Source organism: Hakea prostrata, chromosome 10, assembly GCF_041222555.1.
Source record: "Hakea prostrata isolate BN-2017 chromosome 10, UWA_Hpros_2, whole genome shotgun sequence".
NCBI lineage: Eukaryota > Viridiplantae > Streptophyta > Magnoliopsida > Proteales > Proteaceae > Hakea > Hakea prostrata.
This window is the reverse complement of record NC_142609.1, coordinates 30,519,084-30,591,172: the sequence shown is the minus strand read 5'-3', so window position 1 is coordinate 30,591,172 and position 72,089 is coordinate 30,519,084.

Below are 72,089 nucleotides of genomic sequence, written 5' to 3'. Positions count from 1 at the left end.
GTTTCAATAAGAAAATGGATGTCAAGCCTCACTTCCTTGGAGAGATTAACCAAAGATCGAACGGCAGGGAGGCTCCCCAACCCCTTACAGTTCCAACTGCAAATGATCATGGTGACCCGTGGGACTAAACCCTAGTCACCACGAGTGTAAAGCCTGAAAAATACTGGCCTTCTCCACTTGCATCAGTAAAATTGCTTTGATCTTTCTTTGTATCAACTTTGCCATGAATCGCCCTTTTCACCTTGCTTGAGTATTTTTGGGTGCTCAAAGGGGTTTGTTGTACGGAATGAGGGTGTTTCCCAGGGTGAAGATAGGGGTGGTTAATGGTTCGGTGGTGGCCTTGATTAAGTGGGCTAGTTGGGTGAATATTGGTAGGGGTAGGGGACAAGGGCGATTTGGGTATATCGTAATGGGTCCATTACCGTTGAAATTTGGTTATGGTTAGGGAGAGAGGGTTCAGATACCAAGTTCAATAAGGAAATGGGGTGGGCCATAGTGGGAATTAAAGAGGTTGTGATTGGCTTAGGTTTAGGACACATGTCATTACTTGGATTCAAATAAAAGGGGAGCTATACGGTGGGATTACTAGGAATGGGTTTTTTGGGATTTGTATCGGTGGGACTGCTGGCTTTGTTAAATGGAGTTGGTTTAGTAGGTTTAGCAGAGTCTGATGCATCATGAAAATGGTAATATTGGTTAGCAGACAGATGGGATTCATATGAAAAAAATTGATGGAATTAGGGAAGTTGATTGAGTTGTATGAGGTAATGGCAGCATAGAGTTGACTTGAGGTTCAGCCACATCAAAGAAGAGGTTTGCAAAGTCAAAAGTCGTATGTACCTGAAGAGAAGGATTGGAAAAAGAGCTGGTACCAAGTGTGTAAGGACTTTGTCGTGGAGTGCTAAAGGTAGCCATGTTCTCTTCTCTAGCTCCGGGTAGGGTCCTGGCATTGCCACTGTACCATGCTTTCTATATTTGATAGAAGCTTTCAGTGGCAATCTTGTATCAGAGGGGGTCCCACGGTTCTAACTCCATCTCCCGCTAGGGCCACACCCCCACCAACTAAGTACATGAATGTTCATTTCTATGCAACTCTAGTGCCTTGAAAAATTTTGTACATCTTTTGTCATCATGCCCTATGAGGTTGCAATAATAACATACCGTTGGAAGTCATTCATATCTCACGCCAAAGATCAGTTTGATTCCATCGTCTCTTCTGGTTGTTACTTGGATCCTCAATGGCTTAATGATATCTACTGTCACTCTGGCTCTGATATATGATACTTTTTCTCCAAACTGCTGCCCATCTATAACCATTATAGTTGATACCTCTCCCACTTTGTTGCACAGTTGGAGTATAATCTCACTCTCCATAAGATCCAAGGGTACCATGAAGCTGAATCCAGAAGTCACAATGTTTGAATAGCCAATCTTGCGCAATATTCCATTCTTCAAGAACCATTAGATTTCCAAATACTGACCAAGGTCCCTCTTGAATAACATTGATTTTATCCATGAGATATTAAAACTACAATAGAAAGGTTTTTTCATGGATTGAAGATATGGAGATGCGACCTTTGGGGTTCCTAGAAGAAAGAAGACCTTCATACACAACTTGCTTCCTGAAGGGTTTTCCTTCTATGATAAAACCAACCAACAAGAGAGTTCTAGTGCTTCTAGGTAGCGTTATCTTCCTTGCAACTAACGAGCACGACATCATCGTCTGAATCCACAACTTTATTGTATGATGACTAGGAGCCATAAAGAGTAGAAGAGGGTAGAGGTGGAGAGGGGAGAAGGGGAGGTTTAGGTGGAGGTGGTGGCAGTGATAATCTGGGTTTATCCATTCCGTGAAAAGGAAGTTACGCTGGAACGATTTCAGAGGAGGGTCGGATGTGAGGGAGAGAGATAAACACGTATTATGCAGAAGATAAAATAAAAGAGGTTTACTGTCAATGGCGGAGAGGTGCGTCTTCTACTCATAACCTGCAACATCTATGTTGCCGACTTGAAATATTTTCCAAGTGTTTGCCAATATCCCTCTAAGGTGTCGGTTAAACCAGTTGCACTTCACGATTTAACTTTCAGCGTGTGTATTGGAGCAGCAACTATGTTGTGCTTGTTTATTTTTACTTTTTCTGTTGAGATAAATCATAAATGTTGTCCTCCTACCATAGAGGGATACCAGAGAAGGAGCTCACGCCGGAAAGATTTCGGAGGAGAGACGGATGTTGGGGGAGAGAGAGAACACGCATGTTGCGGAAGATTTTTCAGATACAGTAGAGGTACGAGAGATTCTAATGCTTATAGATACTCTAGTTTATTTGATTGAGTCCATCAATGGAGTAGACTGGAAGAGAGGTAAATCAGTCAACTCTCTTACTTTAATAACACCTCATGTTACCTTTGATTTAAGAACTTACCACGTAGGTTGAACGGAGAGGGTTGCTTGGGAGCAGTGCCAAGCAGCCAACGATTGGATTTAAATTTTGATGCTTAGATTAAATTTTCATTGTCCATTATAAGCATGTGCATTAAATACCAACTTAAAAGTGAGACTAAACCGGTTTTCTCACCTAACTCAAATGGTTCAGGCGACTCAAACCTATGCTAATGGGCCAAAGGAACCATTGGAGAGGTGGACTTCGTCTTCAACCTTTATGAGCGTAACTTAAAAGATACGAATGAAAACAATGGAAGTAGCAGCATCTGCAACGCTGCCCAAACCGAGACCTTCTCAATAGATACCTGTGGGGGTGATCTATTGGTTGTTAAATGCCTCTAAAAAACCTAGAATCCATTTTTAGGTCTTCAGAATTTGACTTCTACATCAATGCCAAGCTTATCGTTAATGGAGGCCGTCAACTGCCTGTTCATCATTGCATTCTTTCTGCTCGAAGCCCCTTCTATTGGACCATCTTCGGTTCTGCAGGTAAAGAAAGAGGATGAAAGTTAGAAATGAAGGACTTGACCAAAGATTTATGTCGGATTTGATGTTTTAGTAGCGGTTATAAGTTATCTCTACAGTGGTAACGTTAATCCATTACCCAAAGATGTATGTGCTTGTGTCAAAGAAGATTGCTCACATGTCAGTTGCCGGCTAGTGGTCGATTTCATGTGTAGCATATTATATACATAAATTCTGATTATGGTTGAAATGGAAAATGTTGCCTTTGTTCATATTACTAATTTACTATCCCCTGCTGTATCCTTTACTTATAGTTCAACAGAAGCCAGGTTCATACGTAAATGATGCATTTGATTGAGCCCTTGTTAAAGTTTTCTTCCAGCTCATGCATTAGATTATTGAAGGATGAAATGCCAGAAGTTTTAACTTATGTTCGATATAAATAATTTGAGAGGAAATAATTGTTTCTTCCCAGTTCATGGAACCTCTCCAAAGGTTGAAGACGAAGTACACCTCTCCAATGGTTCCTTTGGCCCATTAGCATAGGTTTGAGTCACCTGAACCATTTGAGTTAGGTGAGAAAACCGGTTTACTCTCACTAAGTTGGTATTTAATGCACATGCTTATAATGGATGATGAAGACTTAATCTAAGCATCAAAATTTATATCCAACCGTTGGCTGCTTGGAGCAGTGCCACGTAGGCACTGCTCCCAAGGAAAATCCAGTGTCACACCCTCAAATTTTATTTTTTTCGCCTTTGAGTTGAGTTTTAAGACATTTGCAATATATTCCCAAGAGAATACCTTCAAGGTTTATTAGGTGCTTCCTCCATCTAGGAACGGGAACAATGATTCATTCATTTTCATTTCTAGATATATAAATATGGTTCAAGACCCACACAGAAGAATCAATTACTCAAAGGAAGAGTCTAAGGCATCTACTTAAAGGACCTCTGAGGCCATAGCTTGCCGTAATTGATTTCATACAACAGCAAGGTGGAATGACAGAGGTGGTGGATATGAGAAGTATTCCTTCTCTTGCATTTGAGAATTAGACGATTTCAGCATGTCTGTTTGGCGTTTGGTACAAGCATTGTATACTTGTTGCCTACAATTAGGGATGTCAATGGTGCAGTTTGGGGAGATTTAGGGCTGGGCTTAACCATTTTGGGCTCAAAACTACTATTCCCAAACATGATCTATTAGCAAAATAACGTTTTCGGGCCTGTTTCAGTTTGGTGAGGTTTGGGTTCGGGCTTACTAACGGTTTGGGGCTAACAGCCTATACTTGGGTTGACTAACGGTTTGGGCTAATAATTTATGGGATGCAATAAAAAGAATAAAAATAAATAGTTGAGCATCCTACAACAAATGCCAAAATTCTATGGAAAACAAAATTGCTATTGATCAATTTTCATTAAAAAATGAAAAGTCATTTCATGTTGTAGAAATCTCACCCACCTTATAGAAACCAATAACTCAAATAATAAGTAGTAACATAGAAACTGCAAGCTTATTCCTTAAGCTTCACTATATAGTCTTGAAACAAATCTTCAAACCAATTACCTTTTTAAATTCTAATTTGTGCTATGATTGATTGTCTTGAAATTGGGTTCTTGTTTTGTGACAATCTTGATTTTTTTCCCCCCTTCTATGAAATCCATCTCTTTTTGGGTTGATATTTAGTTGATATGCAAAAGAAATACCTGATAAACATAATCATACTTAATCAACATTCTCATATTTGATAAATATTTACTTAATTTAAACAAATTTTGTACATTCAATTGGACATTTATACCTAATCCTTCTAATTATCTCTTAGAAGTAGCAAAATGACAATTTGATCTTTGAATTCATACTCAATTTTTCTGATATTCTATACCAACAACCTAGTGGTAATATGATGACTCAAATAATATTTAATTTTAAAATATATATAACGGGTAAAACGGGTTATAAAGGGTTGCGGTTTGGGTTCGGGTTGGTATAGACTTTGTCACCCTCAGCCCAAACACAACCCATTAAGGTTTGGTTCAGACCGGTTCGCGCTATAACGAGCCAGTGCAGTTTGGTTTTAACGGTTCAGGCTGCAAATTGACATCCCTACCTACAATTGTAGATTTCAATAAATTAATTAAATTTTGTTTCACTATAATGTTGGAATTCAAGGAACGTTTCTCTTTCAATGTCCTTGGGTATTGTTTTACCCATTACATGATTGATTTTATTAGTTATTAGATAATTAATGATTTTTTGGAATTAAAGGAACGTTTCTTCTTCCAATGTCTTGGGTGTTATTTTACCCGTTACTTGATTGTTTTTATTAGTTATTAGATAGTTAATGATATCTTGAAAAAAATGAGAAGGAGAGAAATTGAGAATTAAAATTAATTCAATGATATAATTTTTAATTAAAATAATATGGAATTCAAAGAACGTTTCTTCTTCCAATGTCTTGGGTGTTGTTTTACCCATTACTTGAATGATTTTATTAATTATTAGATAATTAATATTTTTTTGGAATTTAAGGAACATTTCTTCTTCCAAAGTCTTCGTGTTGTTTTACCCATTACTTGATAGATTTTATTAGTTATTAGATAATTAATGATTTCCTGAAAAGAAATGAAAAGGGGAGAAATTGAAAATTAAAATTAAAATTAATTCAATAATATGAATTTACAATTTTGGACATCATTTATTATTGATTCAAAAGTCTTATTGATTGAATACAAAAAGGCATTTGTGGAAAGTGAAATGTAACGGTGTCCCTTGAGTTCATACTTTTATTATAGTAGTATGATTTATTAGTCATTAGATAATTAATAATTTCTTGAAAAAAATGAGAAGGAGAGAAATTGAGAATTAAAATTAATTCAATGATATGATTTACAATTAAAATAATATGGAATTCAAAGAACGTTTCTTCTACCAATGTCTTGGGTGTTGTTTTACCCATTACTTGATAGATTTTATTAGTTATTAGATAATTAATGATTTCTTGAAAAAAAAATGAGACAGGGAGAAATTGAGAATTAAAATTAACTCAATAGTATGAATTTACAATTCTGGACATCATTTATTATTGATTTAAATGTCTAATTAAATGTAGCCGTGTCCCTTGAGTTCATACTTTTATAATAGTAGTATGATATATATATATATATATATATAGTGGGGTTTTTTATGGGTTTGTGGGCCCGCTCTATTATCTTACACAGGGTCCGCTGTGAGGTGGGAATATTAATATCTTCGGGTTTAGAAAATTATACTGATCATTTCCTTGTTTTTAGTTCAATCTAATTCTACCATTGTAGGTCCCACAAGTGATGTCAGATGTCGACCAAAATATTAATTAGAATCTGGTTCCATTTAAGCTATTATTTAATTACACTTGAACCATTAAACCAAACCTTTTGACACTTGATCCAACCACCATGATCCTTAATAATCTTGAAAATCGAAACATTTGCACACAATAATAAAATAATAATAATATAAAAAGATGTTGGGCATCACAACTAGGCAATAATGGAGAGGTCCAAGTGTACTATAGAGCTACTAGTCTTAAAAATTAAAGGGGAGATGTGAGGAGTAATCTATAATTTTTAGGGATCCTTTTGGATTGAACTTACTAGGGCTTAGTTCACTTGGTTTGCATTAATTTTGAACCGGCACCTCTATTTTGTGTGAACTAGTGTATATTGACTTAGGTTGTTTGGGTCATTTTTACAACAACCATGTCGGGTTTTCTATCCACTTTCTGTCTCTGAGTTTAGGGTTTTTGTCTGTCTTCTTCTCTTCTCTATTGTGTGATTAAGAGGTGGTTTGGCCGTAATCTTGTAGTAGAGTGTGGTTTTAGGTGCTATGGTTTGAGTATCATCCTTCGCTCTTGTTTTTCTCCTTTTTCTTGAAAGTTACATAGTTCCATTAGTGCATTTGGGCTTTAAGCTGAGTCCCCGTGACATATGTCTATTTGAGACCAAACTCCGTTATCAAAGTTTGTGTGTTTTCTCTTGTTTTTTTTTTTTCTTTCATTATGTGGATTGCATAATCTTCACTTAGATTTTAGGAATCACTATGTTTCGGTCCAATAGGAGCTACTCCTAGACTAGCTTTAATATGAGCATTCTTTACCATATCGAAGATTCGAGCACCCATAAGGTAATTCACGAAATAGTTCACCTTTCATTTGCCTTCACAAAATTTCACACTTTTTCAGTTGAAGGACTAAGGTACATCGCTGCCCTTATGGATTTTAGATTATCCTTTGAGTTCATCAATTTCCCTCTTAAGAAGTTTAGTCTTTATGCTTGAAGTCTTTATAAACATAATTGATTAGTCATAGATATATATGTCATAAACATAAATATAAATTAAGACAAAGAGAGCCTAAGCTAGCCTTTCAAAAACTAGACCTATTTGTTGTTTGGATGTCTATCTGGTTGTTTAAGGCTTATACTTCATGCACGTTAAATAAATATGAATTTTGGATCTTAAAACAAAACAAGTATGTGATATAGTTTGCCTATCAATATATGTCAACAACAACAACAATAAGCCTTGTCCCAACTAAATGGGGTCGGCTACGTGGATTCTTGCCCTCCAATTAGTTATGTTCGAGGCCATGCTAGATACAAGGCCTAAGCCATACATATCCTTTCTCACCACTTCTCCTAAGGTTATCTTAGGTCTACCCCTAGCTCTTCTAGTTCCTTCAATATGGATTATATCACTTCTCCATACAGGAGCATTTATAGATCTCCGTTGAACGTGGCCGTGCCACCTCAAATGATTTTCTCTAAGCTTATCACTTATGGGAGCAACTCCCAGACAAACTCTAATATGATCGTTTCTTATCTTATCCATCCTAGTTTTGCCACTCATCTATTTTAACATCCTCATTTCTGCTACACTGCGTTTATCTATATGATTCTTTCTAACAACACAACACTCTGCACCGTACATCATAGCTGGTCGAACAAAGGTCCTATAAAATTTTCCTTTAATCTTTAATGGAATACGTCGATCACATAAGACCCCGAGCGCACCTCTCCAATTCATCCACCCTATTTTAATTCTGTGGGAAACCTCATCTTCTAAATCACCTCTTTTACTTATGATTGAACCTACGTACCTAAAACAATCACTCTGAGGAATCTCTTTATCGTCAAATATCACCACCTCAGCATCTGCCCGATCATGACTAAAGTTACAAACTAAATATTCTGTCTTCGATCTACTAAGTTTAAAGCCTTTTGATTCCAAAGCTACTCTCCATGATTCTAATTTGGTATTAATCCCCACTTGGGTCTCATCAATCAACACAATATCATCCGCAAAAAGCATACACCAGGGGACCTCATCTTGAATGTCTTTGGTTAATTCATCCATTAACAGTGCAAATAGATATGGGCTTAAAGTTGACCCTTGATGTAGCCCAACTGCTATCGGGAATTCATTACTTTGTCCCCCCACTGTTCTAACACTAGTCACCGAACTATCATACATATCCTTACCTATATCTATAAATTTACTTGCAACACTTCTTTTCTCTAGTACTTGCCAAATTAACACTCTAGGGACACTATCATAAGCTTTTTCTAGGTCAATAAATACCATATGAAGATCTTTCCTACATTCTCTATACCCTTCCATAAGTCTCCTAATTAGGTAAATAGTCTCCGTTGTAGATCTTCCCGGCATAAACCCAAATTGGTTCTCCGTAACTGTAGTTAAGTGTCTTAAACAGGTTTCAATTATTCTCTCCCATAATTTCATCACATGGCTCATCAATTTAATGCCTATCAATATACGTCATGAGCATTAAAATATGATGATGTGCAAGTTGGCAAAACAAACAAGAAAAGCCAATCACAAGAGTACTTCTGGTACCCATTTTCATTCTCACTTTTAAAACTCTCTCCCCACCTATTTCTCTCTCCAATGGATTTTGTGCAAAAATCCATTCTCATCACTTTTGAATTAACATCAATTTGTTATAAAATAAAGAGAATATATCAGAGACAAGAAGAAAACTAGAACAAGATCAATCAGAAGTGATTCATTCAGTTGAGTGCATTACATATTTATAGTAGAAGAAGCATCTACTCTGATATGGAAATACAATATATGATTCTTGCACACAATAAGATATTCTTGATATGGAAAGATAGATTGCCGCCCAAGATAGAAGGTGCATATAATGGAAATATTGACTGCCAACATTGCGTGTTGAAATCACTGTAATCTTCAATTAAGATGGGAATGTGAATCACCAAGATTGTATGCTGAGGTGGTTGAGATCTTCAATTGGAAGTGATATGGAGAGTTTATGATCAGACCGGGTTCATACCTGGTCCGACCCTCGACCCCGGTCGAGACGGAGAAAACCGAATCGCTCTCGAGCGAACCGGATCCGGAAGATGGCTTGCTGAAGAAGAAAGCTTATTTGGCTGCAAGCGTGCCCTAATCTTACTTATGGATTAGGGTAATCACCCTAGTGATGGCAGACTCAAACTGACGGCTGCGGATAATCATTATCGAAGGGATAACCATCGCATAACCTAAAGGTTATCTCAGGAGTCCTCTACTAGCCCAAACTAGTAGAAGTCTATCGCTCAACGGATCTAACTGATAGGATCCAACGAATACCCGAAGAAGGCTCAAGTGCATCCAACGAAGGAGATTCGAAGGTACACTCTATATAAACCTCACTACCATACAAGGTGAGGGAGGGATCAATCAATCGAAAAGAATACTATCTGAGACTCAGGTTCAGATACATACTGATAGACCTAAACTATCAGCGATCTGCTATCTAGATCACCTTTCCCAGTTCTTCATTCCTTAGCTCTGTGCTTCTAGTAGAGCCGTTTGTGATTAAGTTCATCAACTGACTTAGCCTTCGGAGGTGGACTCCCGACCCCAGCGGTCGGGCCACATCTGACGCTTTCGTTTTGCAGGTCATCACGAGGAGATCTAAGGGCTGAGCAGATTTTGGACACATCATTTGGCGCCGTCTGTGGGAAACGACTTGAAAAGCCATGGTGACTAGATCAGCAACCGTAGCAGCCGCTGCACAACGCAATTCCGGTGTTCAAGATACCGGAGTGAATAATCCGGATATTCCCTAGGAAAGCCAAAATCCTATCGAGGTGGATGGTGGTTAGGGAGGACGTAATCCTCCTCCTGATACAGTCCAAGATCAATTGGATCAGGTAAAGATTCAACTCTAGGAGGTGAGCCAAGCACTCCACATGCTCACCGGACGAGTGGTTTTACCACAAGAGCCTGATCAGCGCGATTCAGGGAGACGTGCATTGCCACGTGACCAGAGACTGGTTGAAGACCGGAATGTTGATTAGAATTTTCGTGAAGGAGACCGAGGACTTCGGAGGATCGATGATCAACCGAGGCGAGACGATCGGTTCGACAGACCGCAAGAGAGTACAACTGATTCAAACACAAGGTTGGATACAGGGGTAAGAACTCACTCACCCACTGTCAGAAGAACCGTTCGTGATGATCGAGCAGTTCGTGACGAGAGGAATGCTCAGGAAGGACGGGCTGTTCGTGATGATCGAGTAGCACGGGATGATCGTGTTAATCGAGGTCGTGATCATATTGCTGAAGAACACCAGACCCAAATTGGTCAAGAATTGGCCAACATCAATGAGAAATTAGGGCAGTTGGCTAAGGGAAGAATAACTGAGGATATTTACTCAGTCATTCGGAAGACTCCTTTTGTTGAGCCAATTGCGGGATATCGGTTTCCCCATAACTTCCGTTTGCCTACCTTCTCAACATTCGATGGCTCCGGAGATCCAACAGCTCACATCGGCTATTACCAACGAGACCATGGCGGTTTCGGGTAATTCGATGAAATTTTATGCGGGGGTTTTTGGTTCATCTCTAACTGGAGCAGCACAAAAGTGGTTTTCTAACCTCCCCTCCGGAAGGATTGTAAACTTTGACGAATTGGCGCGTCAATTCATAGGGCGATTCCAGTGGGATACGAGGTCAAGAAAACGGAAGAAACCTTGTTTATCGTCAAACAAGGAAAGAGCGAATCGATCGAGAGAGTTTCCGAAAAGATTCAACAAAGTGACGATGGAGATAGAAAACTTGGATGAACAAGTAGCCATAACTGCTCTATTCACGGCACTCACTAATCGGAAACTCCTGGAGTTATTACTACGGGATATGCCTGCGACTTATGCTTGAGTTGGTACGAGAGATGCCGAAAGCGAGGCTGAAGTCATGGAGATTCTAGATGCGCGCCAAGGAGATAATAAAGTCTCCAATAAGGAACAAAAGGCTCTGAGCGAGAAGCGAAGCCAAAGAAAAATGTTCGCGATCGGGTTGGAAAATCCCAGCCTTGGCACCAAAGGTCCCCCGGTAAAAGTGAGTACACTCCATTGAATGCTCCTCGGGCTGATATTTTGAATATCCTCAAAAGAAAAAATATTTTAAAGTGGCCGCCTAAAATTCTTTTGAAACCCGGAGAGCAGCGGGATCGGGAAAAGTATTGCCGATTCCACAAGGACTATGGTCATTATACTAATGACTCGTCGTCATCCGAAGGCGAGATATTGAGAGATTGATATCTCGGGGACATCTGTCCGGTTTGTTAGCGAGGAGAAGGGAGGAGCCACGTGGGCCACGTGCGGCTGCTCCAAAGAGGGATCGTTCGGTTAGTTCGGAAACGATTGAGGGAGGCCCCGAAGTCTAAAAAAGGCAAGGAGGTGATTGAAGCTGCTACTCGATCACCGATCCTTACCATCTTCGGGGGACCAGAGCCCGAATCATTCCGGAGTCCGAAAACAAAATCCAAATTTGTTGGAGCCGGAGAGGCGCAGAAGCGGAAGAAGCTGAATGGTGAAGATTCTATCACCTTTAGCGAGGAAGACGAAAGAGACATTTGTTTACCTCATGATGATGCTATAGTCATCAAGGTAGAGATCGGGAAGAGACAGAGATGCAAAGGCCCGAACCAGTGGAGAAACTGGAGCAAATCCAGTTGTGTACCGAAGATGAGAAAAAGATTACTTATATCGGGTCCGAACAGTTGGAAGAGTTTAAAGATGAGTTGAAGTTTTTCTTCAACGGAATAAGGATGTATTCGCATGGTCTGCTGAGGACATGCTCGGAATCGATCGGGCCATTGCAGAGCACAAACTCGGATAGACCCTAAGGTGAAACCAAGGATACGTAAAAGAAGAAATTTCTCTATTGAAAAGTATGAAGCCGTTCGAAGCGAAGTTGAAAAACTTAAGAATTCTGGTTTCATAGAACCAATTGAGTGCCCAACTTGGTTGGCCAACGTGGTAATGGTAAAAAAGGCAAATGGGAAGTGGAGGATGTGTACAGACTACACAGATCTAAACAAAGCCTGCCCAAAAGATTGCTACCCGTTGCCTCGGATTGACCTCTTGATAGATGCGACTGCAGGATATGAAACTTTAAGTTTCATGGATGCCTATTCGAGGTATAATCAGATCCTTATGAATAAGGAGGATGAGAAGTATACGGCTTTCATGACTGATCGTGAGAGCTATTATTACAAGGTCATGCCTTTTGGCCTCCGAAGAATGCAGGAGCAACATATCGAGGGGCCGTCAACAAGATTTTCAAAGAGCTGATAGGAAAGAATGTTGAAGCTTATGTTGACGACATGCTAGTGAAAAGCTTTACAAAAGCAAATCATATTGCAGATTTGACTGAGGTTTTCCACGATCTTGCGGAAACATCAAATGAAGTTAAACCCGAGAAAAATGTGCCTTTGGAGTCTCCTCGGGCAAATTTTTGGGTTTCATGGTATCACGAGAGGGGAATTGAGGCTAATCCTGCCAAAATACAAGCTCGATTGATATGGAGGCTCCCAAAACCGTTCGGGATGTACAATGTTTGACAGGGAGAGTTGTTCTTGCTTTAAATCGATTTATCTCCAAGTCCGGAGAGAAATGTTTGCCTTTCTTCAAGGCACTTAAAGACCTGAAGGGCGATAAGGAAGCAAAGTGGATGAAGAGTGCCGAGAAAGCTTTTGAGGAATTAAAAAAAGCACTTGGACAACCACCGATCCCGTCCGGACCGGAGAAGGGGGAAATATTACAGCTATATCTAGCGACATCCCTTTCGGCGGTCAGTGCAGTACTTGTTCGGGAAAAAGATAAGAAACAGTGGCCCATTTACTATGTAAGCCACGTGTTGCTAGATGCGGAGACGAGATATTCGCAGATAGAGAAGCAGGCTCTGGCTCTCATGATGGCCGCCAGGAAGCTAAGGCCATATTTTCAGGCTCATCCAATTGAGGTATTTACAACTTTTCCTCTTAGTAAAGTTCTTAACAAACCTGATTTGTCTGGAAGGATGGTATCCTGGTCGGTTGAGCTCAGCGAGTTCCAAGTGAGCTTTAAGCTCAGAACTGCAATCAAGGCTCGGGCATTAGCCGACTTTGTAGTAGAAACTACTGCACCAGTGGAGCCCACCATTGAGGATCCCATTATACCAACCACTTGGGAGGTGTATGTGGATGGTTCGAGTAATAAAGATGGAGCAGGCGCTAGAATTCTATTAAAAAGTCTAGCAGGATTTATTATTCGATATGCTTTGAGATTCGCATTTAATGCAAGTAATAACGAAGCGGAATATGAGGCCCTGATAGCAGGACTTCGGTTGTCAAAAGCATTAGCTATTGCAGATGTTACTATTTATAGTGACTCTCAGCTTATAGTCAACCAAGTCCAGGGGGAGTATGGCATTAAAGAACCACGCTTGCAAAAATATCGGGAGATAGTGCAGGCATTTCAAAACCAATTTCGGAATTTGAAGATATCTCAGATTTCGAGGAATGAAAATTCAGTGGCAGATGAGCTATCCCGACTAGCCAATGCCAAGGAAAAGAATCTAGACCCTTCGGTCTACATTGAAGAGATAACTTTTCCAAGTTATCATAAGAAAGAAATTTCTTATATTGAAGCGAACGTTCTTTGGATGGATCCAATAATTGAGTATCAAAGGGATGATAAATTACCCGAGGATCCAGTAGAGGCAAGGTTGATCAAGATTCGATCAGCTAGATTTGTCATTCAGAATGGGAGACTATACAAAAGACCTTATGCTGGATCCCTTATGAGATGTATAGGCCCCGAAGGAGAAAAATCAGCTTTGGCTGAAGTTCATGAAGGAATTTGTGGAGCTCACATGGGTGGCCGAGCCCTGGCCCACAAAATTCTAAGACTTGGGTTATATTGGCCTAAGATCCAAGAGGCTGCTATGGACTACGTTCGTCGATGTGGTAACTGTCAAATTCATGCTACGATGATCGAAGCGCCCGGCGGAAACTATGACTTCAATTCTAAATCCCATTCCCTTTGCAATGTGGGGAATTGATATCATGGGCAAATTCACCAAGGCATCAAGCGGACGGGAAAATCGATAGTAGCAATTGATTACTTCACAAAATGGGTAGAAGCCAGTGCACTGGCGGCAATTACTGAGAAAAAAGTGTAGAAATTTGTGCTTGAATCAATCATATATCGCTTTGGGATTCCAAAGATTATTGTCACTAACCATGGTACTCAGTTCAACTGTCCACAATTTGAGCAATTCTGTGGAACATATATGATCGAGCATCGTATGTCCTCAGTGGCATACCCCCAAAACAATGGACAGGTAGAGGTTACTAACCGAACGCTACTGAAAGGAATAAAGAGAAGACTCGAAGCTGACAAAGCTTCTTGGGTCGAAGAACTACATAATATACTGTGGGCTTATAGAACTACGGTTCGAACACCTACAGGAGAAACTCCATTCAGGTTGGCATATGGATCCGAAGCATTGGCACTAGTGGAGATAATGGCGAGGACATTACGGGATCGTGAGTTCGAGGAAAAAGCAAATGAACAAGGACTACTTGATAGTCTTGATTTGTTGGACGAAGTTCGGGCAAAGGCAATAGCACGAACTCAACATTATCAAAGAAGGATAGCGTCTCATTATAATACTCGAGTGAAGAATCGTCGGTACTTAGCCTGAGATCTGGTGTTGAGAAACACCCTAGCTTCCGACCCGCGTCACCAAAGAAAGTTGGACCCTTCCTGGGAAGGACCTTATATGGTTGCGAAACCGGTCGGTTGAGGAGCTTACAGGCTGAAGAACATCAATTCCCAGAAAGAGTTGGATCGTTCGTGGAATGCTAGACATCTCAAAAAGTTTTATCCTTGAGGATGATTTCAATTTTGTTCGCGATGTAATCATTTTCAACTCAATCAATGCAATTTTTGGCTTTCAACAAACTATCTTTTGATTTGGGGGCATCATACACCACATTCAAGAACAAGATCCAACTATAAGGCATCGGATGAAAATTCGTATGGGTCCTTCAACACTTATGGAAAATTTTCGAACTTTCTTAAGTCGGGGCATCGGATGAAAATCCGAGTGAGTTCCTTTTGCAAGGCGTCGGTTTGAAACCCGAGTGAGTTCCTTCGAGACTTATTGAATTTTTGAATTATCCTTAAGTGAAGGCATCGGTTTAAAACCCGAGTGAGTTCCTTCTCAGACTTATTGTATTTCTCCGGAAATCATTAAGTAAAGGCATCGGTTTAAAACCCGAGTGAGTTCCTTCTCAGACTTATTGTATTTCTCCGGAAATCCTTAAGTAAAGGCATCGGTTTAAAACCCGAGTGAGTTCCTTCTCAGACTTATTGTATTTCTCCGGAAATCCTTAAGTAAAGGCATCGGTTTAAAACCCGAGTGAGTTCCTTCTCAGACTTATTGTATTTCTCTGGAAATCCTTAAGTAAAGGCATCGGTTTAAAACCCGAGTGAGTTCCTTTTCAGACTTATTGTATTTCTCCGGAAATCCTTAAGTAAAGGCATTGTTTCAGACAATTAAGACCTAATACAATGGCGATTCAAGTGGCTAGCAAAGTTCAAGATAAAGTAATTTCTTATTTCTTCAAAAGATCCAAAGAGGCCAGTATCAAAACAATTACAAGAGCTGGATACAATCTTCGATCAAAGAAGAAAGTCATTATAGGTGACTGTTAACAAGTTATACAAGATCGATGCGACTTTGCTAGAACAAACATATGAGTCAACCATTGGTGGGGATTCAAGGAAAAGAAGAGAAGAAATGAGGATTACAAAAATATTTCGGTATGCATAAAATCCTCCGCAATTTCATACTCTTTGTCCAGCTTGTCCAGGAGAAGAATGGTCCTCAACCAAACTCGCATTCAATACAAGCTCGTCATAATTGACTTCTTCTAGCGGAGAATAAACAGGAGAATCTTCCAGATATTGCATAATATCTGGATCGGAAGGTGGAGGATCAATCTTATCCTTGGTCCAGTCGGGAGGAGGAATACCCAGGTCGGTAAATACTTCGGGATGGCAAACAAGACATGTAGGGAGTCGTATCAAAATGAGGATCCTTCCTTAATATTGATTCCCATACTTCGTTCTCACCATCCCGGTACACCTGCAAGTTATAAGCATTCAGCATATCAACAAAAGGCTTACTGTGTAAATACTTGAAGACGCAGGCTCTACGAACATCAGTTGGAAGGGATTCGAGCAAAGGAACGACAGCTTGCCTTTCAGGTAACGTTTCAGATCCTTTGGCTCCTGACTTTCCAACTGTTCGCTCCAGTCGCCGGATCTTCTCCCTGGCATCATCCAAATCCGACTGAAGACGACCAATCATCGAATTTTTTTCTCCTGCCACCTCCCAAGCTAGTTTCCGAAGGCGAGCAATCTCAGCATCTTTAGCTTCAAAGATCTCCTGAAGCCTAGAAACTTCATTGCTCAACCTACTGAGCCTAGAAATTGCTTCCACTTGGTTGTGGAAGTTACCAGCAAGACTCCTGCAAACAACTTTCGAGTTAGCAAGGAACAGAAAAGAAATTTTTCAGAATCAGAGGATAATGAAGAAAGACTTACATTACCAGTGACTTCGTAAAGACTTCATCTGGAAGTTTGGAAAGAACTGCACTCTCAGAAGTCATTCGAGTAGTAGTACACCATTCCAACGCTCTGTCAAACTCGTTTGACACTAATTCAGGCGAAGGATGAGAAGGATGAGCTACACCAAGAGAAGGATGAGCTTCATCACTTGTCACCCGACGACGCTTCCTAGTGGCAAAATCCTCCAACTCAGAAGGAGAGGAGGAGGATGCCAAACAAGCACTAGAGTTAGAAATAGGAGCAGCACCTGCTGGGACCACACCTTCATCAGACGCCAACATAGTTGCCTCAGATGCCCGAAGAGTCTCCTTCGGGGGTGCACCAACAGGCTCACCAACAGGCTCACCAGCAGCACCATCGGCAACGAAGTGATCAAGATCTTCCTGGGAAAGACGAGCAATCACTTCGGGCAAAGGAGGCGCAGGGACGGCATCAATAGAAACTGCGGGAATTTGACTTGAAGATTCACCGCCAGCTGTCGCCTTACGCTTGGAGGATTCACTAGCTGAAACAACCGCACTGGCCCCAACCACCACCGACGGAACGCTTTTCTTGCAAGATTTTGCTCTGATAAAGTTCGGGTTGATCTTGGGAGCCACTATGCAAAAAAAAAAAAAAAACCAGCCATATCAGTACAGAAATAAACAACAGCAACAGCGGGGAAACCCTAGTTTTCTAAAACTTCTGACAAACCAACAAACTAAACCCCAAGTATAACTACTGTGCAGTTTACTCAGGGGGGAAGTGGGGAAAGAGATGAGTAATCAAAAAACTCACTTGTTCAGAAGTTGATAGAGCTGTTGTTGGAGTACGAGGAATACGGAAGCAGGCCGAAGGACGAAAGGTCGCTTTAGCACTTTAGCAAATCTAACTTGCAGAAGTCAGGATAGATGGAGAGTACCCACGAAGGCTTTAAATAGCCTCAGGTATTAAGACGACGGTTGAAGGCTAAGGACAACCGACGACCTAGATCGAAATGACGCTTCGAAATCCGCAAAAAGTAAGATCAACGGTCGAAGGGATGCCACATGGAAACATGTGGAAGTGAGCACCTGATGCAGAGATACCTCCAATCGTCGCACCGCCATTAAAATAACGGATGTATTTCCGATTGGTTGGAAATAGTGAATGGTATACAAAAGCAGGAAAACGTTTGAACTTCGCAGAAGGGAAATGTGCGGACTTTGCAATAAATGAAGTAGTGGGGAAGATTAATGCATCTTCCCGAAACGCATCTTCATAATATTTCTATAAGATTATTATTCGGCGAGGAATGAAAAGTTAAGTGATAAGTTTTATCATTAATACTTTGATATTTAAGGCAAGATTCCGGCAGGAGACGGGGAAATTTAGAGGCCAACATGAAAAAAGAAATGTCTATTCATTAAATTGAGGGTAAATCTTTACAAAAGGACAACTCCCTAAGCCTTTTCTTCTTTGTTGCCCGAGGGACCCTGGTCGGGAGGACTTTTCTCAGGACCATGAGAAGAGCCTTCCTCAAGAGCGGCATCAGCTCAGTCCTCTACAGCAACAACTTGAGACTCGGCTTGTGATTTCTCCTCTGGAAGTGCCGGCTCGTCATTCAGGTATGCCTCATATTGAGGGTCAGCTGGAAAAGGATCATCTTCTTCCTGAGCCCAGTCTGGGAGATCCATACCAACTTTCCCGAAGACCTCTTTGTGGCATAACTCACGAAAAGGAGCAGTGTCGAAGTCAGGGATCGATCCAAGGATTCGCTCCCAAACGTCGTTCTGCCCCATGCGATAAGCTTGAATGTTGTAGAGACCTAGCAACTCGGAGAAAGGTACGCTGTTCAGGTATTTCCGAATGCACTCCTTCCGAAGATCTGGCTTTATATGCTCAGGCTTGCTAGGGATCGCCAACTTCAGATGTTCTTCGAGCTCCCTACTTTTGATTTCAAGGCTGTCACCAAACAACGTGGCAGCTGCCTTTTGCTTCCTGGCCTCGCGCTCGGCAGCAATGACACGAATTTTCGAAGCTTCGAGGGCTTCCTTGAGGGAGATCACTTCTTCCTCATGCTTTTTCTGCAGCTCCACGGTAGCTGCAGTCAGCTGGTCTATTTCAGAATTGGCCTTGGCCAATTTCTCTTCACAAGTTTGCAGCAAGGAGCTGGTGCAACCAACCCGGCTCAATGCTTCCATGTGTTGATAAAAGCTCAACACAGCATTCCTGGGAAGGCGAAAGATATCAGAAGAAGTCATAAGAAATTATGAAAACATAAGTAAGCAGAAGACCGGTACCTTGTAGATTGACTAACAAGGGAGGTGTCATCCAAGGCTTCAAACTCTTGGCGATCAGAAGGAGCAAGACTGAGGGAGCTCCATTCTGCAGCTTTCTCGGGATCCCGAGTAACCCTGTCGGTCATCTTCAGGGTCCACTGGGGGGTGAAGACCTCCTCACCATCTGTCGAAGCTTTGGATTTTTTATTGGAGGGAGCATCAATTGTGTCATGCCTCCTTTTGGTTCGGGGGGAGGAAGAGACATTAGACCTCTCCACCATTGGTTTCTTCCCTTTACCCGAAGCATCAGCTACAGACCTGATATTCTTGATACCCCTATAAGAGGGGTCGGGAGAGGGAAGAGAAGCCTCTTGATCTACAGATCAAGACCCCGGGCGATCGTTGCTCAGCTGTCACAACGGCCCTAGCGGCCTTCACCCACAAAGCTTTCGGGGTTCATTCCGGGAGGCACCGCAAAGAAGAAGAACAAGAGTCGAATTCAAAACATATCACTTCAGTCAAATCAAAGGATGATGGTTAGAAGCTCACAATGAGCCAAGCCCCAGTACTGAAGGATGGAGTTATACTCCACTTCATATCCATGTATCTCTTGATACCACGGAATGGATTTGATCTTCCTGATGGCCGCCTCGTCTTCTCTGGATAAGGGAAGGCCCCGGTTACTCTCGGACGAAGAAGTAAACCTCCTCCAGGTGGTTGGGAAGTTAAGATCCGATGGAGGCGCTCGACGAGAAAAAGTATCGTTCGCGCCATCTTTTGTGGTTAGAAGGGCAAGTTCCTTTGACAAGGATGCTGCCCCTCCAATCAAGTTCAGCCTTATTGCGTTTGGAAAGAAAAACCCATCCGGGAGGATGGGAGATAGAAAGAACATGAAAATGTACAAAAAGAGAAAGAGATGGCGTAATGCCAAGCTCAAAACACAAACCCAAGAAGCCGACGATGAGACGCCAGCTATTGGGGAGGAGCATTCCGGGACAAATGTTCCAGTGATTCAAAACTGAGAAGAACAAAGGATTAAAAAAGGGAAAGCGAACCCCGCTTTCCAGTGCATCTATATACAGAGAAAATTCACCCGAAATGGATGAATCAACCCTCTCATCGGGGTGGGGAGCCCTAACTCGATATGAGGAAGGAAGATCAAAATCTTGGACAGCTGAAAGAAGGGTTTCCTCATTGTAAATGGAGGGAATAGAGCCAGGTCCACCATTGGACCCGGAGGTTTGAGGCTGCCTAGAAGACTCGACAATCTTGGAAGATCCAGACTCGATCCAGACTCGAGAAGGATAGGAGAAGTTTCGGTTTTTCTTTCAAAACCTTTTTGAGAAACTTCAGCGAACTCCTGCCAGAGGACAGTTAGGGTTTTGTTATCATTATCCGACTGTTCGGGAGCAGGAGAAGCAAAAGCATCACCGCTATTACCAACATGGGGTACTAAAGAAGCCCTATCGTCCGCCATTACTCGTTTCAAGAAACTACAAAAAGAAAAAGACCAAAGAAACTTACCGATTCAAGGAGACGGAAGCTTGAGAGCAGGAAGGCGCGAAGGCACAACAAAGGTTCAAATTCCAGACAGGAAGAATGAAACCTACGGAGACAACGAACCGCTTTTAAAACTCCCGCACGAGTGTTCGGGAATCTGAACGATCGATATTGATTCAAAATCAACGATCAAGATTGAAAGACGTTTTGAAAGTTTGAACTCACGAATCCGAAATAGGCGTTCGGAAACCGTCGCTTGGATGACGTGAGCCACGACAGATCAACTACAACGAGATATGTGGCCTTACACTCACAACGCTCGAGGAAAAGTGACCACCGCATTAAATGTGATATGACATTTAATGAAGCACGCAGAGATCATCACCTGGCGACCAACCCAGTTAAAAACCAAGCCCTCGGGATCAACCGAACGCTTGGTCTGGGGGGCTCCTGATATGGAGAGTTTATGATCAGACCGGGTTCATACCTGGTCCAACCCTCGACCCCGGTCGAGACGAAGAAAACCGAATCGCTCTCGAGCGAACCGGATCCGGAATATGGCTTGCTGAAGAAGAAAGTTTATTCGGCTGCAAGCGTGCCCTAATCTTACTTATGGATTAGGGTAATCACCCTAGTGATGGCAGACTCAAACTGACGGCTGCGGATAATCATTATCGAAGGGATAACCATCGCATGACCTAAAGGTTATCTCAGGAGTCCTCTACTAGCCCAAACTAGTAGAAGTCTATCGCTCAACGGATCTAACTGATAGGATCCGACGAATACCCGAAGAAGGCTCAAGTGCATTCAACGAAGGAGATTCGAAGGTACACTCTATATAAACCTCACTACCATACAAGGTGAGGGAGGGATCAATCGATCGAAAAGAATACTATTTGAGACTCAGGTTCAGATACATACTGATAGACCTAAACTATCAGCGATCTGCTATCTAGATCACCTTTCCCAGTTCTTCATTCCTTAGCTCTGTGCTTCTAGCAGAGCCGTTTGTGATTAAGTTCATCAACTGACTTAGCCTTCGGAGGTGGACTCCTGACCCCAGCGGTCAGGCCACATCTGACGCTTTCGTTTTGCAGGTCATCACGAGGAGATCTAAGGGCTGAGCAGATTTTGGACGCATCAGGAAGTATTGTCTATTGGGGGATGATGGATATCCACAATCAGTATTATTTATAACACTCCCCCTTGGATGTCCATCAATAGATAATGTACTTCGTTAAACCTTACTAAGAAAAATCCTATGGGAAAAAATCTTAGTGAAGGAAAAAGTGTATACATATCTAAATAATACGTATTGGTAGCTGCCTCATTAAAAACCTTACCAGGAAAACCCAGTGGGACAAAACCTTGGTTAAGGGAAAAAGAGTACAGCACATATTTTACTCCCCCTGATGATAACATCATTGAGTGTCTTTGAATACGTACATTCTAATATCATATACCAGCTTCTTAAGATTTGAAGTATGCAACTTCTCAATAGATAAATCAGTCAACTTATCACTTGAACGAGTTTGTTGAACATCGATTTCACCATTTCATTGAAGACCATGAATGAAGAAGAATTTTGGTGAAATATGCATCGTTCTATCTCCTTTGATGTATCTTTGCTTCTAAGCTATGCATGCAACATAATCTTCATATAATATTGTTCAAACCTCTTCTTCTAATAGAATACTGCATGCTTCCTGAATGTATTGTATCATTGATCCAAACCAAATATAAAATAGCTAACATTCACTTGTGAATAAATAGCCTATTTGAGATCTAGTTGTATATAGATCAGATAAAAAATCTTGCATCTGCATAAGATGTCCACATTCATAAAATAATATCAATAATTTCTCTAATATACTGAAATATATGTTTTATAACATTTCAGTGTCTTTATATTGGAGAAGAGATAAATCTTGTTAATACACTTATAGAAAATGCTATAACTGGTCTTATACTATTAGCAAAATACATTAATACTCCAATTGCATTAAGTATGGTACTTTATGACTAAGAAATTTTCCACTATTTTCTTGGGGTCGAAATGAATCTTTCTTTATATTGAGCGATCTCACAACCATTGGGGTACTCAATGGATGTATTTTATCTAAATAAAATCTCTTCAAAATATTCTTTTTATAAGTTGATTGATGAACGAATATTTCATTCGTCAAATGCTCAATTTACAAGTCAAGACAAAACATTGTCTTTTCAAGATTTTCATTTCAACTTTCTTCAAATAATCTACTGCTTTTAGAAACTCTTCAAGAGTTTCGATGATATTTAAATCATCATCATATATACTTACTAAAATTATATCAATATCCTTTAATAAAGGCACAATAATAAATTGGATCATTTTTATATTTTTCATTTAGTAAATATCCACTAAGAAGATTATACCATATATGCCTTGATAATCTTTGAAGCCTTATTGAACAAACTTCCTAGGAATTTTTATATGCTTCAGTCATTTTGAATCCTTCAGGGATTTTCATATATATTTCACACTCAAGTGAGTCATATAAATAGGCTGTAATAATATCCATTAGACACATGTCAAAATTTTTATATACTGCCAGATTAATAAGATATCTGAAGGTGATTGCATCCACCATAAGAGAAAATGTTTCCATGTAATCAATGCCAGGCATCTGCCAAAATTCTTGTGCCATAATTCATGCTTTATATATCACGATTTCATTCTTTTTCTCATTTCATTTTTCGCATAAAACTCAACTGTACCTCACTGGCTTTATACCTTCAGATGTTGGACTAGAGGTCCAAAAACTTTTATTTTCAAGCGAATTTAATTTTGTTTGATTTGCGTCTTTACATTTTGTCCAATCATTTATTGATTTATATTCATCAACAAATTTATATTCAAGATCCTCGTCTTCTTGTATTATTTCAACAATAACATAATATGCAAAAATGTTGTCGACAACTTTATATTTTCGGTTCCATCTTTTTCCTGCAATGACATAACTAATCGAGATCTCTTCATTATTTTCAGGTACCTGAACCTCTTCTGGGGTTTCATAGAAAGTTATGTCTTCAGGATTTTCATAATTAATTGTCTCCATTTTATGACCATCTTGATCATTTGCTCCTTTCTTTTTCTAGGATTTTATCTTTGGAACCGATTGATCTTCCACGTTTTAAACGTGGTTTAATTTTATTTGCACTAATAGATTGTCCTACTGGAACATCAATTCTAATTGGAGCATTTACAGCTGGAATATGAGATTTAGTAACTTTTAGCAGGTCAGCGCAAATCGCAGTTGATTTATAAAATTTATTACATTATCTTTTAAACTTCAAGTTCACAGTGCTCAGTGCGAGGATCTAATGAGATAATGATAATGCATACAATCAATCTCTTTTTCCAACTGTTTATTCTCTCCCCCTCATGTTGGAAAAACTAATTCATCAAAATAATACTCAGCAAGTATTGCATTAAATAAATCTCATATCCTTAGCAATATATTGAATTATATAAGGAGATTCATATCCAACATATATTCCCAACTTTATTTTGGGACTCGTCTTTGTGCGCTGTGGTGGAGCAATTACAATGTAAGCCGCACATCCAAAAATTTTAAGATGAGAAATATTTGGCTTCTGACCATAAGCCAATTGTAATAGGGAGAATTTATGACAACCTTTTGGCCTGATGCGTACAAATGATGATTTGTTCTCATAAACAATGGTTTAGCCATTAATTGGAGATAATTAATAAATAATTTTACCAAACCATTTTGGATATAAACATGAGCAACAGACTATTCAATTGTGATCTCAGTTGTTATACAATAATCATAAAGCCTGAGATGTAAATTCACCAGCATTATCAAGACAAACTGTCTTTATCTTATAATCTATAAATTATGCTCTTAATCTCATTATTTGAGTAAACAATCTCACAAACACCAAATTGCGAGTTCATAATGAACATAATGTGACCACTTTATAGATGCATCTACTAAAATCATATATTATCTGAATGATTCACATGATGGGTGAATGGGCCTATATATTTCACCCTCTATACGTTTCAAAAATGTAGAATGTTCAATCTCAACTTTAGCAGGTGAATATTTAATAATAAATTTTTCTTGAGAACAAGCAATACAAGAAAATTCACTTAATTGAAGAATCTTCTGGTTCTTCAATGGATGACAATTGAATTTTCAATAATTTTTCGCATCATACTTGATCCGGGATGGTCCAACCGGTCATGCCAAATAATAAAATTATTGAAATCAATGTTCATTTGATTTACCCAAGCATGTGTTTCAACCATGCGATATTCGTGTAGTACAAATTGGGAGAAATATCTAATACCTTTGTATAGATATTTACTTATACCATTATTTGTAGTCTCAATCTGATAATCATTTTGGCAAATAGCTTTGAAACTTAATAAGTTTCTTTAAGACTTAATACAAATTAATGAATTATTCATAGCCAATTTTATCTCTCAAATAATAATAGATTAGCTCTTCCGGAGCTTCCAATCAATGTTGTACTATCGATTTTATATGAACATTGACTTCCGCATCATCAAATAAGAGAAATATGTATATTTTTCTCTCAGTATAATATGCGTCACAGCATATAAGAGAATATTCACATTCTTCATCAAAATGAAACAAAATATATTAAAAGATATATAGAAAGTCAATAAAAAATTATAGAGGAAAAAGATTAAATTTAAGATAAACTAACATATGAGATGAGATTTGAAGAGAAAAAAACTACAAACTAATATAATATTATTTTTATTTTTATTTGAATTTTACTAACATAATCAAATCTTCAACTATTATCTTCAAAGAAGTTTGCAGCATCTAGATGTGTAGTATCTATGAGGCCATCAAAATCATTCCTTTTATAGGCAAAAATTGCTCAAGTATCACAATTTTGGAAAATCCAATTTATCTCCATATTATTTTTATTTCTTTAATTAAGGCTTGACAAAGTTTAATTAAATATTGTGGAGTATGACAGATACATGTCTAATAGCTTTCATACCACATCGGTAACAAATATTATCTTTACTTCTTGAATTGTTATATTGAGAATCCTTATTGTTCTTTTATTTATTTCCATAATAATGACGGTAATTATTCCGTGTTTTGCCTCATCCTCTTCCACAGTCATGACCATAATTTTAATTTTGCCTTCTTTCAGGCATATCATGAATTCTGCATTCACTTCAGGGAATGGAACAGAACCAATAGGACAAACTTTATGACTTTTCATTAATAGTCCATTATTTTACTCAGCCACAAATAGGCATGATATCATTCAGAGTATTTCTTAAAACTCCTTTTACAATATTACTATTGTAACAACAGATTTGAAGCTTGAAAATTTGTTGGCAAGTCTTCATCAATAATATTTTCTCTACAGAATTTCAATAGAGAATTAATTTTAAAAACTACAAAACTTTATTTGTTTACAATTTCAAATCTTGCAATTTCATGTGCATCTGCAAAATTGTATCATTTACAGTTTCAAATTTTGCAACTTCACGTGCGCAGAACTGTATTCATTTACAGTTTCAAATCTTGCAACTTCATGTGCATCTGTAGAACTATATTCATTTACAGTTTCAAATCTTGCAAGTTCATGTGCATCTGCAGAACTGTACTCATTTACAGTTTCAAATTTTGCAACTTTATGTGCATATGCAGAACTGTATTCATTTACAGTTTCAAATCTTGCAACTTCAAATGCATTTAATAATATTTGTGGTGCAATGCTAGCAACCACTATATACAATAAATAAAATCAGTTGTTAATGACAAATCACAATTGTTAAGGAAATCTAAAATCTTATTATTTGTTTGATTCTTAGATTCAATAAAACACATACTTTTTTATCATTATGCACTTACATTTCAAGATGAACAATGTAAACTCCATAGTTAACAAAAACGTACGAGGAGATTATCATCATTTTCACTTTGGAATAAAAAACATAATGATCCATAGTCTGCTGTCTTTCTTCTCAAAACTCAATATTTTGAGCGGAGTCGTTCACAATTACTTCGAGCGGAATCGTGCTGATAACGTGTTATAAAATAAAGAGAATATATCAGAGACAAAGAAGAAAACTAGAACAAGATCAATCAGAAGTGATTCATTCAGTTGAGTGCATTACATATTTATAGTAGAAGAAGCATCTACTCTGATATGGAAATACAATATATGATTCTTGCACACAATAAGATATTCTTGATATGGAAAGATAGATTGTCGCCCAAGATAGAATGTGCATATAATGGAAATATTGACTGCCAACATTGCGTGTTGAGGTCACTATAATCTTCAATTAAGATGGGAATGTGAATCACCAAGATTGTATGCTGAGGTGGTTGAGATCTTCAATTGGAAGTATTGTCTATTGGGGGATGATGGATATCCAGAATCAATATTATTTATAATACAAATTTTTTTGTTAAGAGAATTATTGAAATTTATTCAAAAACATAAGGGATGCGTAAGTAATATTGAAAATGGACAAACAAAAATTAACTGAGACTAACAATGTAATTAATAGGGGTCTGACTGATAAATTGAATAACTCAAGGAATTACATTAATATTAGTAAATGACTCAAAAGGTGGGACTAAAAGTTTTTTAATTTTTACTACCTGGCCTCGAGATCTTATCCTATCTAAACCGTTGAAAACATTAAATTGCCTTAGAGATCTTATCCCATCTAACCATTGAAAACTTTAAATTGGGATTGTTCTTGTTTTGGTTGCCCTTGTTCTTCTCCACACCACAACTTCAGAAACTACTGATGCTCTATAAATGATACATGCCAATTCTTCTCTATCCTCAGGTCTGAATTCTTGATTTATAGGAAAGAAGGAAAGCATTAACACACTCAGGAAGAATGGCTTGCAACAACATGATTGCCGTGTTTTTAATATCCGCATTGGTCTTGATGGCCGGTGGCGTTGATGGCGTCCTTCCTCCCAATGTCCATCCATGTGTCATAAAGTGTGTGAAAATGTGCCTTATGCCCAAGGACTGGTGCGAGTATAGTTGTCAAGAACAGTTTGTAAGGACGGGCGGGTGTGCGAAAGGTGATAAATGCTGCGATGAGGGTCGTGAATTTGGGGACAAATAAATAGAAAAAAACACTATTGGAAATTAACCTACTTTGTATTTTATTTTGCTCATGTGTTGGGAGTTGAAGAATTTCTTGCAACTTTTACGATGTAAGTTCTTCCACTCAAGTTATATAAAATTATCGTTAACTACATGTTTGGCTTCTGTTGAGTATTTTTCTTAACACTGTTTTTGAAAAGTGGTGGGTGAAAAATCATAAAATAAAAATCAGGGAACCTCTTTCCATTTTTGCAAAGTTTGAATTTGAATCTAAATCTGGCCCATAAGTTGTTGTGAAACTGACACGAAAGCATACATAAAAGATGAGAATTTACGTGATACACACAAAGGCTATGTCCGCGACCGATCATATGTGTTGTTTTGCTACAAGGAAGAAGATAAATAGAGTACAAGCCTAGCAATTTCTCTACCTGCTCTCAATCTGTTGGGAGACTATAAATAGTTATAGGTGAAAAACCTCAGATCATGGAAAATGACCAAAAAGCCCTTATATGCAAAACACCCACAACACATGGCAATGGCAAATGTTGAAAAAGGCGTTTGGGGCGCATATAGACACAAAATGGGCCATAGAACATTTTACATGGTGAAAATTAGTATTGACCACAACTAAGGTGTTAATACGGTATCGAAACCGTTTAACCGTACCGTACCATGCCTTTTAAAACCGCACCGTACCGTACCGATTCAAATTCGGTATGGTATGTACTGAAACCATTTTTTGGAATTTGGTACAGTACGGTTTTGGTTTCAAACGGTATACCATCTGTACATATTGTATACCGTATCGAATACCGTTTTTTGTACCGTTTTCATACCGTATTTAAGGTTTTTGTATTAAACATTAAACCCTAATAGGTTAATAACCCAAAGTTCCAATGATCATGACTTCTTTCCCCTCACCTCTATGCGACTCTGGAGCCTTCTTCAAGCTTCAGCAGTTCAGCCATCAGTTTGAGACTTCGAGTCCAAGCTTCAGCCTTCAGTTCAAGTTCTCTGCTCGTTTTTCTCTGGCTCTCTGCGACTGCGACTCTGAGTTGAAGCTTCAACAGTTCAAGCTTTAGTTCGAGATCAAAATCGTAATAATTCTCTGAAGGATCTCAAAAGCACTTGTGAATTTGTCTTATGGAAGAATCGGTAGAGATCTGAATTGCAAGTTTTGGAGTTCTCTTTCCTTGTTAACTTAATTTTATGTGTGAACTGTGTTACATCTCATCTCAATCACCTTTTAATTTATTTTTCTTTTATGTTCATTATTTCTTTGATGAACATACCAAAAAAATCTATTGTGGTTCCCATAGTCCCGCTTGAGAGTTCTGACTCTTAGTCTCTTAAGAATTGTTTTAACAAAAGACTCTAGTTCTGAGTCTTAGTCTCTTCAGAATTGTTTTAACAAAATTAGAGTCTTTTGTCTAATTGAGTGAACTTTCTACCTATGCATAATCCATCCAACTGACCCAGAATGCTTCAAAACCCTGTTCAACGACTTTTGCTGCTTATTCAACCCTTCAATAATGAAAGAGAAGGCTCCAAAGGTAAGAAAGCTCTGAAGAAGAGCCTCTGGTGCACTTGCATAAGAAACAACTGACAAAGCTCAACCCAGTTTTACTTGATTTCTTTCATACCGTGTAATGGTGTGCACTTGTTATGAATATTCATCAGTGCTGTTTGCTACTGGAGTTCTGCAAGCATCATGAGAGTCATCAAGAGGAGCATTACAGATCTAATATGAACATGTCATAACTGGGGTAAGGGAGGGGACAGATATATTGTAGCACCAATATTGCTCCACCAACAATATTCTTGCTATATTTTAGCCCCAGTATTGCTCCTTCAATATTCTTGCAATGTTAGGTTCCTAGCTGATACTCTTTGTTATGTGACAATCAGCCAAAAACACCAAACAATAAATAAATAAAGATATGAAAACTCAAATCACATCTTCAATTGCACCTGTGACTCTGAGCTAGGTAACTGGTTCGCACTTATGCAAACTAAGGCAAGTGCATGTGAACAGTGAAATCCATAGACAAGCTGTAGCTATAAAAATCCTGTGGCAGGCAATTTGGGTTTGACATAAAAAAAAAAGTATGAAGAATTTCAAAGATTTTGATTGCAAGTACCTGGAAAACTCAAAGCAAGGCCTATGCAACATCCTTGGAAGATTAAAAATTTCCATGGAGGCCTTCCTCTCTGATCCTTAAGCTGTGTTTAGGTTAAAAGACTAGTCAAATGTTCATTAGTAAATTGGAGTGCCCTTCTAAATTAGGGTTCATTAGCAAAGTGATAGGATTTTATACCAAATTCATACTGTAGCATATACCGAACCGTTTCGTTTTTGTCGTACCGATTTCATACCAAAACCGTACCAAACCATTTTTAAAATACCGTTCCGTATAAATTCAGTATGGTACAATTTCCGTATGATGGCTTGAAATGCAGTACGGTACGATACCGTACCGTATTGACACCCTTGTCCACAGCACTCGTCTTTAGACAAACGCCAACTAAATGTTTTCTAAGGCTACGTTTGTTTGTTAAGGTGGGGTGGGAAAAACAAATGTGGGCCCCATGTGTAGTGGGGTGAGGGAGAAGGAAAGGAAAGAAAAGGAAAGTGTGAAAAGTGATAATTGTGGGTCCCACATTTTACTTTTCCACACTTTTCCACAAAGTCCCACACATTTTGTGGGGTTTTGAAAAAATACTTGAGGTAGGAAAGATGGATTGCCACATAATCAAACAAGTTTCCTTAATTTAAGGAAACTTGTCTCTAACTTTCCCATCCCAAGGAACCAAACAATATACACCTTTAGGATTTAATGTAAAAGTAAGAAAACTTTGCTTTTTTCAAGAATTTTCCTACAACTTTTTTCTCACCCCTCATTTATTCTAGCAAACAAATGCAGCCTAAAGCTTCTTGTAATCTTGGTTTTAGTCTTTGGAGGTCCTATACTAGCTTCTACACTATCGAGGGAAATAAATGTTTGAGAGAAATCAATATTTGTTAACATTTAACCATGTCATCATTATTAGGATAGGTGCCTGATTTTTGGTTTCTACATATACATGGTACAAGATATGGATGCATGGTTTGTAGTACTAGTGGAAATGTTGTCTAGGACCCTATAAAGCAGGATTAGCTCACAACCAAGCTAGATTGGAGTGAAGTTAAGCATGGTAGGGTGGGTAATAGAGAATTGGAAGTAGAGATTTGATCTTGTCATTCAACACATCATTATAAAATAATGACTATATCAACGAGTTCCCAAAGGGTCTTACATGTCAGCTTAGACGCTTAGAACTAGCCTTTCAAAAAAGAACTATGTGCTATTTAGGTGTCTATTTGGTTGTTTAAGACCCTGACGCAACAAAGTTTAGAGAAGTAGGAGGTAACATAAGAGAACACTTAAAATAGGACATTCACCACCTATAAAAAGTCCACCCAAGGGATACAAGCAAAAACTAGAATAACTCTTTTTTCTAAAGCCAAAGGGCAAACTAAAAATTCATTCCAATATAGTCATATTCATTCACAATAGAGAGTTTATAAAGAAGTACATTGTAACATCACCCCATTCTTAGGAAATTCCCAAAATCCCTTGAAAATGATACCTAGTTTGACTTGCCCACCTCCACAAAAAATAAAAATTCTTTGAAACTATGAAATGGCGATTACATGACACTGAAAGTATAACGAGGTACCTGGTTGAGTGTCCTCCAACGCATGCTAGTCTCAATGTGGTTGAAAATGGAGAATTCACCTTGAGAATGAAATAGAGCTAGCAATCTTGTATAGATAGGCAAATTGGAATACTTCCACCAAAGTAGTCATAACTCCCTCTAGAGAAACCCAAATGAGTCACCTTTTGTTGTGTTTGAAAATAGACTTCCAAAGCTGTCTATCCATATAGAAATATCGTGCACTTACACCAGTTTGAGAACAAAATTAACCCAAAACTGGTGATTGTTTAGCCCACTTAGTGCTTCTAAATGTTTTCTTTAGGCTTGTGGGCCTAGTCAGGGTACTTTGCTAGGCCTTGGGGAATACTCTGGCATCAAATGTTTTCACTGTGGGTAACCTCATCCCCGAGTCTCCATCATCTTCATCTTCATTGTAGGGTGAAAAGTGAGCAACATTGATAGTTGACAAAACAGCATAGTCATATAGCAGTTTAATTTCGTAGGCATTTTCTCCAACTCTTTTCAATACCTTGAAATGCCCATTAGCTCTGTCTTGAACCCGTGCATGAAGCTTCTTAAGATAGTCGGAATGCTCTTCAGCATCTCCACTAAAATGTTGAGCGGCTGGAATTGGTTCTAAATCCAAAGGAATAATAGGATTTCTTACATACCCAACCTCAGATGGACTTACCAAACCTAGCGTTTGCTAAAAGTAATTTAGGGTTTGTTTGGAAACATCCAAAAGCCATGTTTTTGTGCTCATTTCCAATTTTGGGCACAGAAACACATGAAATATTGTTTGGTAAAGTGTTCCCAAAATTGTATTTTGGTTCAACAAAATGGGTAGGACTGGGCATAAACCAGGTGATTTGGCACACATTTGCCTGTGCCCAAGAAGCTTTGTTTTGCTTCTTTGCTTTTTGGGAATGGGCACCATTTTGAAGAAAATGTAGAGGGACACTGGCCACTTTTACATTGACGATGGGAAATTGAATCTTTTTACATCCAAACATAAACTTGCCAAAATCAAATAGTAAACTCGATCCTCTAGCTTTTGCTCTTTCTCCCATGAAGAAGCTGCTTATTTTTGCTTGATCTCCATTTGCGTAGCTCGTTATCTCTCGATAGTCTCCTCTGTGAACCTATGGAGAGGGAACCACTCCACCGTCTAAGTGGCCTAAAACAACAGCCGAAGCAAGCGAAAACATATCTCAGAATGGCTGAATCTCTAGAGATATCTCTAGCACTTGCACTCTATATGAGGCTAGGTATTGTCACATCCCCCAAACTGGTACCCTACTTGGAATACCCGGAGGTATGATCCATAGCCTCAAAGATCACGTCTCAGACAATCATCTTCCCACTCCATGCAATAGTACAATCATGAGCACAAATATATCACTATATCAATGTAATTAAAGAATAAAATTAAAAGTAAGGATCTTAGAAGAATATCAAAACAATTATCAAAATGCGAAACTTATGTCAAACAATCAGAGTAATAAAGTGTGGAAGAGTAATCAATATAAGGTGTACGTCTGAAAGAATAATGAAAGACCAAATTGTTCTAAGTGCTACAAAAAGTATGTTTCCTTTTCAAAAAGGTAATGTCTAAACTAAAAGCTCTCTGTCACACCCCACCCAGCCGGATTCGGTCATACCCGAATAGCTGTGGGGGTGATACACCGCAAGATCTAGGTTCAATGACAATCCATACAAAGTATGATATATCATAATTAAATGGACAAGAATAAATCAAGTTTCTTATATAAAGTTATCAAAACTGAAATAATGGTTACAATCATCCATTACTTCAAAATAAAATGTATAATATCACCAATAGGGGTTGGTCCAAGTGGTAAGCATCTTGGTCCGCTTAAGCAAGGTTCTGGTATCAAAACCTTGTGGATGCAAAAAATCCCCATTGGGAGACTCACCTACCACAGCCAGGTGTGCGACCCGGGTCGAACACCGGATTAGTCATGGCAAAGCCTTGGAAACCGGGGTTGGAAACATAGAGTTGACTTGAGGTTCAACCACATCAAAGAAGAGATTTGCAGAGTCAGAAGCCATATGTACCTAAAGCGAAGGATTGGAAAAAGAGCTGGTACCAAGTGTGTCAGGACTTTGTCGTGGAGTGCTAAAGGTAGCCATGTTCTCTTCTCCAGCTCCGGGGTAGGGTTCTGGCATTGCCACTGTACCATGCTTTCTATATTTGATAAAAGCTTCCAGTGGCAATCCTGAATGTTCCTTTCTATGCAACTCTAGTGCCTTGAAAAATTCTATACATCTTTTGTCATCATGCCCTATGAGGTTGCAATAATAACATATCGTTGGAAGTCGTTCATATCTTGTGAAATCCAGCCCAAACCTAGCCAGGACACCCTATCTGTTTTGGGTAAAGAAGGGTTAGTTTCAATGTTACACCTTAAAGTTGGACCTTGATTTTAGTGTTATTATCTTTGAAAGCCTTAGGAAGTCATGCCAGACCTTTCCCTTAGGGTAGATCTGTAATGTCCGGCCTTATCCTAACCTTGACCCTGCCCGGGATCTGTTATGTTTGTAGGTCCGAAGACCCGAAGTGGGGGAATAAGAGACTGGTAGACCCTTTTGGTTGATGATTTAGTGTCGGAGCCCAAGCCCATGGACATTGACGATGATGCCCCTCACTTGAGAGCATTGTCAGTGTTAGTTTTGAATTTGCGCACCGAAGAGGGGTGAATTAGTTGAAATACCTAATGAACTCTTGTGCTCAATCCGAAGGTATTTCCCAAAACTAGACTTCTTGATGGACTTGTAGGAGAAAACCCCACTCAATTTGACCTTGTATGGCCCTCCGAAACCCTATTTGAACCTTGTTGTTCTGCTTGGTCGACTGGACCACTCGACCAAGCACTCGACCAATGGTTTGCCAAATCCGTGAAATTGTAATTTTAGGGTTTTTCACTTCTATTTAAACCCTACCTCGTGTTTCTTTGTTACGGCTGCCTCCTAAACACTTTTTGAACGTGAGATGACCTCTCCGAAACTCTCTCTGGTGATTCCGAAGACTCCTCTGCAGATCTGAAGCCTCTCATCTCTGATCTGACAATTCAAGGTTAGTATCTCTTCTAAATTTCTAATTATTCTTTCTTCGTTCTTGTTCTTGATTGAGACCAGGAAGAAGATGCTGCAATCTTGCAACCATCTGTTCCATGATCTCATTCCATCCTTTGAGATCTATGATCATCGTCATGATCTCAACCCTAGCCAAATAAATTTCTTGAAACCCTAACCCTTGTATGATTTTTGGAAAACCTTGGTGACCTCCCATGCGAGGGAAAACCTCATGGGTAATGTTTCTATTAACCTAAACTAGAATTTCTATGATTTCTTATTAGTTTCTTGATAACAATCATTCCTTTTCATCCGGTGACCTTAACCTGTTCATGTGAGCCAAAAAGGGTGAAACCCTAGCCAATTAATTTTTGAAACCCTAACCCTTGTATGATCTTTCTGAAAACCTTTTGGTAACCTCCCATGTGAGGGAAACCTCATGGGTCATATTTATGTTAATCTAAATTTGATCTTCTATGATTTTCTTGTTTTAATTGGCCAATCATTAATTCCCTTACATTCTGTAATCTTAACCTTTTCATGAGAGCCATAAAGGTTGAAACCCTAATTTCTTGGGTTGAATCAAGAACCCATCTTTTGACCATGACTTGATGATTTTATCTTCCCATAATGTTTCTATTAACCTAAACTAGATTTCCTAGGATTTCTTGTTATGTTCTTGATTGCAATCATTCCCTTTCTTCCTGTGATCATAACCTTTTCATGGGAGCCATAAAGGTTGAAACCCTAACTTCTTGGATATATGTTATTGACCCTGTTAATAGCCAATCAATGTGTTTTCTTTACTAAATTGTAACCTATCATCATCTAAATTCCTTATCCTTGATCATACTGTGTTTTCTTCATGATCCTTGATTTAACCTAATTGGGTTAACTTTTCGGTTCCAAGGTTGTATCTTGGAAACTCGATTTGGTGGGTGGTTTGATGTCCTCTACATACTAGGATACTGTCATTGTAGTTTCCCCCTTATTTTGTACCCTTTTGAACCACCAAAATCGGTTTCTTATTCTAAAAATTTGGATTTTTGAAGGCGACTGTCTCTGTTGGTCGACTCATTGGTCGACTGGGGCAGTAGACCAATCAATCGACCAATGAGGACAACAACCTCATTCTTGGTCTGTTTTGATTGATTTGATATCTTTCCTTCTATGTATCTTTCCTAACATGTTGTATACACTTGTTTAAGACTTTCTTCTCAGGTTTAGTCAAGGTCTTACTTGATTCCCTAAGTTCCTTTTCTAGTTAGAAGGTAAGGACAATTATTTCCTTAATTACATAGATCGTATGCTCTTTGGTTTCTACCTTATGAAACTATGAGTTTACCTACTATTGTTATACTTTATATTTCTGATTTTCTACTGTGAGAACAGTAGCTCTTGCTTATGTTTCTTTTATTATTTAGCTTATATGAATTGCTTATTTCTATATTATTTAAATGATTAGATCATGATTTTATATTCTCTTTTATATGATGAAGTGTTGATTGTATATGTCATGACTGATCTGAATGTGTTTGATTAGGTATGATTTGGGATTGGGAGGTGTCCTTTTGACACTTCTGTCCTTGGACATTATCGGAAATAGTATGGGATGTTTCCGGGGTTGCCCATCGACGCTTTCCCGAATTATTGATTGTCATACCTAGGGCTGTCTAGCAGTGTTTGGTTAGGATGTCCCCGTTATATCAGACCCGATTTGGAAGGGCATTGAGACCGAACGACCCATGGCAGCAATGGGGATTCACGGGCTCTCAAGACCGGTAACCAACCCGTGAGAGGACGGGAATCACATTGTAGGGGCCATTTATTGGAGGGTTGCATATGGCTAGACTTGGGCTCATGGGCGCTCAAGACCGGTGAAATGATTCATGAGGGGACATGAGAGCTTCTCGTTTACAATATGTGGATAACCAATAGGGTTGATGAGTCCATAGTTCGGGACTATTAGGACTCTAGTGGAAAGGATACCGGAAAGGATCGCCCAGGGCGAAGAATGGAGGTATCTGGACTTGAGTTGATGTAACTGAGTAGACGACTTGCATTGGGCTAGGCTTTACCCTGACATGCACCGGTACTTATACCAAATGGTGATGTGAGAGAGTGTTGACTTAACCCCTAGCCATGGTTTGTCCCGAGGGATGCCGGACCCACTACCAACAGGAGCCGTATACGTGACCTAACCAAAGAAGTACGGTGATATGACTTAAAGCATGTCTGCCATAGAGACCAGCATACATAGAGTTTAGATGCATACATACATTATCTGTTTCATACTGCATTGCATCTTGTTATGTTCTGCCACATGTTATTTATGTTATTATGGATTAACTTGCCTTACTGAGTTTCTTTCGAAACCCATTCCTTTTTGTCAATCTGTTGTTAGACTTCTCTACAGGTTCGGATTTCTTTGACGGTCCATATAAGGTAGCGCAAGGTGAAGAAGATGAAGACTAAAGGAGAAGAAGAGCTGACTAAAGATGTGGAATAGTTTTCTCTACATTCTTCTAGACTTATCTTTTACTTTACTTGTATTAGCTTAGAGCTTTACTTAGATTTCGATCTACCTTCTGCATATGTTGTGGAGTATAATTCCGCTATACTCTACAGTTGTCTTTGTTCGGTATCTTTTTATTCCGCACTCTGATAATCTATAGTGATCCTTCTGAGATCTTTACTTGAATTTTATTATTAACTTACTTGAACATTATGATTTGTTCTTGCTTTTGATTATGTTATTGTGCTAAATGGATATGATCGTTCCTAAACTTGATCTTTTGGGCTGTGGATCACACTCTCGGGTATGCCAGTTAGGGTACCGGCTGGGGGGATGTGACATATCTCACGCCAAAGATCAGTTTAATTCCACCATCTCTTCTGGTTGTTACTTGGATCCTCAATGGCTTAAGGATATCTACTGTCACTCTGGCTCTGATATATGATACTTTTTCTCCAAACTGCTGCACATCTATTACCATTATAGCTGATACCTCTCCCACATTGTTTCACAGTTGGAGTAAAATCTCACTTTCCTTAAAGTCCAAGGGTACCCCATGAAGCTGAATCCAGAAGTCACAATATTTGAATAGCTAGTCCTGCGCAATATTCCATTCTTCAAGAACCATTAGATTTCCAAATACTGACCAAGGTCCCTCTGGAATAACATTGATTTTATCCATGAGATATTAAAACTACAATAAAAAGGTTCTTTCATGGATTGGAGATATGGAAATGCGACCTCAGGGTTCCAAGTAGAAAGACCTTCATATAGAGCATCCTTCCTGAAGGGTTTTCCTTCTATGATAAAACCAACTAGAGATTCTGGTGCTTCTGGGTAGCGTTATCTTCCTTGCAACTAACGAGCACGACATCATCGTCTGAATCCACAACTTTACTGGATGATGACTGGGAGCCATAGAGAGCAGAAGAGGGTAGAGGTGGAGAGGGGAGAAGGGGAGGTTTAGGTGGAGGTGGTGGCAGCAATAATCTAGGTTTATCCATTCCGTGGAAAGGAAGTTACGCTGGAACGATTTTAGAGGAGGGGCGGATGTGAGGGAGAGAGATAAACACGTATTCTGCAGAAGATAAAATAAAAGAGGTTTACTGTCAATGGCAGAGAGGTGCGTCTTCTACTCATAACCTGCAACATCTGTGCTGCTGACTTGAAATATTTTCCAAGTGTTTGCCATTATCCGTCTGAGGTGTTGGTTAAACCAGTTGCACTTCATGATTTAACTTTCAGCGTTGTGTATTGGAGCAGCAACTATGTTGTGCTTGTTTATTTTTACTTTTTCTGTTGAGATAAGTCATAACTGCTGTCCTCTTACCATAGAGGGATACCGGAGAAGGAGCTCACGCCGGAAAGATTTCGGAGGAGAGACGGATGTGGGGGGAGAGAGAGAACACACATGCTGCAGAAGATTTTTCAGATACAGTAGTACGAGAGATTCTAATGCTTATAGATACTCAAGTTTATTTGATTGAGTCCATCGATGGAGTAGACTGGAAGAGAGGTAAATCAGGCAACTCTCTTACCTTAATAACACCTCATGTTACCTTTCATTTAAGAACTTACCACATAGGTGGAAGGGAGAGGGTTGCTTGGGAGCAGTGCCAAGCAGCCAACGGTTGGATTTAAATTTTGATGCTTAGATTTAATATTCATTGTCCATTATAAGCATGTGCATTAAATACCAACTTAAGTGAGACTAAACCAGTTTTCTCACCTAACTCAAATGGTTCAGGCAACTCAAACCTATGCTAATGGGCCAAAGGAACCATTGGAGGTGGACTTCGTCTTCAACCTTTATGAGCGTAACTTAACAGATACGAATGAAAACAGTGGAAGTAGCAGCATCTACAACGCTGCCCAAACCGAGACCTTCTCAATAGATACCTGTGGGGTGATCTATTGGCCATTAAACGCCTCTCAGAAAACCTAGAATCCATTTTCAGGTCTTCGGAATTTGACTTCTACAGCGACGCCAAGCTTATTGTTAATGGAGGTCATCAACTGCCTGTTCATCGTTGCATTCTTTCTACTCGAAGCCCCTTCTTTTGGACCATCTTCGGTTCTGCCGGTAAAGAAAGAGGAGGAAAGTTAGAAATGAAGGACTTGACCAAAGATTTCAATGTCGGATTTGATGTTTTAGTAGCGGTTATAAGTTATCTCTACAGTGGTAAGGTTAATCCATTACCCAAAGATGTATGTGCTTGTGTCAACGAAGATTGCTCACATGTCAGTTGCTGGCTAGTGGTCGATTTCATGTGTAGCATATTATATACATAAATGCTGATTATGGTTGAAATGGAAAATGTTGCCTTTGTTCATATTACTAATCTACTATCCCCTTCTGTATCCTTTACTTATAGTTCAACGAAGCCCGGGTTCATACGTAAATGATGCATTTGATTGAGCCCTTGTTAAAGTTTTCTTCCAGCTCATGCATTAGATTATTGAAGGATGAAATGCCAGATGTTTTAACTTCTGTTCAATATAAATAATTTGAGAGGAGATAATTGTTTCTTCCCAGTTCATGGAACCTCTCCAAAGGTTGAAGACGAAGTACACCTCTCCAATGGTTCCTTTGGCCCATTAGCATAGGTTTGAGTCGCCTGAACCATTTGGGTTAGGTGAGAAAACCGGTTTACTCTCACTAAGTTGGTATTTAATGCACATGCTTATAATAGATGATGAAGATTTAATCTAAGCATCAAAATATAAATCCAACCGTTGGCTGCTTGGAGCAGTGCCACGTAGGCACTGCTCCCAAGGAAAATCCAGTGCCACACCCTCGAATTTTAATTTTTTCCCCCTTTGAGTTGAGTTCTAAGACATTTGCAATATATTCACAAGAGAATACCTTCAAGGTTTATTAGGTGCTTCCTCCATCTAGGAACAGGAACAATGATTCATTCATTCTCATTTCTAGATATATAAATATGGTTCAAGACCCACACAGAAGAATCAATTACTCAAAGGAAGAGTCTAAGGCATCTACTTAAAGGACCTCTGAGGCCATAGCTTGCCGTAATTGATTTCGTACAACAGCAAGGTGGAATGACAAAGGTGGTGGATATGAGAAGTATTCCTTCTCTTGCATTTGAGGATTAGACGATTTCTTGAAAAAAATGAGAGGGAGAGAAATTGAGAATTAAAATTAATTCAATGATATGATTTACAATTAAAATAATATGGAATTCAAAGAACGTTTCTTCTACCAATGTCTTGAGTGTTGTTTTACCCATTACTTGATAGATTTTATTAGTTATTAGATAATTAATGATTTCTTGAAAAAAAAATGAGACGGGGAGAAATTGAGAATTAAAATTAACTCAATACTATGAATTTACAATTCTGGACATAATTTATTATTGATTTAATAGTCTAATTGATTGAATACAAAAGGGCATTCGTGGAAAATTAAATGTAGCCGTGTCCCTTGAGTTCATACTTTTATAAGTGGGTTTTTTATGGGTTTGTGGGCCCGCTCTATTATCTTACACAGGGTCCGCTGTGAGGTGGGAATATTAATATCTCCGGTTTTAGAAAATTATGCTGATCATTTCCTTGTTTTCAGTTCAATCTAATTCTACCGTTGTAGGACCCATAAGTGATGTCAGATCTCGACCAAAATATTAATTAGAATCTGATTCCATTTAAGCTATTATTTAATTACACTTGAACCATTAAACCAAACATTTTGACACATGATCCAACCACCATGATCCTTAATAATCTTGAAAATTAAAACATTTCCACACAATAATAAATAATATAAAAAGATGCTAGGCATCACAACTAGGCGATAATGGAAAGGTCCAAGTTTACTATAGAGCTACTAGTCTTAAAAATTAAAGGGGAGATGTGAGGAGTAAGCTATAATTTTTAGGGATCTTTTTGGATTGAACTTACTAGGGCTTAGTTCACTTGGTTTGCATTAATTTTGAACTGGCACCTCTATTTTGTGTGAACTAGTGTATATTGATTGACTTAGGTTGTTTGGATCATTTTTACGACAGCCATGTAGGGCTTTCTATCCTCTTTCGATCTTTGAGTTTAGGGTTTTCTGTCTGTCTTCTTCTCTTCTCTATTGTGTGTGATTCAGAGGTGGCTTTGGCCATAATCTTGTAGTCGAGTGTGGTTTTAGGTGCTATGGTTTGGGTATCATCCTTCACACTTGTTTTTCTCCTTTTTCTTGTAAGTTACAAAGTTTCATTAGTGTGTTTGGGCTTTAAGCTGAGTCCCCATGACATATGTCTATTTGAGACCAAACTCCGTTATCAAAGTTTGTGTGTTTTCTCTTGTTTTTTTTTTCTTTCATTATGTGGATTGCATAATCTTCACTTAAATTTTAGGAATCACTATGTTTTGGTCCAATAGGAGCTACTCCTAGACTAGCTTTTATATGAGCATTCTTTACCTTATCGAAGATTTGAGCACCCATAAGGTAATTCATGGAATAGTCCACCTTTCATTTGCCTTCACAAAATTTCAAACTTTTTCAGTTGAAGGACTAAGGTACATTGCTGCCTTATGGATTTTAAATTACCCTTTGAGTTCATCAATTTCCCTCTGAAGAAGTTTAGTCTTTATGCTTGATGTTCTATGCCATTTTGTAGAGGCAAGCAAAGTTGACATCTCTCCATCTTCTATGACCCAAACCTCTTTCACATTTTGGAGCACATATTGACTCTCAGTTCAGTATAATTGTTTTAACAGTTTCTATTCTTCCTGTGCAAATGAAATTTCACATCTAAGCCTCCGCTTGCTTAAGTACAGTCCTTGGCCACTAGTGTACAATAAATTGTGAATCGACATACTGGATATCACAGAACAAACCAACTCAATTCTCCCAACCATTAAAAGAAGTTTTACACACCATCTTTCAAGACGGTTTTCAATATGATCTTTCATTGGCAGCAACATAAGGCGAGTTACCCTTCCTTTGAAGATATCCACTCCAAGATATCCAGTTGGGAAAGAAATTTAGCTGTAAAGAAGCATGAATTTTTTTTTTTTTTTTTTTTTTTTCTTTCGTCTAGGGTGATAGATAGCCAAGAAAGAGCTTGCTCTTCTCCAAGTTTATATGTTATCCAAAAAATTCTTGATATTTTTTCTGAAGGCTTATTAAGGATATATCTGGAAAATCATCCAACTTCCTAGCCGCCACTTCTTCTCAAGCATATGCGGCTAGGATTGCTTCTAAGAGTTCCACTATTGTTAGAAGTTCCACAGCTGATCAAACTTCTAAGAGTTCTATTGCTGTCAGAAATTCCACAGCTGATCAAACTTCCAAGAGTTCTACTAATGTTAGAAGTCCCACAGTTGATCAAACACCAGTTATTACTTACAACAAGAACACTACAATTGGTACTCACAAAGACACTAGGCAACCCAAAGGAGATACTGTTTGGTACAAACTCCTAATCAATGTTTTATGTAATCTAAAACACTAGAGTCCGCCAATGTAGAGCTGTTCTAGTGGTTGAAACCAACACCACTTAGTGAAGAAGTCATGGATTCAACTCTCACTAAGGCATTATTAATATCCCCATCCCCCGGCTTAATAAAGACCCTTTGTACCCCCCCCCCCCCAAAAAAAAAAAAAAAAAAAAAAAAAACACTGGAGTCCTAGCACCACAGCCACAAGACTCCTAGAACTATATAGAGAAGGACTCCAATAACACTGTGAAGAGGGACTCTGTTTCTATATAAAGCTATGTACTAATTCATTGTAAATCAATGTGATTATTATTTTCTGTGCTCTTTCATACGCTCTCTCTCTCTCTCTCTCTCTCTCTCTCTCTCTCTAAGAGAAATGAGGGAACCCTCAACACCCCGAGGGCCAAACAAAGCCTTAAGTTACTTGGGGTCTGGACAGAAAATCTGCAACTGTCGTTGGCCCTTCTTTTCTTGTACTTGATCACCAACTGTTCCTTCAAAACAAAGCATGAAGTCCTTATAAACATAATTGATTAGTCATAGATATGTCATAAACATAAATATAAATTAAGACACAGAGAGCCTAAAGTAGCCTTTCAAAAACTAGACCTTTTTGTTGTTTGGATGTCTATCTGGTTGTTTAAGGCTTATACTTCATACACGTTAAATAAATATGAATTTTGGATCTTAAAACAAAACAAGTATGTGATATAGTTTGCCTATCAATATACGTCATGAGCATTAAAATATGATGATGTGCAAGTTGGCAAAACAAACAAGAAAACCCGATCACAAGAGTCCTTCTGGTACCCATTTTCATTCCCATTTTTAAAACTCTCTCCCCACCTATTTCTCTCTCCAATGGGTTTTGTGCAAAAAATCCATTCTCATCACTTTTGAATTAACATCAAATTTTTTTTGTTAAGAGAATTATTGAAATTTATTCAAAAACATAAGGGATGCGTAAGTAATATAGAAAATGGACAAACAAAAACTAATTGAGAGTAACAACATAATTAATAGGGGGTCTAACTGATAAATTGAATAACTCAGAGAATTACATTAATATTAGTAAATGACTCAAAGGGTGGGACTAAAAGTTTTTTAATTTTTACTACCTGCCTCAGAGATCTTATCCCATCTAAACCGTTGAAAACTTTTTTTTGGTACAAAGGCGCTTTTTATATATAGGGACAGGAATATTACACATGCCGCCGGTAAGAGTTGAACCCATGACCACTCCACTGAGAAGCAGTTCCTAACCATCCTACTACTCCTCCATTGGCAACCGTTGAAAACTTTAAATTGCCTCAAAGATCTTATCCCATCTAAACCATTGAAAACTTTAAATTGGGATTGTTCTTGTTTTGGTTGCCCTTGTTCTTCTCCACACCACAACTTCAGAAACTACTGATGCTCTATAAATGATACATGACAATTCTTCTCTATCCTCATGTCTGAATTCTTGATTTCTAGGAAAGAAGGAAAGCAATAACACATTCAGGAAGAATGGCTTGCAACAACATGATTGCCGTGTTTTTAATATCCGCATTGGTCTTGATGGCCGGTGGCGTTGATGGCGTCCTTCCTCCCAATGTCCATCCATGTGTCATAAAGTGTGTGAAAATGTGCCTTATGCCCAAGGACTGGTGCGAGTATAGTTGTCAAGAACAGTTTGTAAGGACGGGCGGATGTGCAAAAGGTGATAAGTGCTGCGATGAGGGTCGTGAATTTGGGGACAAATAAATAGAAAAAAAACACTATTGGAAATTAACCTACTTTGTATTTTATTTGCTCATGTGTTGGGAGTTGAAGAATTTCTTGCAACATTTACGATGTAAGTTCTTCCACTCAAGTTATATAAAATTATCGTTAACTACATGTTTGGCTTCTATTGAGTATTTTTCTTAACACTGTTTTTAAAAAGTGGTGGGTGAAAAATCATAAAATAAAAATCAAGGAACCTCTTTCCATTTTTTGAAAGTTTGGGTGGTCTGCGCCTAGTTCATTTGAATCTAAATCTGGCCCATAAGTTGTTGTGAAACTGACACGAAAGCATACATAAAAGATGAGAATTTACGTGATACACTCAAAGGCTATGTCCACGACATATCATATGTGTTGTTTTGCTACAAGGAAGAAGATAAATAGAGGACAAGCCTAGCAATTTCTCTACCTGCTCTCAATCTGTTGGGAGACTATAAATAGTTATAGGTGAAAAACCTCAGATCATGGAAATGACCAAAAAGCCCTTATATGCAAAAACACCCACAACACATGGCAATGGCCAATGTCGAAAAAGGCGTTTGGGGCGCATATAGACATAAAATGGGCCATGGAACATTTTACATGGTGAAAATTAGTATTGACCACAACTAAGGTGTTAATACGGTATCAAAACCATTTAACCATACCGTACCATGCCTTTTAAAACCGCACCGTACCGTACCGATTCAAATTCGGTATGGTATGTACCGAACCATTTTTTGGAATTCAGTACGGTACGGTTTTGGTTTCAAACGGTATACCATCTGTACATATTGTATACCGTATCAAATACCATTTTTCGTACTGTTTTCATACCGTTTTTAAGGTTTTTGTATTAAACTTTAAACCCTAATAGGTTAATAACCCAAAGTTCCAATGATCATGACTTCTTTCCTCTCACCACTCTGCGACTCTGGAGCTTTCTTCAAGCTTCAGCAGTTCAGCCATCAGTTTGAGACTTCGAGTTCAAGCTTCAGCCTTCAGTTCAAGTTCTCTGCTTGTTTGTCTCTGGCTCTCTGCGACTGCGACTCTGTGAGTTGAAGCTTCAACAGTTCAAGCTTTAGTTCGAGATCAGAATCATAATAATTCTCTGAAGGATCTCAAAAGCACTTGTGAATTTGTCCTATGGAAGGGGTAGAGATCTGAATTGCAAGTTTTGGAGTTCGCTTTCCTTGTTAACTTATTTTTTTGTGTGAACTGTGTTACATCTCATCTCAATCACCATTTGATTTATTTTTCTTTTATGTTCATTATTCCTTTGATGAACATACCGAAAAAATATATTGTGGTTCCCATAGTCCCGCTTGAGAGTTCTGACTCTTAGTCTCTTAAGAATTGTTTTAACAAAATTAGAGTCTTTTGTCTAATTGAGTGAACTTTCTACCCGCATAATCCATCCAACTGACCCAGAATGCTTCAAAACCCTGTTCAACCACTTTTGCTGCTTATTCAACCCTTCAATGATTAAAGAGAAGGCCCCAAAGGTAAGAAAGCTCTGAAGAAGAGCCTCTGGTGCACTTGCATAAGAAACAACTGACAAAGCTCAACCCAGTTTTACTTGCTTTCTTTCATACCGTGTAATGGTGTGCACTTGTTATAAATATTCATCAGTGCTGTTTGCAACTGGAGTTCTTCTAGCATCATGAGAGTCATCAAGAGGAGCATTACAAAACTAATATACAAAACATCACAACGGGGGGGGGGGGGGGGGGGGATTTTTTACCCCCCCACCACCCCCCCCCCCCCAATTTTTTTCTTTTTTTTCCCCCCCTATTCCCCCCCCCATATTCTTGCAATGTTAGATGTTAGGGACACTGAGTTAGACACGTGTATTTGATTTACTATATATATCTCTTCGTATAGTTCCCATAGATAATGAAATGAAAAAGACAATTTAGTGTCACTTCTTTTCACATGGTATCAGGCCATCACTCAGTATTGCTTTTTCAAAGTATGAAGTGGTTTGTCTGAAGTGGTTTTTTCTTGCAGTTGTTTTCTTGAAAGTGGTTTTTGACTTTCTTGCTTTTTCCCATTTGTTTTCTTGACGTTTTTCTCTCAAGCTTTGTTCATGGCGTCGTCCATCACTTTACCTCTTTCTGCTGTAGCACCTTCATTTCCCTATCCGTCTTCTTTGAATGTCAACAATTTTGTATCTCTTCGCTTAACCACTGAAAATTTTCTATTATGGCAAACTCAATTTCTTTCTCTGGTTGAAGGCCAAGACCTGTTAGGGTTTCTAACTGGTGATTGTTCTGCTCCTGATCGTGTTCTTCGGTCAGTTGATGGAGTTGAGCAGCTTAATCCTGTATACCAAGCTTGGTTACGCACCGATCGACTTGTTAAAGCCTGGATTACAGGCACACTTTCCACAGATGTTCTTGGATTGGCTTTTGGTGTTCAATCTGCCGCTGAGTTGTGGAAAATCTTGTCTGATGAGTTTTCTCAGACATCTGAAGCTCGCGAATTTGAATTGATTTCTCGTTTGCATTTTCTTAAGAAGAAGAATACTCAATCTCTTAGTGATTTCTTGCTTCGTTTCAAGTCGATTTGTGACCAGCTTGCTGCGATCGGCAAACCGGTGCCAGATCAGCGAAAGGTTTTCGTTCTTCTTACTAATCTTGGTGCTGCCTATGAGTCTTTTGCCACTACGATGTTGAAGCCACCTGTTCCCTCATACGCAGAGATCATACCACTGCTACATAGTCATGATCTAAGGAGTCGTGGAAATCTTCTTGAGTCTCCTAATCCTAATATGGCTTTTTATGGTGCTCGATCTACTGGCAGGGGGTTTCGTGGTGGTCGCATTGGTCGTAATGGTGGTCGTTTTTATCGCAGTAATGATCGAAGTTCATTTTCTTCACAGAACAGAGGTTTTGCTCCTTCTGCCAATGTTTTTGGTAATTCTACTTCTGGTTCTGGTGTATCCATGCCCACTGGCTCTTCTTCATCTGGAAAGGAGAATCAAACTTCCATCACTCCTCTTCGTTGCCAAGTTTGCAAGAAATTTGGACATGATGCCTTGAAGTGTTGGGGTCATTGGAACAATTCTTATCAATCTAACGAGCTACCGAAGGCTCTTGCTGCTATTCAGCTCAATCCTACTCAGGATTCTCAGTGGTTCCCTGATTCTGGGGCTCTTGATCACATCACCAACACTACAGGTAATCTTTCTAATACAGTTCCTTTTGGTGGTGCATCTTCTCTGCTGATTGGTAATGGTGACTCTTTGGAGATTTCTCATATTGGCAATGGTTTGATCTCTGATGGTTATAATTCTCTGCCATTGAAGGATGTTCTTGTTGTCCCTTCAATTAAGCAAAATTTGTTGTCTGTATCCAAGTTGACTGATGATCTTGGCTGTATTCTTGAATTCTCTAACATTGGTTTTATTGTTAAGGATCCCTTCACTCAGAAGGTTCTGGCATCGGGGAGTAGGAAGGGAGGTCTCTATGTGTTAGAAACAGTTGCTGCTAATTTTGTTTCTCCTAGTATGGCTATGTTTTCTTCTCGGCAGAATGTTGTTTCAGAGGATAGATGGCACCAGAGGCTTGGACATCCTTATTCTGGGATTACCAAATTTTTAAGTTCTCATGGTTTAATTCAGCTTACTTGTAAAAATAAGACTGGGACTGTCTGTGGTGTCTGTCAATTAAGTAAGAGTACTCATTTGCCTTTTATTACTTCATTCACCCGTGCACAAGCACCTTTAGATCGAATTCATTGTGATTTGTGGGGCAAATCACCTGTGATTAGTGTGCAGAAGTATCGCTATTATGCATTGTTTGTGGATGACTATTCTCGATTTACATGGCTATATCCTTTGCGCAAGAAATCTGATTTTTATCATTGTTTTTTGCGTTTTAAGTCTTTGGTTGAAAGACAATTTGATGCAAAGATTAAAGTGTTTCAGAGTGATGGTGGTGGTGAGTTTGGACTTGCTGATTTTCAGTCACATTTAGCTGATTCTGGGATTGTTCATCATCTTTCATGTCCTAAAACTCCAGCCCAAAACAGTATTGTTGAAAGGAAACATAGACATTTGGTTGAACTTGGTTTGGCTCTTTTGTATCATGCTTCTGTTCCCCTTTGTTATTGGGTAGAAGCATTCCTTACTTCAGTTTTCTTGATTAATCGTTTACCTTCCAAAGTATTGCATATGGACACTCCTTTACATGTTTTGTTTAATCAAACTCCTCAGTATCAGTCTTTTAGAGTCTTTGGTTCCGCATGTTATCCATGTCTTCGTGACTATGCTTCTAATAAGTTTGATCCCCGCTCTCTTCCTTGTGTTTTCATGGGGTATAGTGACCGTCATAAGGGGTATCGATGTCTTCACATCTCTAGTAAAAGAGTTTACATTTCCCGTGATGTCATTTTTGATGAGGGTATATTTCCTTTTAAACACTCTGGGTCTTCTTCTTGTTCAGTTGGTCTTGATCGTTGTTCTTTTGAGGGCTGGACCTCTTATCATGATCATATGTCTCCTCTTATTTTGGAGTTACCTTCATCTCCTATTTCTTCTTGCACTCCTTGGTTCTCAGACTCTTTTGTGGCTGATTCAGCAGTACCACCTACGGTTGATCCTCAAAATGTTTCATGTGCTGTTAGGGACACTGTTTCTGTGCATCCTACTGTGACTGGGGTTGCAACTACAGCTGGTTTAGTCTCTTTACATCATGCTACAGGCGGTTCGGCGTCTATTGTTGATCCTTCATCTGCTGGGCTTTGTTCCAATGACTTGTCTACTGATGGTCTCATGTCTCTACTTAGTGGATTGCAAGGTTCCAATGCTAATTGAGTAATGGGTAATTCTGTTGCTACTTTTGATGGGTCATTTAACTCAAATGGACTGTTTGATAATTCTGTGATGGGTTCTCCTTCTAATACTACTACCAGCCCACTTGTGTCACCTACAAAGGCCCACTTCGATTCTACACTAAATAATGTTCATGGTTCTCTTGTTGAAGATGGTTCACCCACTGTGGTTGGTTCACCTGTTGTCCATGGTTCACCCACTGTGATTGGTTCTCTTGAAGTTGTTGGTACGCCTATTATGACTAGTTCATCTAATGGAAATGCTTCCTCAATTTTGCCATGCACCCATGGGATGGTTACCCGTGCCCGAGCTGGGATTCATAAACCTAATCCAAAATATGCCCTTGTTGCTTCCACTCTTCCTTCTGAACCAAAGAGTGTTAAAAGGGCCTTAGATCATCCTGGTTGGTATGCCGCCATGAAGGAAGAAATGGATGCCTTGGCGGTGAATCATACTTGGACTTTGGTTCCTCGCCAACCTGACATGAATGTTGTAGGGTGTAAATGGATTTTTAAAACGAAATTGAAGGCCGATGGGACTTTAGAACGTCTTAAGGCTAGACTTGTTGCTCGCGGCTTTACCCAACAAGAGGGTATTGATTTCTTTGAGACATTTAGTCCTGTCATCAAACCGGGTTCTATTCGGTTGGTTCTTAGTATTGCTACAGTGATGAAATGGCCTATTCGCCAACTTGATGTCAAAAATGCCTTTCTTCATGGATTTTTGACAACTCCTGTGTTTATGACCCAACCGCCGGGATTTATTGATGATGTGAGGGACACTGATGTGTGTCAACTTCACCGATCTTTATATGGTCTCAAACAAGCTCCTCGTGCCTGGTTTGATCGGTTCAGTGGCTTTCTCATGGATTTTGGGTTTACTAGTAGTCTTTTTGACAGCTCTCTCTTTGTTTATCATCATGACCGTTATATCTTAGTGTTGCTTCTCTATGTTGATGATATTGTTCTTACTGGGAATAATGAAGCATTTCTCCACTCCTTCGTTGCCACTTTGGGTCGTACATTTTCTATGAAGGATTTGGGGCCCTTGCATTATTTTTTGGGCATTGAGGTCACTACTACCGATTATGGTCTTTTTCTCTCTCAATCCAAGTATGCTACCGATCTTCTTCATCGTGCTCAGATGGATGAATGTAAACCTATTGCCACTCCTATGGCATCTCGGGCTCCTGCAATGTCTGATTCACGGCTTTTTGATGATGTTACCTTATTTCGTAGCATCGTTGGTGGTTTACAATATTTGACCATGACACGTCCTGATTTGTCTTATGCGGTGAATATTGTTTGTCAATCGATGCAAACTCCAACGATGACGGATTTTCTTGCTGTCAAACGTATACTTCGTTACATCAAGGGTACCTTGGATTATGGTATTCGTATCCATCGCGATAGCTCTCTTCGTCTTTCTGGTTTTTCAGATGCTGATTGGGCGGGGTGTCCCTTGACTCGTCGTTCTACTACTGGGTTTTGTACTTTTCTTGGTGCAAACTGCATTTCATGGAGTGCCAAGAAGCAGCCTACTGTTTCGCGCTCTAGCACTGAGGCTAAGTATCGGGCTATGGCTTCCACCGCTGCTGAGCTCACTTGGTTAGGTTATCTTTTACGTGATCTTGGGATTTCTCAGCCTGATCCCGTTGTTTTGTTTTGCGATAACATGAGTGCTCTTCACATGTCGGTTAATCCGGTGTTCCATGCTCGCACGAAGCACATTGAGATTGACTACCACTTTGTTCGTGAGAAAGTGGCACTGGGTCATCTTGTGACTCGTTTTTTGCCTTCCCGTCATCAATTAGCTGATTTGTTCACTAAACCTCTTGCACGTAGGGTGTTTACTTCTTTATGTACCAAACTTGGCCTCGGCCCCCGGCCAAGTTTGCGGGAGGGTGTTAGGGACACTGAGTTAGACACGTGTATTTGATTTACTATATATATCTCTTCGTATAGTTCCCATAGATAATGAAATGAAAAAGACAATTTAGTGTCACTTCTTTTCAAATACCATATCCAAAAAAAAAAAAAAAACCAAAAAAAAAAAAAAAAAAAAAAAAAAAAAAAAAAAAACAAAACACCCCCCACCCCCCCCCCCCCCCCCACCCCCCCCCCCCCCCCCCCCCCCCCCCCCCCCCCAAAACAACCAAGCAAAGGAAAACACAACAACCACAAAGACACAAGAAAAAAACACGCGCGCGGAGTGGGGGTTGTTTTGAGATAAAAAAAAAAAAATGAATTTGATATTTTTTTTTTTAAAGACCACAGCAAAACCCAACCCCCCCCCCCCCCCCCCCCTCCCAAGATTATTATTTTCCCCCCGGCCCCCCCCCCCCCCCCCCAACCCCTTTTTAGGGTAAAAAGCCAACCAAATGTTCATTAGTTAGTAAATTGGAGTGCCCTTCTAAATTAGGGTTCATTAGCAAAGTGATATGATTTTTTACCGAATTCATACCGTACCATATACCGAACCGTTCCGTTTTTGTCATACCGATAACATACCAAAACCGTACCGAACCGTTTTTAAAATACCGTTTTCATACCGTACCGTATAAATTCGGTATGGTGCAATTTCCGTATGATGGCTTGAAATGCGGTACAGTACGATACCGTACCAAATTACCAATACCGTACCGTATTGACACCCTTCGTCCACAACACTCGTGTTTAGACAAACGCCAACTAAATGTTTTCTAAGGCTACGTTTGTTTGTTAAGGTGGGGTGGGAAAAAAAAACATGTGGGCCCCATGTGTAGTGGGGTGAGGGAGAAGGAAAGGAAAGAAAAGGAAAGTGTGAAAAAGTGTTAATTGTGGGACCTACATTTTACTTTTCCACACTTTTCCACAAAGTCCCACACATTTTGTGGGGTTTTGAAAATGCTTGAGATAAGAAAGTTGGGTTGCCACTTAATCAGACAAGTTTCCTTAATTTAAGGAAACTTGTATCTAACTTTCCCACCCCAAGCAACTAAACAATATACACTTTTAGGATTTAATGTAAAAGTAGGAAAACTTTGCTTTTTTCAAGAATTTTCCTACCCCTTTTTTCCCACCCGTCCTTTATTCCAGCAAACAAATGCAGCATAAACGTTCTTGTAATCTTGGTTTTAGTCTTTGGAGGTCCTATACTAGCTTCTACACCATCGAGGGAAATAAACGTTTGAGAGAAATCAATATTTGTCAACATTTAACCATGTCATCATTATTAGGATAGGTGCCTGATTTTTGGTTTCTACATATACATGGTACGAGATATGGATGGTTTGCAGTACTAGTGGAAATGTTGTCTAGGACCCTGTAAAGCAGGATTAGCTCACAACCAAGCTAGATTGGAGTGAAGTTAAGCATGGTAGGGTGGGTAATAGAGAATTGGAAGTAGAGATTTGATCTTGTCATTCAAATCATCATTATAAAATAATGACTATATCAACGAGTTCCCAAAGGGTCTTACATGTCAGCTGAGACGCTTAGAACTAGCCTTTCAAAAAAGAACTATGTGCTATTTAGGTGTCTATTTGGTTGTTTAAGACCTTGATGCAAGAAAGTTTAGAGAAGTAGGAGGTAACATAAGAGAACACTTAAAATAGGACATTCACCACCTATAGAAAATCCAAGAAATACAAGCAAAAACTAGAAAAACTCTTTTTTGTAAAGCCAAAGGGCAAACTCAAAATTCATTCCAATACTAGTCAAATTCATTCACAATAGAGAGTTTATAAAGAAGTACATTGTAACATCACCCCATTCTTAGGAAAATCCCTTGAAAATGATACCTAGTTTGACTTGCGAACCTCCACAACAAATAAAGATTCTTTGAAACTATGAATTGGCAATTACAAGACACTGAAAGCATAACGAGGTACCTGGTTGAGTGTCCTCCAACACAGGCTAGTCTCAATGTGGTTGAAAATGGAGAATTCACCTTGAGAATGAAATAGAGCTAGCAATCCTGTATAGATAGGGAAATTGGAATACTTCCGCCAAAATAGTCATAACTCCCTCTAGAGAAACCCAAATGAGTCACCTTTTGTTGTGTTTGAAAATAGACTTCCAAAGCTGTCTATCCATATAGAAATATCGTGCACTTGCACCGGTTTGAGAACAAAATTAACCCAAAACTGGTGATTGTTTAGCCCACTTAGTGCTTCTAAATGTTTTCTTTAGGCTTGTGGGCCTAGTCGGGGTACTTTGCTAGGCCTTGGGGAATACTCTGGCATCAGATGTTTTCACTGTGGGTAAACTCGTCCCCGAGTGTCCATCATCTTCATCTTCATTGTAGGGTGAAAAGTCAGCAACATTGAATGTTGACAAAACAATATAGTCATATAGCAGTTTAATTTTATAGGCATTTTCTCCAACTCTTTTCAATACCTTGAAATGCCCATTAGCTCTAGGCTTATGTTTGCCATGACGGACACAAGAAAATATTTCTTTCCTAAGATGAATCCACCCTAATCTTTCTTTGAGAGAGCTGGCTTCCAATGCTTATTAGCTCTTTTTTGGTACTTCTCATTGTGCTTGGTAATTCTGTCTTGAACCCGTGCATGAAGCTTCTTAAGATAGTCGGAATGCTCTGTAGCATCTCCACTAAAATGTTGAGCAGCTGGAATTGGTTCTAACTCCAAAGGAATAATAGGATTTTCTTACATACCCAACCTCAGCCGGACTTACCAAACCTAGCATTTGCTAAAAGTAATTTAGGGTTTGTTTGGAAACACTCCAAAAAAAACCATGTTTTTGTGCTCATTTCCAATTTTGGGCACATAAAATCTTGTTTGGTAAAGTGTTCCCAAAATTGTATTTTGGTTTAACAAAAATGGGTAGGACCAAGCATAAACCGGGTGATTTGGCACACATTTGCCTGTGCCCAAGAAGCTTCATTTTGCTTCTTTGCGTTTTGGGAATGGGCACAATTTTGAAGAAAATGTAGAGGGACACTGGCCACTTTTACATTGACGATGGGAAATTGAATCTTTTTACATCCAAACATAAACTTGCCAAAATCAAACAGTAAACTCGATCCTCTAGCTTTCGCTCTTTCTCCCATGAAGAAGCTGCTTATTCTTGCTTGATCTCCATTTGCGTAGCTCGTCATCTCTCTATAGTCTCCTCTGTAAACCTATGGAGAGAGAACTACTCCACTGTCTAAGTGGCCTAAAACAATGGCCGAAGCAAGCAAAGCCATATCTCAGAATGGCTGAATCTCTAGAGATACCTCTAGCACTTGCACTTTGTTTGCTCTGCAAAGGAGGAAATTTCAGACAAGGCTCTGCAATCAGGTCTCCAAACCCTATTCGAGTTCTCTCTGTCACTCTTTGAGTATCTCCACGGGATATTTTAGACTATTACCCTCATCTTTCTCCCTTTTTTTTTCTATTGACTTAGCAGGGGTTGAATTTGAAATTTTCAATTTCAATAAATTCAATTCTTGTTTATTTTTTGCCCTATATAGATGATATTTTTGTTGGATATTCAAATCATCATGGTTGATGATCTTAAGGACAAACTCAAAGCTGACTTTAAAATAAAAGAATTAGGAGTTGCTAAGAGGATTTTGGGCATAATTATTCATAGATTTGAGTTGGAGGGTATCATACATATTGATCAAAGTTCGTATTTGATTAAGGTTCTTAAGAAACTTAATATGATTGATTATGAACCAATTAAAATTTCTTTAGCTGCATTTCAATTTCTCTAGTCATCAATGTCTTAAAACTGACTTTAAAAAAAAAAATCAGAAATGGCTAATGTACCCTACTCTAATATAATTAGTTCAGTTATATACTTAATGACTTGTATGAGGCTAGGTATTGTCACATTTCCCTAACTGGTACCCTACTTGGAATACCCGGAGGTATGATCCACAGCCTCAAAGATCAAGTCTCAGACAATTATCTTCCCACACCATGCAATAGTACAATCATGAGCACGAATAAATCACTATATCAATGTAATTAAAGAATAAAATTAAAAGTAAGGATCTTAGAAGGATCTCAAAACAACTATCAGAATGCGAAAGTGATGTCAAACAATTAGAGTAATAAAGTGTGGAAGAGTAATCAAATCTAAGGTATACATCTGAAAGAATAACAAAAGAACAAAATTGTTCTAAGTGCTACAAAAAGTATGTTTCCTTATCAAAAAGTTAATGTCTAAACTAAAAAATCTCTATCGCACCCCACCTAGCTGGATTCGGTCATACCCGAATAGCCGTGGGGGTGATACACTGCAAGATCTAGGTTCAGTGACATATCCATACAAAACATGATATATCATAAGCAAATGAACAAGAATAAATCAAGTTTATTATATTAAGTTATCAAAACTGAAATAATGGTTACAATCATCCATTACTTCAAAATAAAATGTATAATATCAGAGTTTTGAAAAAAAAGAAGAAGATAGTTTTATTCATAGCGGAAAAAATAACTAAACTAGTTCTCTAATAGAATCCAATCCAAAAGAATAGTCTTGACAATGGCATGAAGCTCCATGCGCGTCCAATTCTTCTTCGATTACTCCTTCAAGAAGAAATGTTGGCAATGGATCTTCCATTTAGAAGAAGTCCTCATAACCTACAGTATAGTCTAATAGAAAAAAATATATAAAAATGAATGAATTCAAAAGAACTCAATGAGGTCAACTCAACATCATATCATGCATTCATTCACAAGATTCCACACCACACATATAACATGAATATCAATAATGTAATTAATGACAATGATATGATATATGAATGATTATGATATTATGCTCCTAACTCTATCATGAAGTCTCTATGTTAGATACGCATTAAGTCATACACCAATCTTGTTTGGGCGGTCTCAGTCACTCTTCCCTCAAAGTCGTGCCAAGCCATTGTTGGGGATTATGTCATCACTCTCTCACATCACCATTGGTATAAGACTTGGCGCGTGTCAAGGACAATCCTAGACCCAATGCAAAGTCATACAGTCTCGTACTACATATGGTCCGGATATCTCCTTTCACGCCTAGTGCTCTGTTGGTTCAATACCCTTCTCACCTATGAATGAAATCCTCAATGAGAGGCATCTGTTGGATCACATTCCTTAACCCAGCGGTCATCCACATATAATGGATAGGATGATCTCCATGTCCTCTCACGGATTGGTTACCGGTCTTGAGCGCTCATGAGCCCTCATGAGCCCTTATCTATTATATGCAACCTTACCTCTCTATGATAATAGTGGGCATGTTTGGCACACATGACCCAACCACTAACATCACGGGTTAACCGGCTTCAATATCCCTGCTGAAAGGGTAGTAGTACTCATGAGTCACCTAACCCAACATTTCTAGACATGTCCTAGGTATGTTAATTAGTAATCAGGGAAGTGCCAATGGCACCATAGGAATGCGTCCCATACCACCTCCTCTGGTATCCTATGGCAAAAAGGCCAAAAGGATATTCCCCATTCCCAATCATAATCTAACCAATCACATAATGTCACTAGGGCAATGGGTGAACCCACACCCCTAGTAAGTAGCATAAAATTAAAGGAGTAAATTAATTCAACATCATCCATATATTTTCATATTAATAATTTAGGATTCAACAAGAAAACCTCAATCCATATAATGTCATACATCTCATACGTTCTCATATCACTATTCAAAGATATTGAAAAATAGAAGACATAATCACAAGATAATACTAAAGCAAGTCAAGATATCAAAAATAAAAAGTAATTATCATAATTTAACATTCAAGATAAGGTTAAGTATATTCCTCACATTTTACTTTGATCCTTTCTCCAAAGATCCTAATTCCTTCCCACAACTTAGTGACTAAAAATATAAGATAACCTATTTATGCAAAAGAAATAATTATCAAAAATTAGAGTCAATTTCGGTTTCAAAGGATATCCCAAAATCTTCCCACGATAACATAATCCTTCCCACTAGCTTACAAAGGGTAGTTCTCAACCTTACTAGTGAATGATCTCTAATTTGCCACCAATTCGAAGTCTATATCAAAACAAAACTTTGGAAAAATCTAATTGGCAGTCAAAGAATCCTACGAGTATCTTCAATTTGATCAAATTTGACCCAGATTAAAAAGGCCCAAATTTGGCTCTCTTAAATCACCCGTTGGTGACCCGGGGAGTCAATTTCCAAAATCTTTTGCAAAGAAACATACCATTACTCCCATACACAATAAAAACATTAAAATAAAGGCATCCAAAGAACCTAACATGCTTCCCTTGAAGATCTCTCAGAAGAAGAGAAGAGAAAATACTCACAAAAGTGTGTCTAATAGAAGGATTAAATAAAACTGACCTCTTTCAACGTTCCCGCAATAATCCGAGTCGCAGATCACCTTTGATTGGATGGGAAATACTCTTCTCCTTCCTTTCTTCTCTTCCCAAAGCCTTTGCCTCATTCTAGCCTCCAAAATTACGTTTACGGATGAGTTATAAGTTAAAATAGGGATTAAGAACCTGGATTTCCATTTTTGCCCCTAAATAGAAAATGGGGTGGGGGTTGGTTCACCCAACTAGCCCAACTTCCCATCCATGGTTGGACCCCTAAACAGACTTCGAATTCTGTGATTTTTGGCTCGTTGGAAAGGTCTTTTGACGATCTTTAATTTGATACCTTATTCGCATCAATCGGATCCTCCATCACCAATCTATGGATGTCCAAAATCACCCATTTTACACCATCGTGATTAATCTTCTCTCTTCACTTAAACTCTAGGAGAGTTTTTGAGTCACCACAAGGGTTATCCTCCAACATTGGTTTCATTTCCAATCCTTCGGTCTTGATTTGAATGGCCCACAATTGTCGCTGACTCGAGGCTCGGGTTCTCGGTCTTGAAACCACGGGTTAAAGGGGTAGAAATCCGTGGGATTTCACAATCTCTGTATCGAGTATGGGGTAGACCAACTCATGAATTCAGCTAATCTTGGTACACGTAGTCTGTGAAATCCAGCCCTTTCCTAACCCTGACCTTGGCCCGGATCCATTGGTGTTTGTAGGTCCGAAGACCCGGAGTAGTGGAAGAAGAGTCTTGTGGGCCCTCATATTTGAAGATTCGGTGTATGACCCGGAGCCTATGGATATTGACAGTGATGCCCCTTACTTGGATACACTGTCAGTGTTCAGTGAGAAACTGCACTTAGAAGGGGGAGAATGTAGTTGAAGTACGTGATGCACTTTTGATCTCGTTCCGAAGGTATTTATCTATTCTAGACTTGTTGATTGACTTGTAGGAGAAAACCCAACTCAATTTGGATCAGTCTAGCCTTCCATTTCCCTGACTGAAGTTGCTGTTCAGGCGTGGTCGACTGGCCAGTCTATTATTTTAACCCTACTTTTTGGGAACTCGTGAATAGAAGCCTAACCTAATCATTGGCACTACAGAGCTAGAGGAGTGAGCTTCCCAAAGCCCTCTCTTGAAGTTGGTGAAGATTCTTGGTCTCAATCATTGCATTCCCTCTTCATTCACTTCCTCAAGGTATGATTTCTCTCTCTCATCCTCTAATATACTCTTTCCTCCACTCTTTCTCACTATTGAGACTATGGCTAAAGTGCTGCAACCTTGGAAACACTTAGCCATGTGTTTCCCTTTCATCTCCATTAATTTCTCTTAGCATTGCATTTCTATGATTCTTGTAATTCCAACTTGTCTTATTGATCTAAACTGATGTGTAGATGAATGTTAGGTCTGATTTACTATTGGTTTATGATTCTAGTATAGTTCTTATCACCTCCTTAGCTGATTCCCCATCATTCCTTGCCATTGCAACAAATCCCATTTCAGTTCTTGATGTTTAGCATATCGAACATAGGGTTTCAATTTGGGTATTCCTAATTGGACCATTGGATTATGATAATTTTCATTGTATACTGTCCCTATATTGCTATGATCATTCCCTCCAAATTTCAGATCGATCCGAGACCCGAAAGATCAGTTTCGGGTCCATTTTCTCTATGTTGCCCGTTACTAATCCTCTTGGTCGACTGGTTAGTTGACCAGTTAGTCAACCAAAGGAAAACAACAACTCAACTCTTGCTCGTTTCGCTTCGTTTGATCTCCGATTTGATTGTTTCCTTCTAATGTTGCTTATATGTTGTCTAGGGTTCAAGCACTAAGTTGGGGACTATTGTAAGTGGTATTTGTTATTATTCTCGATTTGATTAAGGTAAGGACAATTATACCCATATGACATGGACTATGTGTTTATTCAATGATGATTGGCAACTTGATATGCTTTTTTTTTTTTTTTTTATCAATTCTATTTAGACATCATACGACTACTGTAGTTGTCTTTTAATAGTAGTAACATGTTTAATTACTCTTGTATATCATGTCTATTTAATTATTCTTATTTACATTACACTTGGATTATGCGATGTTATGATATTACTTTCAATATGATGATGTATCATGTATGTGTGATATGATGAATTGAGAATGTGATTGGATAAGTATAATTTGGGATTGAGGAATGTCCTATTGACATTTCTGTCCTTGGACATCGGAGGGAATAGTATGGGATGTTCTCCGAAGGTGTGCAGCAACGCTTTCCCGAATTATTGGATGATATATATAGGACTTGTCTAGGTGTATGGCTAGGATGTCTTTGTCATATCAGACCCGAATCAGAAGGGTATTGAGACCGAACGACCCGTGGTAGTAGTATGGTTTGATGGGCGCTCAAGACCGGTAACCAACCTGTGAGAGGACATAGATCATATTACGGATACCCGAAAGGGGCCATTGTTTGTAGGGTTGCAAATAGTCAGACTTGGGCTCATGGGCGCTCGAAGATTGGTGAGTCATATCCGTGAGGGGACGTGAGAGCTTCCTGTCTACTATTTGTGGATAACCAATGGGGTTGATGTGTCCAGTGAGTAATATTCGTGACTCTAGTGTGAAGGATACCTGAAAGAATAGCCCGGGGCGAGGAATGGACCTATCTGGATTTGACATGGTATGACTGAGTAGATGACTTGCATTGGGCTAGGCTTTACCATGACATGCGCCAATACTTATACCAATGGTGACCTAAACCCCAGCCATGGAATTGTCCAAGATGGATGCAAGACCCAATTCACACCGGAGAACCCAAGATACTTGAATGGTTGAGGGAAGAGTGATTTGAGACCTACCCAAGGAAATATGGTGCTATGACTTAAAGCATGTCTACCATAGAGACTAGCATATATATAGTTAGAATCATAATTGCATCATCTGTCTCATATCATTTGCATCTTGTTATGACTTGTTTCATATGGTTTATGCATTATGGATTAACTGCCTTGCTGAGTTCGGTTGAACTCATTCCTTTCTGTGCATTTGCTTTGTTAGACTATCCTACAGGTTTTGAAGAGTCCGATGGCACGTCCTTCGAAGCACCCTTTGATGAGCCACACTACCCTCAAGGTAGTGGCTACTATGAAGATTATTGTGAGGGTACCGAAGAGGACTATGTTGCACACCAGGATTAGCCCGACGCTGGTGTTGGAGCAGCTATACTGGACTTCGGATATTTACACTTATGAGGATGTGTTTCATGTGACTGAAGAAACATTTGGTTGATGTTACATTTCGGTTCTTATTAAGACCGGATCTGTAACTTAATTTTCTTTGATATACTCATTAGATGTGATTTGTAAACTTAACATAAACTGCTACTTTCCGTTGCCATGTGAGGAAGTGACTTTTGATCACTCTCTCTCTCCTTTTGGATTCTATATATATCTTGGTATCATCTTTATTCCGCACTCTGATTATCTGTTTTATCTTATTCATGATTCTTTATTACATGCTTAAACCGTGATTATTATCGTTCATGATTGTGTTATTGCGTATGTGGGAGGCATGGTTGCTCGATACTTGATCTTCGGGACTGTGGATCACATACCCAGGTATGCCCGATGGGGTACCGGCTGGGTGGATGTGACATAGTCAACACACGAACATTCTTCGCCGTGATATTCGTGATCGCCAACACCATGTACACCTTACGAATCACTCGTCAGGGTCTTGTATTCTTGGACCTCGTCGTCATCAATACCTACAGGAAAGTCTAATGCAAACATTGTCCCTTAAGGGTGAGCTCGAAATAACTCCGGATTAGTTCACAATCCAATTCAAGAACAAAGCATAATGCAATAAGATATGAGACAATATGCAAGAATGCAACTAACTCTAACAGATGCTAGTCTCTAACGGCGGACATGCATTAAGATGGAGCACTAGCCTCCTCTGGGAAGGCATCGTCACTCTGATCCCTCACGGACTGGCCATCTCTTTTGGGATCTCAGGTATGGTGTCAAGGCATCCCTCCCAAACCATCACCATGGCTTAGGGTTAGGTCTCCGCTCTCTCACCACACCATTGGTATGTGTACTGATATGTGTTAGGGTTATCCTAGCCTAGTGCAAGTTATCTACTAAGTCACATCAAATTAGGGTCAGATACTTTCCCTTATACCTCTCACAATTGGTTCGGTATTCTTTCTCACTAGAGTCGTCGTATCCTATGGCACCAACCAGCTCGGACTACGGACTCTTAACCCTATTGGTCATCTATATATAAAGATGGGAAGCTCTCATTTTCTCTCACGGGTTGTCTACCGGTCTTAAGCGCCCATGAGCCTAGGCTTATTACGATGCGATCGTACCAATAATGGCCCCCACAATGTGATTATGTCCTCTCATAGGTTGGTTACTAGTCTTGAGCATCCACAATCCCCATTGCTGCCACGGGTCACTCGGCACCAATACCCATGCCGATAGGGTATGATATGATGGGTTTTTAACCAAACACTTCTAGACTCCCTATGTATGTCATCTAGTGACCATGAAAAGCGCCAAGGGGCATCATAGGATTGTGTCCCATACCACCTCCACTGATGTCTCGAGACAAAAACACCCAAATGGCATTCCCTAATTCACAATTATAACCTAAGCATTCACATTACAATATGAATATGAACACATTATCATATCATAATTTATTCCAATTCCCAACAGTCACATATAGATAATATATGAATAACATCATTACTAAACTATATGCTGAAATTACAGAGGCACAATAATCATGTCTAAATCATATAACGAATATAATGACAATATAGAATATACATTCAAGTCCTATTATAAATAAGAATGTAACTAGGGTTATATGCAAGTGAACGTCTTCACCTTGTTGTCGATTCAAAACCTTCGTAGAATAGATCAAATGATGAGTTCAAACTTGTCAAAGAGTCCTAACAATATGATAAAATTCAATGTTAGAAACAAACCCTAAAGGTTTGGAGATGAAAAGAGGACAAAACTCATACTTAAGTTTGTCAGTACTAGGCTGGGTCGCCTGGGGCTTCCAAGGCAAGTGACCAAGGTCTGAAATCATCATAGAACATGGTCTAACATTGTTTCAAGATCAAACTAATCAAAAAGAATAAAAATCCAATAGATCTTTACTAGGTCTTTACCAAAATCATACCGTAAAGTTCACGAAAGAACTAGAGTGAATGGAGATTCACTCTAGAACTAAGAGAATAGAATAATAGGTAATAACAACAAGTATAAACTTTGTAGAAGGTCTATACAGTAGGGAATAACAATTTATAACAATTTTAAGAGAAGAACTAGAAAGATAGAATGAATACTAACCTTTCAGAATAAGAAATGACGGAGAAAAAGCTTGATGGATGCTTCCAAACCTTCCTTCACCTTGGAGAGGGTTCTCTTGAGAGTCTTTGATGTTCTCTGAAGGCTTTAGAACATAATGACACATTTTAGAACGAAAAACAATTAAATAGGGCTTCAAAAACCTAATTTCTCAAAAGTGCCCTTTTTGCCTCGAGATCGGCTTGGTTGCCTGGCGACCAAGGCAGGCTTCCAACCCTTGGACTTTTAATAAAAATGGGATTTTGGTGCTCCGAAAGCCCTATCTTCTTCTTGGGTCCTTTTCCAAGTTATAGAAGGATCTTATTTGGTTTTTCGAGACCTTCCACTTGTGTCACTATACTCTTGATCCATTTACCAAGTCCGTCAACGTTCAAGTTAGTTCTTCTTCCATAATCTGACCAAGTTCCCAACTTATCATCATCATCTTCATCTACTTCCATTGGTTTAAAGTAAAATCCAGTGGTTTCAATTTGAATGGCCCACAATTGCCTTCTTCTAGCACTTTGGGTTTTAGACCTATAATATGGATTTTCGGGTTACGGTTTTGAGGGATTTCATACATATAGCGTATGCTATTATTGTACTTAGCAGTTTATGTTTAATCCTGATTAGGATCATTGGATGGATTGAAATGGTTATTTATGTACTCAAAGGGCATTGTTAATAAAGGACTTGTGTTTAAAAAAGTTGTTTGGTGCTGCTTGTTTGTATGATTTTACTGATTCAGATCATGCTAGTAATGTAATAATAGGAAGTCATTATCATCCTAATTTTTTTTTCTTGTGTTATTCGATAATTGCATGACTAAAATTTGGTAACTGCATTAATTGAAAGGTACAACAACAATTTGCTGTAGCTTTATCTACTACTAAAGCTGAATTTATCTATGTTGTTGAATGTGTTAAGAATCTATATGATTGAAAGATTTGTTAGAAGAGTTGCATCTTTTTTATTGTGTTTGTTGATAATCAAAATGCAATTTATTTGTGTAAGAACCTTGTTTATCATGACAGAAGTAAGCACATTGATGTTAGTTAGTGTTTTTTTATTATTATTATTATTATTATTATTATTATTATTATTATTATTATTATTATTATTATTATTATTATTATTATTATTATTATTATTATTATTATTATTATTATTATTATTAGGGATAATTACTATTGGCCCCCTATACTTTGATTTTATTACTACTGTATCCCCTGTACTTTTCAAATTACTAATCCAACCTTTAACTTTGTCTACAATTACTATTGCCCCCCTATCGTTAAGTTCCGTTAGTTTACTGATGATGTGGCAACTTTATATTTTCTCAAAAACCCCAAAATACCCTTACACTTATCTCTTAGTTGTTGATAAATAGCTATTGAATATAACCTTGCTAACTGTGGAGCTAAGGTGTTGTCTTTTGCTAACTTTAAGCACTGTCATGATCTTTTGCAATTTGATGATACCAATGCTTGAATCAGTAAGTTGTTTTGTTGAATTTGTGTTTTTTGTTTGTTTATTCTTTTCAATTTTAGATTTAGTTTTTGCTTATTTGTGTAAGTCTGTCTTAGTTACTGCATATTCTAGTGTTTTTATTTCTTCTTTGTACCCACCATTCTGTCATTTTGTAGTTTTTGTCTACTAGTTTCTTTTGCACTGTGTTTCCAGGTACTAGTGTCACAACCCCAGTTTTCACAAGCTTGGTGGGGCCCACATTAATGACATCCAACTAGGGCAAGTGACAGTTTTTCTCAATATCAACTTGTTAATAGCCACTAAAAATAATGTTAAACTAAGCATTTCCAAAGACCAAAATAGACAATTTGTTTGATTGTTTGACTCATAAACATATGTACAATCCAAAGTCATGTTATGTTTGCATTTGAGTTTTCAACAGTATCTAGTTAAGTACATACAGTTTCACAAGAAATATATGCATCCACAATCCAGTTAAGCAAACATCATTTGCCACAAAAAGAAAGAGTTTTATCTTCAACTTTAAAGGCATTGCTGGGTGGCGGCACTCTTGCCCTTGTCATATATCTGAGAACCTCTCAGCACTTACAATAATGAGCTTTGCGGCCTAGTAAGCAATACAGATAACCATGTAAGTAATTCAAACAATTCATCATGCATCCATTATCATATCAAAGTCATATAGCATTATGCATTCTAATTTTCTTTTCATTTTTTTTTATTGTTCTTTATTAAACCAGACCTAAGCACTACCTATAGGGGGGACACCTTCAGTATAAAACATACAAGTGGCATCAGTCTCACTCTCAGAGGTTCTCATTAAGAGATTCTCTTTACAATCTTCTGGCACAAGGCTAGGTGTTCTCTACGGAGGCCATCATTACTCTAGTCTATCTTTCCACTTTTTAGTCTTACTTCATGCCCTCCCATTTGGGTACACTAAGTACCAGGACTTACAAAAGTCATTAACATTTTATTTATTTATTTAATCTTATTATTTGTTCCATTTTCTTTCAACTTTTCAGTATTGCTTCACGGCCTCCCATTTGGGTACACTAAGTACCAGAACTTACAGAAGCTGCTTCATACCCTCCCATTTGGCTACGCTAAGTACCAGGACTTACAAAAGCCATTAACATTTTATTTCTTTTTTTTTACTATTTTTATATTCAATTTCAGTATTGCATTACTATACCTTGTTTATTTCAATGTACCTCTTGCATTTCAATAATCACTTAGCCTTATTTGAATAAGACATAATACAATTCATACAATCCCATCATTTAAATAAGAAAGCATGATAATTAAATTTAACGAACATGAACATCATTTCAAATTCATAATTTAACAGTTCAAGCATCTATGAGCATAACAATTCAAACAATTCAATCAAATTCTTAAGCTGTCATTCAATCCCATGTATTTTTATTCTATTCACAAAACAATATATATCATGCATTTCCATCAGTTAAATCAGTGAATAAATAAGGTAGATTTTATATTAACTGTAAATGCTACCTATCTACTAAGTGGAATCACTCACTCATAACATACATGGGTTGGTCGATATCACTTACCTATTCATGTTCCATGTTCGTCTCTTAATCTTGCCTCAGTTAAAAGTTTGTCCTCTCTCCTATATTTTGAATAATTAATATTGGTTATTTTAGGATATGCGGCCAAAACTTCTGCAATCTTTCTCTCTCCTCCTTTCTCTCAATCCTTCTGTCTCTCTCTCTTCTCTACGTTCTTTCTCTTCTCCCTCCACTCCACATCTTCTCTCCCTCCCTCTCCTCTCCATGTTCTTTCTCTTTTCTCTCTCTTCTCTCTCCTTTCCACTTCTTCTCTCTCCTCTCCACGTTAGGTTCTTTCTCTTTTCTTTCTCTACTCTCTCCACTCCACTTCTTCTCTCTCTTCTCTTTCTCTTCTCTCTCCTCTCCACGTTAGGTTCTTTCTCTTCTCTCTCCACTCCACTTCTTCTCTCTCTCTCTCTCTCTCTCTCCACCTTAACTTTCTTCTTTTCGTTCTCTCACCTCTCTTCTATCTCTCTTGTACTCTCTCAACTTTACACACAGAAACCACTTTTCACAACTTAATTTTATCTTTTCACTTCTCTTTCTCTTTCCTCTCTTACCTTTTTTTTTTTTTGGTAGAAAAGATCTTCATTCATCAATGGCCAAAGGCCCAACAACAAAAGACGAGAACCCATTAAGCCATGGGGAGGACAATGGCCACTCAGTCCTCAGAGATATGGTGAGTGCCTTCCTAGCTAGGGAGTGGGCAAGCCCATTGGAATCCCTAGAGAGATAAGAAAAGTTACAACTTTCAAATTCTTCTAGTAACAGCCCAATATCAAACAAAATCCCGACCAAAGATGAGGGAGGAAGGAGGTTATGATCTAATAGTAACAGGAAAACAAATTCATTATCGGAGTTAATTCTGATATTTTTGTAATCCAAGTGCTTGCACTTCAACATTGATGATCTGATGGCTAATGCTTCGGCTACACTCGCTTCCCCAAAAGTCATGGGCTCCGAAGTTGCTTGGATTAAGTGAGCCAGCTGATCCCTAATGGCAAAACCCACACCACCGTGGACTCCATCAAGAGGAAGGGCCGCATCACAGTAAATAGTATAAGCCTGCTGAAGTGGGGGTGATGGCTGTAAAGGGTGGTTATGACAAGTGTAAGACTGGGGAATTAAAGTACCTGATGCCCAAAATTCAGCCCCAACTTTCTTAACCTGTTCAATCACCTCCTTAGGGTTCCAAGTGAGTCTTCCAAATGCACGATCGTTCCTAGCAATCCACAAGTACCAGCATATATAGACACATAAGCTTACGATCTCCTTCTTCTCCTTCTTGGATGCTAAGTCCAGATCACATAAAGGCTCCATCCATTTATACACTGAGGCAGGTTGATCAACTGGTACAAGGTAAGACAATGGACTTCCAAACCATACCGCCTTTGCAAAGTGGCAACCCAAAATAATGTGATCAGTTGTTTCTACTTCCTCACCACATAACTTGCAGGAGGGATCAACCTTTATTTGACGCTTGCTTAAATTCTCCCTTGTAGCCATCCCCTCTGTGCACAACCTCCAAAGGAATGACTTTATTTTGGGAACAGAGGCAACATTCCAAATAAGCTTCCACACTTTTTCCGGCACCTCCTCCCACTTGTGATTCCTTGAAGTAGATGCACGTCCAGCTTGCTCTTTCTCTCTTTTGTTGGCAAGAAGGTGGTATGCCGATTTCACTGAGTATATACCATTGCGGGCTAGGCCCCATATCCTCCGGTCTTCCCTCAAGTTGATACTCAACTTAATCCTACGAATAACCTCTTGATCATTTCTGTTGAACAATTGATCCACCACTACAAGATTCCAATCCTTGTTGTTTGGAAGAATTAAATCTGCCACTTTTGTAATCTGACGGTTTAAAGGTTTCATAGATGTAATTTTAAAACCTTCATTTGTTGGAATCCAAAGACTGTCCCAAATATCAATCTTGTCTCCACAACTAACTTTCCACATTAGTGAACCTCATGGCCTACAAGGGCACTTCTCCATGCCCATGAAGGTCTGTTCCCCACCTTATCTTGCATAAAGTCAGAAGCGGGATAAGAAATAGCCTTAACAAACCTTGCCCACAAGGAATCAGGATTTTGAGTTAATCTCCAAGCCACTTTTCCCAATAATGCACGATTATGGAGTAAAGGCTCTTGAAACCCCAAACCACTCTTCTCTTTGGATTTGCAAAGTCTACTCCAGGAGACCCAGTGAACTTTTTTTCCATCTTCCCTTTGACCCCAATAGAAGTTGCTCAAACTCTTGCATATTGAGTCATGCATAGCCGTTGGAATGGAGAAGTGAGAATTTGCATACATCGCCATGAAGGATGCGACAGATTTAATTAGCACCTCATGACTCGCATGGGAGAGATGAAGATTCTTCCAACCCTGTGTTTTTGCACTTGTCATTGTTGCCAGTTCTTGAAACACCTCCTTCTTGGACAAGTGGGCTAGTTGGGTGAATATTGGTAGGGGTAGGGGACAAGGGCGGTATTTTGGTATATTGTCACGGGCCCATTACCGTTGAAATTAGGTTATGGTTAGGGAGAGAGGGTTCAAGTACCAAGTTCAATAAGGGAATGGGGTGGGCCATAGTGGGAATTATAGGGGTTGTGATTGGCTTAGGTTTATGACACATGTCATTACATGGATTCAAATAAAAGGGGAGGGATACGGTGGAATTAGTAGGAATGGGTTTTTTGGGATTTGTATCTATAACAAGCCCCATATTTCTAACCCGAAATTCGTATTGCAGGTCCAAGAACCCGAAGTTCTAGTCGGATTAATTTGTGGAGTGTCCGAATAGAAGTCCATGATCCATACCCTGAACCCATGGATTTTAATTCTCTTGGTAAAGAACTTGCCTTGCTGGGAAGTTGGATCTCTGGATCAAGGCATGAGGTGTCTAGAGATTTCCGGAATGAAGGTAAGACCTCCCCCATGTGTTGATTAGGGTTAGGTTGTGTTTGGGTTTCAACCCCTTGAGCAAAGCACCCTTGTATAGCAATATACTAGGGGGCGGTTGCTTGAGGCGGTTGATTGAACCAAGTGACCGCCCCAAGCGACCGCCAGGCTCTGCTTGTGGGAAAATGCCGTAAATTGCCCCCTATTCATTATAAATAGCAACCCTCGCCCTATTAACGCATTATTACATTCAGGATTGCTATTTTGGGCAATTAGGTGGCAGTGGAAACGTGTTGGAAGGTCGGAGAAGTGCTGTTAGTGATCTGGAACCTCTTCCCCCTCGTATTTGGTGATTCTGATTAAGGTAATGAATCTCCATCTCCCATTCTCTTCTTTTCAACTTCTAATTGATATGAACCCATCCCCATTTTGTTACTTGTTACCCAATTGGTTAGTTTTAGCTCTCTTTCCAATATTCTTGATGGGATCCTGTCCAGAAATGAATCCCCGCATTTGTTAAATGGATGGATCTAATCAAGCAGAATGATATGAGTAATAGATCTGTGTTAATTTTAGCGTTTCATGTTACCCCTTTGTTATAGACCTATTAAGCTTGAAATTCGGACTAAGATCATCCCAAAACGGATTGAAATCAGATGATCAAAAGTCTGATTTTCGGAGTTGGAAACTGTCTGTAACAGGGGCGGTGCTTGTGGAGGTTGCTTGACCCAAGCAACCACCACAAACAACCAGCTGGTTTCCAGTGACTGTGTAGGTTTGATTTTGGCTTTGATTTGACTCTTGACTCTTATATATTCTTGTAACCCTATGCCTAGGTGTCCTCTGTTTCTACTTAAAGTCTTATAATAATAATTATTGGATTGCAACTTAAAGAGGTTCTACTAAATTACAAGGTAAGGACGTGCATTTGTATGCAATTACATATTCATGATGAATTAGTTGTTCTATTTACTATTCTTTGATCATGTATCTTGTTGTAATTGTATAAAACATGTGAATCTTATTATATACTTGTTGTTTGTGGTGTTCCTTGATGTACTTCATCTTTTATGATATTGCACAACTGTTTTGGTATGATGATGAGTGACAAAGTGTAGTTGTTATGGAAGGGGTATTCCATTGGGATATCTTGGCTAGAGATATCAAAGGGTTGTGGTATGGGACGCATGCTCACTGATGCCTCTACCACTATCATGATTACTGGATGACATACCTAGGAGAATCTAGAATTGCATGGCTAAGTACCCCACATACTATTACCCTTTCGGCAAGGGAATTGAAGCCGGGTGACCCGTCACAATGGTGACGTGACTCTGTTTCATCCTATAGCAGTTGTGAAACCCAGCCCTGAACCCTTACCCGGAAACCCTGTTGTTTGTAGCTCTAGCAACCTGAAGTAAGGCAAGAAGTCAGCTTTGGGCCATTTCAGTTGAAGACTTGATGGCTGGAGTGGAATCCTTGAGTGTGGATGTCAGTGTCCCTTCTATGGAAACTGCACCCTGACGAAGATTGGATTAGTTGATGGACTTGGAGTGCTCTGTATTGGTTCGAAGGCATTTCTACCTACTAGGTATGTCACTTTAGGTGTGTGCAAAACCCCTTGATGTTTGGACTTGATCTGAGCCTTCAATTCCCTGTTTTGAAGTTGCTGTTCTGATTGGTCGACTGGACCAGTCGACCAATCAATCGACCAATTGATTCTGTTTTTGAAATTTGAATCGTGGCTACTCTATTTAAGTCTAATCTCGGGAATACTCCGCCTCATCTGCCTCCTAAGCCTTTGGAACGAGTTAGAACCCTATTCTAATCGCTTCCCTTGCATCCTTGGTTGATATCTCGCAAGAACTCAAGCAATCTTCATCCTCCTGCATCAAAGGTATGTGTATGATCTCTTTCCTCTCTATCTCTGATTTTCTTTTCTTGAATCTGTTCTTGATTGAGATCAGGAAGATGATGCTGCATTCTTGCAACCATCTATTCCATGATCTCATCATGTTCCTTAAGATCCATGATCATCATCATGATCTCAACCCTTGCCAATTGAATCCTGGAAACCCTAACCCTTGAAACCCTAACCTTGTGTGGTCATCTGGAGAACCTTTGGTAATCCCCCATGAGAGGGAAACCTCTTGGGTAAAATTTATATGAACCTAAACTTTATCATTGAATGATTCTTCTAGTTAGTTTTGATTATCAATTTACCTCCCTTCATTCGGAACTCTCAACCTTTCCATGGGAGCCAAAAAGGGTGAAACCCTAAATTCTTGGGTAAAATCAAGAACCCCTATTTTGATCATGTTAGAAGACTCTCACTTTATTTTCTTTACTAGAATTGTAACCTATTAATCTTTAATTCCTTACCCTTGATCATATTATATTTTTCCTTCATGATCTATGTTTAACCTAATTAGGTTAACTTTCTGGTTCCTAAGTTGTGACCTGGAAACTTGATTTGATTAATGGTTTGTGTCCTCTATAAACTTAGATGTTTCCATTAAAGTTTCCCCCTTATTTTGTACCCTTTTGAACCACCAAATTCGGATTCATATTCTAAAAATTCTGATTTTTGAAGGCTACTGTCTCTGTTGGTCGACTCATTGGTCGACTGGGGTAGTAGACCAATCAATTGACCAATGGGTACAGCAACCCCATTCTTGGTCTGTTTTGATTGAATTGTAATTTTTCCTTCTATGTATCTTTCCTAACTCATAGTATACACTTGTTTAAGACTCTTTTCTCAGGTTTAGTCAAGGTCTTACTTGATTCTCTAAGTTCCTTTACGAATTAGAAGGTAAGGACAGTTATTTCCTTAACTACATAGGTTACTTGTTCTTTGGTTTCTACTTTGTGAAACTATGAGATTACCTACTATTGTTGTACTTTAATTCTGATCTCCTATTGTGAGAACAGTAGCACTTGTTTATATCATCTTTTTCATTATTCATGTTATATGAATTACTTATTACTGCTTAATCTGATTTTGCTTTTACATTCTCTTTTATATGATGAACTACTGGTTGTGTATGTCATGACTGATCTGAGAATGTGTTTGATTAAGTTTGGTTTGGGATTGGGAGGTGTCCTTTTGACACTTATGTCCTTGGACATTATCGGAAATAGTATGGGATGTTTCCGGGGTTGCCCATCGACACTTTCCCGAATCATTGGTTGTCATACCTAGGGCTGTCTAGCAGTGTTTGGTTAGGTTATACCCTTGTTATATCAGACCCGATTTGTAAGGGTATTGAGACCGAACGACCCGTGGTAGCAATGGGGATTCGTGGGCGCTCAAGACCGGTAACCAATCCGTGAGCGGACATGTATCACTTTGTGG